The sequence below is a fragment of the Rhinolophus ferrumequinum genome, chromosome 8 (assembly GCF_004115265.2).
Source record: "Rhinolophus ferrumequinum isolate MPI-CBG mRhiFer1 chromosome 8, mRhiFer1_v1.p, whole genome shotgun sequence".
NCBI lineage: Eukaryota > Metazoa > Chordata > Mammalia > Chiroptera > Rhinolophidae > Rhinolophus > Rhinolophus ferrumequinum.
Genome location: NC_046291.1, coordinates 89403988 through 89476076, shown reverse-complemented (window position 1 = coordinate 89476076; position 72089 = coordinate 89403988). Strand labels below are relative to the sequence as shown.

The following is a 72089-nucleotide window of genomic DNA, read 5'->3' as shown; positions in this document are numbered from 1 at the left end:
TGACCTCTTGCTACCCGACTATCACTTCTTCAAGCATCTCGACAACTTTTTGCAGGGAAAATGCTTCCGCAACCAGCAAGATGCAGAAAATGCTTTCCAAGAGTTCATCGAATCCCAAAGCACAGATTTTTACGCTCCAGGAATAAACAAATGTATTTCTCATTGACAAAAATGTGTTGATTATAATGGTTCCTATTTTGATTAATAAAGATGTGTTTGAGCCTAGTTATAATGATTTAAAATTCACAGTCCAAAACCGCAATTACGCTTGCACCAACCTAATAGAATCAGAGAAATCAGTAATGAGAAAGCTGAAGCAATAGTCCAGGAACTTTCAGTTCTGTGATTAAAGCAGCGGAAGTGGGGTTCAGGAGAAGAAGGAAGATTCTGGAGACAGGTGGGAGGGTTAGGAATACTAGCAGGCTAAAGATACAATTTCCTCCATGAACTCCTACCTAGTGATAGAGGTGAATGAGGAAACAGTTTCTGACAACACAGTATAACGTGCGCTTTGATGAGGTCAAGTACACAGAAACACAAAGGAGGGACCTCTTAAGTTGTTCTGGTGCTGAGGGGAGGAAAGCCAAGGAAGGTGCTCTGTCAGAGGCAGTGCCTGAGCAGAGTCTTGAAAGAAAATAGGAGGGACTGGCCAAGAAAGGGTGGGAGAGTAGGGCTCAGGCAGCATATGCTCCAGGGAGCTCCAAGAAGCTGCAGTGAAGGCCCTGAGGCAACAGGGAGGTGAATATTGGAAGCCAGGCCAGGCAAGTAATAGGGTACCCCTGAAGAAGCTGCTCTGTTATGCAAAAGGCAATAGAGAGGAACTGAGTGTTCTGTTATATTTCATGGAGTTGGGCATCTATGGTCCGGAAAGTCTTAGCAGCTTGTCCAAGATGGCTGGTCTCAACGCTGGCCTCAATATGTGGTCCCTACTACTGCAGCATCGGCTGGTTAGAAGCGCAGACCGTCAGGCCCAGACCCACTGAATCAGAAACTAGTTTGAACTAAATTCCCCCACGTGATACGTTGCTGTTCTAAAGTATGTGAACTTTCCAGAATGCTAGGCCTCTGCCTGCTGTGATATATCAGCATATCTGGGCTTCTTGCAAATCAAACAGACCTATGGGTGGTGATCTCACTCAGGGTGGCTGTGTCCTTTCGCTACAGGCTCCGCCCCCACCCACCAAACAATTATCAGCTCCCAAGCAGGTGGACCGTCAGCCCCCCCAGATTGGCCCACTCGCGGTAGAATACACGTTTGATTAATCACTGTTTCCAGAGGCTCCTCATCAATCATCACCTCCCAGCACCCAGCAGAAAAGGATCCTGGTAGATGAGCACCCAGCGCTGAGAAGGATGGAGGCTCCCGGTCTCCGATAAGATGGGCGCGTGGAGTTGGGATGAAGAAGGTGGGGACTAAGGAACATTAGGCATTCACCCTGGCTGCTCTGATTGGTAATTAAGTGACTCGTCTACTGGCGGACAGTCCTGCATGTTCCCCCAGGCATCTGTTAGTTCTTCGAAAACCACTACTGACAAAATGAGGTTTGCCCTTGGTACACAGATAATGAGACTGAGCTTGACAGGTGTGGCGCGATTAGAAAATTTCTACATGAAGCTCATTCTGCTAGCCACTCCACAGTAAACAGACTCATTAGGACTTGCAGGTCCCTGGAGGCAAAGCATGTTTGACATTATTAATTGGCTTTTCTGTATAAGGAGTCAAATAGATGAAAAGGTTTATCAAGCTGAAATAATTAATTTTGCCTGAATTCGCTGACAGTTCATTTCTCCTGTAAAAGACCATTTTAAGGTCTTTTTTTTTTTCAAATTTCAAAGTTCAAAAGACATAATAGTGGCAAAAGTGAAGCTTTTTAGTAAATTATAATTAAAAGGAATTTAATTAACTTAGACCTGGGGAAGAGGAAAAAAAGGAATTGCTATCTGTGTCTATACAGAGGTCTAGATGGTTGAACATATCATGACTTAATAATGCATTAATTTTAATCTAATCAAAGTATAATAAAAGAGGTAATTATATGTTTAAAAATTACCAGGCTCCAATAGTGTGATTTTAAAATACTTAATAGTTACCCAGCTTCTCGTTAGCAAAGTTATAATTGTTGTTCTCAGATTCTACTTATTTGAAGATGGAGGCTGAGAGGCAAGAGGTTAATTGAATAAATCATTGTAAGAACTCATGTTGAAGCTATGATCAACTACAAAGTTTGCATTCCTGGCTGCAAAAGAGTTTTCTTCCCTTTTTTCTCTGTGTCTTTCTCTATCTCTAAAAATAACAAATTATTTCCAGCATTCCTTCATTTGTGCTCCTGAATACTCCCACGCCCACTCTTTGCCCCACAAAGTCAAAATCCAATTCCCATGAGACTGCAAAGTTTTCTCTCATCTTATAAAATTTACCACTTTCATCTCCAACAAGGCATTCCGTAGTTCTATGGCAAGACTTCCCAGCCTAAAACAATGGATGATAAAGAGAACAGTATTTCTCTCCTCGCTGAGATTGGGTGCTTGCTGGAAAGAACCATGATCTCTCCAAGACGCCATAGGACAGTGGGATTTTGATTTCGGTAAAGGCCAATGTTTCTGGCCAATTCATTGATAAAAGACTGAGAGTCCTTGGAAATGTCTTAAAGAATATAGCTGTTTTGCAGCAAAGAAACATCTTGCCACATAAGCCAACATACTAATTTTGTATTAGGTTGATGCAAAAGTAATTGCAGTTTAAAAGGTTAAAAAATAATTGCAAAAATCTCAACTACTTTGCACCAACCTAATAGTTCAAAGATGATCCAACATTTCCCAAGTCTCTCTGACCCTGATGAAATAAAAACATCTGGTGGGGGAGGAGGACTATGTAGAGGAGTTAGTTACAGTGGTTCTTTCCATACGCAGTGATGTGTCTTGGACCAGTTCCTCAAGACCTTCTCATCCTTCCAGCACAGCTCGGCTTGGCTCATGCAGCCTGAGAACCCTCCTCCAACTTCCCCCACCCCCCACCCCACAGGCTGATGACTGGCCCCTAAAAACCCAACAACAACGATGATTCTTTTCAGCTTTTCACTGATGTTTTTCTAATCCAGAAATACCTGTTGGCTTCATCCATTAAACAGCTGGGTTATTTATGGAGTCTCCCTGTTTATTCCCCATCCTCAATTGGAGGCAAAAGTTTGGTTACTACCTGAGATTCATTTTTATCATTCCTTCAAGTAAGGTCTTGAAAAAGTGATCTCATTCAAGTGAAAATCAACACAGAACAATTTACCATCTGTTGCATTATTTTGAAAAGCACAAGATCACGGCTGCCCTTTGCCAAACATCCTTAGGTGCACCTTCTGAGTGAGGAAGGAAAGAGGTGGGGCACAAATAGCACATATATTACACACACTGTCTCAATTCTCATGACAGTTAAGTGAGATTGTCCCCATACCAAAGATGAGAAAAACTGAGGCTCAGAGATAGAAAGAGTTACCTAAAGTCACACACTTCAGCAGCAGAACTTGTCTGCCTGACCTCAAGGCCCATGTAATTTCCATTAGGAAGGCGTACCCCCAAAAGTAACAGACATCGAATTCCCAAACCGTAAACACTTGTAACATTTACCAGAGCGTTAACATTTAGGAAGAAATGTCATAACCCAAAAAGCAAATATCTACTTCCTTGCATGGAGGAATACTCAAAAAATGTATTAAAAAAAATTAAAAATCCTGGAAAACTTGAGACCTTCCAGTTCAACACTCACAAACTTATTGCTCATCATATTTTCCACTCCTGCTTCCTTATATTAGTTCCTTAATTAACCATATATCTATGTCCAGGGGCTATTATGATTAAATAAAGGGGAAGACATGACTGAGGCGGGAAGGGGGAGGAGGTATAGGTGCCAAGATTCAGGGCTTGAGCTGTCATCACTCACCAGCATGTTTTCTTCTAAAGTCAATACGTTGTTGCATTTCAAACATGCTTAAAGAAAACACGAATTGATTTATTTACAATTCTGAACTACTTATCAAACGGTAATGATCATTGCCTGATAAAACACAGGCTGAAAATATGCCATGCAATGCTTAGTCATTCTATTGATGGAACTAATAATTCTCCCCCACTCCTCTTGTTCTACTCTCTCTCTCTCTGTATCTTTTTATTTCTCTCTGTAATTCTGCCTAATAAGACATAGCAGCCCAGAAGGAGTCTGTGTTGGTGCGGTCAGTTCTGAAGACTCTAGAGAAAGCCCACGTCTACCCAGTACCTCCCTTTCATTCATTAACCCACCAGAGGCCAAGACTAATTAGATCAGCCTGCTCATTTTGAGCTGATAATTGATTTAAGTAGGTTGCTCATTTAAAATAGAAGAAAAGCCTGCTAAACATTTGGTGCTTGGATTTTTTTTTTCTTCTTTCCCTGCAACTTTCAATTGCTTGTGCAATGTAGCATAAAATGTAGAGGTCTCTCTTTTCTTTTCTCTGGCTTTTTTAAAAGGGGCCATAAAATTAATTACAATAAGGTGGCAATGGGCAGGGGCAGGGGGTTAACTGATGGCTCTAATGAGCAGTGGAGCTTTGGGAAAGCTGGCCCACTCATGCTGTGTGTTGGCTGCAAGGGGGCAGTGGCTTCCAAGAGTAGCACAGCCTAAAAGGGTCCTTCGTACTGATTCTGTCTTCATGGCAACCAAAGTAGCTTTGCTGAGCTCCAAACAAAAGGAGCCTTCCTTTCCGATGGTGGGGACATTCTGGAATTCTTTCCTTACCATTAAGCAAGAAAAGACTTTCAAGAGACCATTTCTTGATATCCATCCCCCACCCTGCCCCTGGTTTTTGCACAATTTGTGAGTGGGAAAGTTAGGGGAAGACTTGGCCCCGCTCTATATTCTGAAGACCTTTCCTTTCTCAAAGGGTCTTTCATGACCTGTCCTGCACCATGTTGATTTATTTCAAGTGTGGATCAAAAAAGTTTAGACTAGGTTTCTCTTTGGAAACTAAATCGTCCTGCTAGTTTATACTGTTCGGCTGACTGTATCCGTTTGACACAATGAAAAGAGTGTTTGTCTGCAGCTTGGAGGGCAAAAGATGGAAGCCACACTTGTAATTTGCCCTGTAATTTTTTTTTCTTCAGTGTTACCTATCGCTGGAAGAAGGGAGTGCAGGGCAGGGTGAGGGGAGCTGAGGAGCATGGCAAAATCTTTAAAGGTAAATTAAACTATTGGAAATAGAAAAGATAGCCCCAAAACTGCACATGCTCTATGTCACATGTTCAGAAGTTCCAACGCTACGTGATCCACATGAGAAGTACATGGGCTTTGGAGTCAGATAAACCCGGGTTTCTACCCAGATTCAGTCACTTACAAGCTCTGTGCAAGTCACTCACTCTCTAAAACTCTGTCAAATGGAGACACTAAAGTCTATTTTGAAGGCATACCCGAAGGTTTAGAAATAATGTCAGAGCCTAGCATGGGGCTTAGCGCTAATAAGTGCACAAGAAATTGTACGTATAATGCAAAACTGATTTCCTAATAACCAAGAAGGGTCACTCATCTCTGTTTTGTTGTCTGAGGCTGAGCAGTTAGGGAGAAGGTAATCAATGTATTGCACATGGGCCCGGTCCCGGGGTGTGCATCCTGTTTGGTGGCGCAGGGCCTCACACTGAGGAGGGCCCCTCTGTGGCTCTCCTGAAATTCATACTTTTTGAACAGGTAGCCCTGCATTTTCATTTTGCACTGGGTCCCATAAAGGATGTGGCTCATCCTGATGGCACATTCCCCTCGCCGAATGCCGTGCGGGCCACTCTTGGTATCTTGAAGAGCCTACTTAGAGGAGGTCATGTCTGTGTTGGTGGCACAATGCCTTCACACTTATAAATCACATTCTTTCTGCCTCTTCCACAAATTAGAACCAGAGGTGTAGCCTCTCAGTTCCTGTGGGCCCAGGGCCTGTCATGAAAAACTATTCAAGAGCACATGCTAGTGGCCGAAGGTCAGAATGGCACCTCTGCAGTCCCGTCTAGCCCACTGACAGCTCTGGTCTCTCAGGTAGGTGACCGAGGCCAGGCGGTGACAACTGCACAGAGCATCCCTTTGCTAATTCAGCATTCAGGTGGCAGATCATTTTCACCATTAATGACATACAAATTTAATCCCAGGTAATTTTTTTCAAAGCAACCAGTTGTGAAATATATTGAGAAAACACTGCCAATTTCCAATCCTAATGACAGAGACACTGAAGGTAAATAAGATGAATATTTATGGGATACCTGATTGCCTAAATAAGTTCCCTAAGGTATGAATAATTGAATGTGTGTATGCTAATTAATTGGGAAAAGCCAGTAGGTAACTCCTTTTATTTACTTTAGCCTCATTTTATTTCATTTCTTCAAACTATTATCGTTCCCAGTTATTTCCTATGCTTCAGTAAAGTTGAGCATCATTGAGAGAATTTTTAATAGACATCATGATTTTTAATTTCAGTAAATGTATAAACCAAGGTAGAATATGTAAAGATGGTTCTTCGAACATAGTTACTCAGATTTCCCTAACAGAAGCTATCATTCTTTGGGGCCTACTGCTGGCTAGTCTCTTACGTGTGTCTCTTCTGTTTAATCCTTACAGTAACCTTATGAGGTTAGATATCCATGCAATGATCTCCATTTTACGGGTGAGGAAACTGAGATTCACATTTAAATGAGCTTCTCGTGGTCATGTGGCTGTAAGTACTAGAATGCAGATTCAAATTTGATCTGCTTGAAAGTCGCAAGTCTTTCCAGGAGGGGAACCCAATCATTTACCTGGAATAGAATGTTTGAAGAACACAGTCCTTTCCTTAACATGTTGCAAACATTGTCCACCAGTTTGTCAAAAAAGCATCTGTCATCATTGTCAAATGATGACAGTCAAACCCACTCACAGTGACAATTTTTTAGAGTCTATGTTTTTTGAATAGATTTGATTTTTTAGAGCAGTATTAGATTAACAGAAAAACTACAACTACATAAACTTCACATGCCCCTCTTTTCCTCGCCCAGTTTCTCCTGTTATTAACATGTTGCATTCCTGCGGTGATTTTGTTATAATTGGTGAACCACTATTGATATGTTATTAAGAAAAGACCATAGTTTAGAGTTCACTCTTTGCCTTGTACATTCTATGGATTTTGACAAATGCATGTCATGTATCCACCATTACTGTGTCATACAGAAGAGTTTCACTGCTCTACACGTGCCCTGTGCTCCACCTGTTCATTCCTCCACCCAACTTTCCTCCCTCTTCCACCTGAAACCCTGGCAACCACTGATCTTTTTCCTGTCTCTGTAGTTTTTGCCTTTTCCAGAATGTCATATCATTGGAACCATACAGTATGTAGCCTTTTCAGAATGTCTTCTTTCACTTGTAAAATGCATTTGTGTGTGTGTGTGTGTGTGTGTGTGTGTGTGTGTGGTTTGATAGCTCATTTCTTTTTATTATTTGATAATATTCCATTGTCTGGATTATCACAGATTATTTATCCATTTACCTACCAAAGGATATCTTAGTTGCTTCCAAGTTTTGGCAATTATGAGTAAAGCTGCTGTAAACATTCATGTACATGTTTTTGTGTGGAAATAAGTTTTTACCTCATTTGAGTAAATACCTAGGAGTGTGACTACTGGATCATATGATAAGCCTTTGATTAGTTTTGTGAAAAACTGCCAAACTGTCTTCCGAAGTGCCTGTCCTATTTTGCATTCCCACCACCCACCAGCAATGAATAAGGGTTCCTCTACATCCTTTTTCAGTATTTCATGTTGTCAGTGTTTTAGATTTTAGCCATTCTAATAGGTGAGCAGTGCTATCTCATTGTTTTAATCAACCATTTATTCGTGTTCAACTAAGAGTAAGCAGGGAGCTCCAAAGTACAAGGTATGGATCCCATTATGTGGACGAGGTAATCCATTGGAATATGCAAAGAAAAATTGGCAACCACTACTTTAATGCATTCATTACGTAAATTTCTACTCATTGTATGTATTCTTCATGTATAGAAGATATTATTAGAACACGATTCGTGCACATTATACAAGTGAAAAATACTTATTTTGTTGAGCTTCATGTACCCCCATTTTTTCAATTGACAGAAGTGTTCCATCAAAGGAGACCCCACAGCCATAGAGAACCCCAGAGCTACGGGGACATCAAAGACACAGACCTTATATTTCCTGCAAAAGCTGAAGCTTCATTTCCATTAAATATTGAAATTAATGTTTTAAAAGTCTAGATTATGTCAAATATGTTTATCTATGCTATTTTGAACTGGATATATCTACTAGTGTGATAAATTGGGTGTTTTCCCAGAGTACTAGTTTCTGAATTCATCTGCAGGAAGAATACATCTAGGTATGTTTTCAGAATACAGTGGTCTTAGCTTTTCAAAGCACTTTCACCTATACCATTTTACTTCACACATTAAACAGTAGCTACTGCTATTTTAGATTTCATTTCAAACTCGGTCTTTGAGTATGGCTGAGAGGGCCGGTGTTGAACTGACAACCCTTATAAAGTTGGTGCTATTGTTATCCTCATTGTATTGATGAGGAAACTAAAGCTTAGAGAATTTAAGTAACCTGACAAATGCCCCCTTGTTTCGTGAATGACAGAACCATAATTCACACCCAGGTTCAGACGCCAGAGCCTGAGCTCTTACCCATTAAATTGTCCTGTCTAAAAACATCATGTGCTTTATGAGGGGGCCTGGGTCTACATGAGCTAGGGAAAAAAAAAAACTGGCCAGTTTAGCAAAAGGAAAACCAAATTGTAGAGCAGCATCAATGTAGAGATTTGTTTTAAAATGCAAATATGTGCTTTTTTCCATAGCAGTGTGTCTGCAGGGTGGACGTTGGAAAAAATTCTAATTGCTGAATATTCTCTATGTTTGATGGAAAATACTAAATATTCTCTGTATTTTCAGACTGGATCTGAACTAAGAACACTATATTTGTAAAAATATCACTTTGACTTCATGGAAGCAGTGTGAAAACCTATCAAAAACACCAAGGAACAAGTCGATGCAACCAGTTGGGGAAGAAATGTAAGTATGGAAATCAATAATGGGCCTGGTCCTTCAAAACAAGATACTGAAAAATATTATCTTCAATATGACAATTGGGATTCCAGAATACTTTAAGAACAAAGATCAAAAACCTTAGGTAAGATTTTCCTCTCTTTCCCTCATTCTTTCCTTTCCTTCTTTCTAAAATAAGAGAGGTTAGTAAGGAATATATAAATAAAATAATTAATTCTAGAACCATTAGTTAGGAATAGCAGCTCTAAGAAAGTCAAGGAGGAAGATACTTTCATAAAGTATAGGAGAACCTTCATCCTGAGATATGCAATTAATAATTGGGGTTGTCAGAATTTTAGATTTGGACCTATTCTAGAAAATTCAATGAAGCATGCTGATAATGTGGTGATCAGCCTTCAGTAGGTTTCCAATAATTTAGTATCTTCTCGTATTCTCTCCTTTGTGTAGTCTCCATAGAGGCCTGCTGGCGTGACCAAGAGAATATGAGAGAAGCGATAATTTGATTCCTAGGCTAGGTCACAGCAGGTATTGAAGCTACTGCCTTATTCTCTTGGACTTTCTGCACTGAGAGAAACCAGTCACCCTACTGTTAGGAGACTCAAGAAGCCCTATGGAAAGGCCCACATGGAAAAAAGCTGAGGCCTACCAATAACCAGTACCAACGTCTCAGCCATATGAGTGAGCCGCCTTGGAAGTGGAACTTCCAGCTCCTGTCAAACCCTCAAACTGCAGCCCCAGCTAACATCTGACTATAACCTCATGAGAGAGAGTATAACAACCCAATCATGCTTCTCCTGCATTCCTAACCCACTATGAGAAATAATAAATAATTATTGTTGTTTTAAATTGCTAAGCATTTGGGTAATTTGTTATGCAGCAAGTATTAGATAACTACTTCTCTCGGTACACCTAGAAATTGGGTCAGAAATACAAAATAGCTGAGGCTACCACTGATATTTTGAGATCCAGATTATTTAGCAGAGGGCTGTTTGGTGGGAGACTTAAGACATGGGGAACTCTGACCATAAAGCAACAAATTGAAGTCAAGGATGTCCTGAAGGCTTTAGAAGTACAAAACCCTCCAAGCCAAAAATCAAATGTCTGCATAAAATTAAAACTCAAAAAATGCCTGAGGTAAAAACTAAGTGACTAAATTAATGAAAAACAAAGTGAAAAATATTTTGTTTTTCAAACACTGTCTGGAAATGTAGGTTATCAAATTAGTGAGAAGAGAGAAAGGGAAGAAAGGGGAAAAAATGTTAGGTTGATGCAAAAGTAATTGTGGTTTTTGCAATTATTTTTACCCTTTTAAGCTGCAATTACTTTTGCACCAACCTAATAGAACATTTCTAGGAGCATTTTAGTTTTAGCAATCAAGAATTTCTCCAAGTCTATGTTCTTTAGACAACAGTAATAACAACAGAGTTATTCAATTACTGCAAAGAGCAAACATTTCTAAGGTAGAGGTGAAGCATGGCTAGTTGAGGATGTCAGAATGACATAGATGCAACTGTCGGGCATGGGATTCAGATTGTGATATTATTGCTTTCTTCTGTGTGAAAAAGAAAGTCCCAAAGATGGTTTACGAACATGAGGGTACCAGGACCTAAAGAAAGACTTGACAAATACTTTCTCCTAGGTGTGACCAGAAGGGATGTTAGGTGAAACTGCTTGTCCAAATAATAGCAGCCCCAACAATAGCTAACATTTATTGAATATTTACTATGTGGACAAGTACTGTTCCAATCCCTTTACAAGTATAAACTCATGTTATTAATTTTTTTAATTTAACCTAAACTTCTGTCAGTTTGCCATTATAGCTTTCTTCCTTTGACATCACTTTTCAATATCTAAGAATACCCCTCTTTTAAGAGAAGAGGGCTCCTCTAATTACCACCATTTACATGCCTACTGTGTGTCAGGAATTGGGTTTTATATTTTACACAATAGCATAACCACATGCAATTGTGTACATTATACAGATATACATATGGACCCAACTCCACATCTTAGCAAATCTCATTCTCTCAAAAACCTATGTCAGAATTATCTTCATTTTACAGAATAGTAAACCTTGACTCAGAAAGGTGAAATATAGCCTCATAGCTTACAAATGGCAGAAGTAGAATGTAATAACCAGAATTTTGTACCCCCCAAATGTATGCCTTTTCCTCTTTTGCGTGCAGATTTAATGAGAAAAAGACACGATATATAGGAGTCTCATTTTAAACAGGAGCTATTTTCTGAGGTCAGCTACGTAGATGAAAATTGCTTGTGGTCCAAATTACTCATGAATATCTGTTAAATAGTTGTCCCAGATAAATAATGTGGCAATGCTGCATAACTGGTCTCCCTTCCACCCCCCACCACCCCACTCCCAATATTAGTGACTTAAAACAACAACAACCATTTTTGTTTGCTTGTGATTCTGCAATTTGGTCAGGGCTCAGGGAAGGCTAATATATGGTGTCATCAGGGTTCAACTGGGGAGGCTTGGTGCTCCTTCAGAACTTAATTCAGGACTTAACCTAAAGTTCTTTTCATGATGACTTAATTAGAGGTTGAAAGTGGAAGATAAAAGATCTTGTAAGGTTTTGGCTTGATAGTCCAAAAGTATCATTTTAACTGCATTATATGGGTCCAAGCAAGTTACAAGGCCATCACTGATCAAGGAAAGGGGATATATATTCCACTGCTGGATGGAAGGATGAGTACGTATGTATGAGAAAGAGAGAACTACGTTTTGAAATGATCTACCACAGTATATCCTCTGACAACAACCTTTCATGTTTCTCCCACATTTGAAATACTCCTCCTTCAAAAGTCTCATTTCATTATGGCAGCAGATCAAAGTTCAAATCTCATCATTTCCATCAGGTTTGGATATACATGAAGGTCCTTGGTGCAACACTCTTGATTTGGAGATCTGTAAACTAAAAACATGTATTTCCTCAAATGCCCAACATACAATGGTAAGACATGGATTTGATAACTACTAGATGCTGTCATTCATAATGGGGAAATGGAGTAATGTCAGCAAAATGGCAAATTAGGAAGTTTCAAGCTCTGGTTTCTCCCATACAAGCTCTGGTTTTCCCCATACAAGCAAACAAACAAACAAAAAGCCCAGAAACTGGTATTTGAATTAACCATAGAGGAATTCTGGAAAAGAGTATAAAATCTACAGCAACCAAGTAAATACCCAATAAAGAAAAATCCACATTCAAAATGGTAGAAAATGTTGTCTTTTTTTTTTTTTTTTTTTACTCAACATTTCCCACCCCTTCTCTGCATGGTGTGGTCTTGGTGGGAAGGAAATAGTATAATTACAAATTTCCTCCATTGAACTGGAAGGAGCAGACTAGGTAACACTTGCAACTTTCTAACCTTTCTGAGGGCTGCCTGAAAAACCGGTCTCTGTCTTGCCTAACTCAGATTTTGAGTGGGGACGAGTGGTGGCCACTACTTGTGAAAGCTGCAGGGCAACTATAGACACATATATACCTGGGAAAGAGAGTACGGGTGGAGACATTCAATAGACCATGTAAGGCTCAGGAGAATCTTGGTGAAACTCTTTGGGAAGTTAAAATGTTCAAAAGCAGGTGTGTATAAAAGAAATTGAGAAAGCCACATGTAAGCCCAAGAAAGATGCATGCTCAGAAAAGACCTGAGAAGACTATAGAATTTTATCTCAGGCTGATTCCTAGGTTCAGCACATGTCGATATACTCAGTGAATGGCTGCCCAGGTACAAATCCAGTCTACCAAAACTGGGAGAAATGACTTTTTTTTTTTTTTTTTTTTTTTACAAATGCCTAATTTTCAACAAAAAATATCACAAGGTACATAACAAATGGTATATCATGATCCATTCAAAGAAACAAAATTAAAATTGGTAAAAAACATCTTTGAAGAAGCACAGACATCAGATTCATTAGACAAATATATTAAAACAGCTGTATTAAATATGCTAATGGATCTATAAACAAACCAAAAGAACTAAATGAAATCAGTAAAACAATATATGAACAAAATAAACATATCAATAATAAGAAAGTATTAATAGGAATCAGATTCTGGAGTTGAAAAAAAGCAACAATTGAATTCATAAAATCACGTGAGGTGTTTGACACAATATGGGAGTGGGCAGAAAAAGAATAAGTGAACATAAGACAGAAAAAGTTGAAATTATCAAGTTTGAGGAACCAAAAGAAAAAAGAATGAAGAAAAGTGAACAGACCCAAAAGGACATGTGGGACATCATCAAGCAGAACAATATATTCATTATGGGAGTAGCAGAAGAAGAAAGCAAAAGGGGCAGAGAGATTATTTGAAGATCTTTCTAAATTTGATTTAAAACACTAATCTACAAATGCAAAAAGCTCAACAAGTTCCAAGTAAGATGAATCCCAAAGAGAGCCATACTTAGACACATTAAATTTGAATTGTCAAAAGCCAAAGAGAAAGAGAGAATCTTGAAAGCAGCAAGAGAGGAGTGACTTATCAGATACAAGGGATCTCAATAATATTCCTAGCTGATTTATCAGAAGAAACCTTGCAGGTCAGAAGGCAATGGAATGATATATTTAAAGTGCTGAGAGAAGCACAGCATAGAGAATATACTCAATGGTATTGTAATAGCTATGCATGATATCAGAGGAGTAGTTGACTTGGGGGGATTATCACTTTGTGAGGGGGTATAAATGTCTAATCATTATGTTTTGTACATCTGAAATAAATAAAAATAAATATATTAAAAGCCTTTTCTCAGCCCCCCTAAAATAAAATAAAGTACTCAGAGAAAAGAAATTGTCAACCAAGTATTCTATATCTAACAAAACTGTCCTTCAAAATGAGGGGAAAATTAAGGCGTTCACAGATAAACGAAAATTGAGAGAGTTTATTAACATTAAACGTGCCCGATACAAAATACTAAAGGATGTCCTTCCCATTGAAATAAAAGGATACTAAGCAGTACCTCAAAGTCATATAAAGAGATAAAGATCTCCAGTCAAGATAAATACATGGGCAAATATGAAAACCAGCATTATTATAATTTTGGCTTATAATTCCACTTTTTATAACTTGTGGCTTATAATTCCACAAGTTATAATTTGTGACATCAGTAATATAAGTAGGTGGGGAAAAACCGTGTAGGAGTTGAGTTTGTATGTAGTTGAAGTTAATTTAGTATCAATGTGAATTATATTGTTATAACTTCAGGGTATTATATATAACTGCCATGATAAACACACACACACACACACAAATCTATACAATACACACAAAGAGAAATAAGAAGAGAATCAGAATGTGCCACTACAGAAATCAACTAAACATACATACACAAAGCAGTAACAGTGAAATGAGGACAAAAGAAAAAAAAAGAAGAAAAAAACTGAATGAGACATACGGAAAACAAATAACAAAATAGCAAAAGTAAGCCCTTCTTTATCAGTAATTACTTTAAATATGAATGGATTAAATTACCCAATCAAAAGGCATAGATTGACAGCATGAATTTAAAAAAACAGGATCTAAATATAGGCTGTCTACAAGAGACTCACTTTAGATCTAAAGACACAAATAGGTTGAAAGTGAAATTATGGAAAAAGATATTCCATACTTACAGTAACCAAAAGAGAACTAAGATGACTATACTAATGTTAGATAAAATAATCTTTAAGTCAAAAATTACTAAATGGACAAAAGACATTGTATATTGAAGGTCAATACACCAAGAAAATATAATAATAAACATGTATTTGCCAAACCTCTGAGCTACACAATATATGAAGCAAACATTGGCAAAATTGAACAGAAAAATACATGTCTACAATAATAGTTGGAGACATTAATACCCCAATTTCAAGTAGATAGAACAACCAGGCAGAAGATCAATATAGAAACTGAGGACTTGTGAACACTGTAAGTCAAGTGAGTTTAATGGACATGTACAGAGAATGCCACCAAACAACAGGAGAATACACATTTTCCTCAATTATATCTGAAACGTATTCTCTAGGCTAGACCATACATTAGGTCACAAAAAAAATCTTACTAAATTTTAAAAAGTTGTAATTATACAAATTATCTTTTCTAATCACAGTGGGATAAAGCAAGAGATCAATAACAGATGAAAAACTTAAAAATTAAAAACTATGTGAAAACTAAACAACACACTGTTAAATAACAAGTGGGTCAAAGAAAAAAAAATCACAAGAGAAATTAAGAAACACCTGGAGACAAGAGAAAGCCAAACTAAAACATACCAAAATTTATTAGATGCAGCAAAAGCAGTGTTAAGAGGAAAATTTATAGTTGTAAATGCTCACATCAAAAGTAAAGAAAGATCTTAAATCAACAATTGAACTTTATACATTAAGGGACTGGAAAAAGGAAAACAAAATCCAAAGCTACCAGAAGAAAGGAAATAATAAAAATCAGAGCGGAAATACATAAAATAGAGAATAGAAAAGCAATAGAGAAGAAAATCAACAAAATGAACTATTGGTTTTTTGGAAAAAAATCACCAAAATGACATTTAGCTAGATCAACCACTGTGTTTCCCCGAAAATAAGACCAGATCTTTTATTAATTTTTGCTCCAAAAGATGCATTAGGGCTTATGTTCAGGGGATGTCATCATGCTAGGGCTTATTCTTCGGTTAGGTCTTATTTTTGGGGAAACACAGTAAGAAAGAAAAAAGTTTCAAATTATTATCAGAACCAAAACAAGGATGCTTGCTTTCACCACTCTTATTTAACATAATATTGGAAATTATAGCCAGAACAATTAGGCCAGAAAAAGAAACAAAAGACATTCAAATTGGAAAAAAAAAAAAAAAAAAGTAAATTATCTGTTTGTAGATGTTATGATCTTGTATGTAGGAAACCCAAAGATTCCATCAAAAATGAATTAAAAAATGAATTTATCCAAGTTGCAGGATACAAAATTAATACACAAAATAAGTTGTGTTTCTATACACTAATGATGAACAATCTGAGAATAAAATTAAGAAACCAATTCCATTTACAATAGCATAAAAAAATAAAATACTTATGGATGAACTTAACTAAGAAGACAAGAAACCTGTTTGGGTGGTGAACACACAGTGTGATTTATGGATGATGTGATACAGAATTGCACAACTGAAATCTATGTAATTCTACTAACAATTGTCACCCCAATAAATTAAAAATAAATTAAAAAAAAAAACACCTCTGTAGTGTACTGTTTATAAAAACTTTTTAATTAGAGAAATAAACATCTGATTTTCTAAAAAAAAAAAAAAAAGAAACCTGTAAAATGAAGACTATAAGATGTTGCTGAAAAAAATTAAAGAAGACTTGAGTAAATGAAAAGAAGATACCCCGTGTTTATGGATTAGAAGACTTAATATTGTTAAGATGACAATACTATCAAAGCAATCCACAGATTCAATATAATCTCTGTCAAAAATCATGACAATGTGTTTTACAGTAATATAAACACCCATCCCAAAATCCATATGGAATCCAAGGAACCTTGAATAGCCAAAACAATCTAGAAAAAGGAAAACAAAGTTTGAGGACTCACATCTTCTGATTTTAAAATTTAGTACAGAGCTACAATAATCAAAACACTGTAGTAGTGGTATAAAGACAAACATAGGGACTAATGGAAAACCAAGGAATAAATCCTCACATATACTGTCAAATATTTTTTTAAATTTATTATTTATTTTATTTTCCCTGTTTTATTGAGTATAATTGACAAATAAATATGTATATATTTAAAATGTACAATGTGATAATTGTGAAATGATTACCACAATCAAGCTAATTAATATATGCACCACCTCACATAGTTACCTTTTTTTGGTAGTGAGAATACTTAAGATCTACTATCTTAGTAAATTTCAGGTATACAATACTGTATTATTAACTATAGACACCATGCTATATATTAGATTCCCAAAAGTTATTCATATTGTAACTAAAATTTTGTACCTTTTGACCAATATCTCCCCAATTTACCCAAACCCCAGCCCTTGGCAAGCACCATTCTGCTGTCTGCTTTTGTGAATTTGACATTTTTAGATTCCACATAAAAGTGAGATCATATATGTCTTTTGATGGATGAACTGACAAAGACAATGTAGTATATATACAAATGGAATATTATTTGGCCATAAAAAAAGAAGCAAGTCCTGCCATTTGCAACAACATAAATGAACCTGGAGGACATTATGCTAAATGAAATAAGCAAGACACAGATAGTCAAATTATTTTTGACAAGGTGCCAAGATCATTCAATAGGGAAAGACAGTCTTTGCAACAACCGGTATTGGAAAAACCGGTTATCCACATGCGAAAGAATGTAGTTTAACCCTTACCTTACACCATATACAAAAATTAACTCTAAATGGATCAAAGACATAAAAGTAAGAGCTAAATTGTAAAGCTCATAGTAAAAAACATAGGGGGAAAAACTTCATAGCTGTGAATTTGGCAATGATTTTTTGGACATGCCTCCAAAAGCACAGACAATAAAAGAAAAAATAGATAAATTGGATTCATCAAAATTAAACATTTGGGGCGCCAAAATATATACTGTCAACAGAATGAAAAGAAATTGAAAGAATTGGAGAAAATATTTGCAAATCATATATTGGATTAGAGGTTCATATCTAGAATATATAAAAAAGACTTTCACAACTCAACAACAAAAACAAATTACCCAATTAAAAAATGGGCAAAATCTTGAATAGACAATTCCCTAAATAAGAAATACAAGTGAATCCGCACCATCACTAGTCGTTATGTAAATGGAGATCAAAACCACAGTAAGATACCACCTCACACCTATTAGGATGTCTACTATCAAGAAAGAAAGCAAGAGAGAGAGAAAGAGGGAGAGAGAGAGAGAGAGAGAGAGAGAGAAGAAAAGAAGAAGGAGGAGGAGGAGGAGGAGGAGGAGGAGGAGGAGGAAGAGGAGGAAGAGGAAGGAGGAAAGAAGGAAGGAAGGAAGGAAGAAAAGACGGAAGGAAGGAAAAGGAAGTGGAGAAATTGGAACACTTGGGCATTGTTGGTGGGAATGTAAAATGGTGCCGTCACTGTGAAAAACAATATGGAAGTTTCTCAAAATATTAAACATGAAATTACCATATGATCTAGCAATTCCACTTCTAAGTATATATCCAAAAGAATATTTTTTAAAAAAGGGAATCAAACAAATATTTATATACCAGTGCATAGCAGCATTATTCACAATAGCCAAAGGGTGGAAACGAGCCAATGTCAACTGATGGGTGAATGATAAACAAAATATGATATAGACATACGAATGGAATACTATTCAGCCTTAAAAAAGAATAAAATTCTGTTACATGTTTTACATAGATAAACCTTAAAAATATTATGCTAAGTGAAATGAGCCAGACACAAAAGGACAAATATTGTATAAGGTGTGATCACAAAATACGGTGAGTGCTGCTGCCGAGTGCCGTCCAATGGAAATGCAGGGATCTTCAATACAGGAAGCAGCGTGTCAGACCTTAGTAACAGTGTGTGACAGGTTTCAACTTGTTTAGTAGTCAGTGGGGTGCGAGCTACAGTTGAGAGAAGGTGTGTTTTAGAGTGTGCTGTAAATCACGGATCACAAACATGCATTAACATGAAATGGGCAAATGGTTTCATCCTCCATCATCACATCGCTTCTGGTACAGAAATTTCTGTCAAATAAAAACATTACGGTGTGTCCTCATACACCTTATTCACCAGATCTGGCACCATGTGACTTCTGGCTCTTCCTCAAAGTCAAAATGACCATGAAAGGTAAATGTTTTGAATCAATTCAGGACATCGAGGCAGCCATGACAGCACAATTAAAGACACTCATGAAAGAGGACTTCCAGAACTGCTTCAGAAAGTAGCAAGAATGATGGGATAAGTGTGTTTGAAGAGAAGTATTTTGAGGGGGATTAATGGCAATGTGTCTTTTACTGTAATAATTTTTTTTATTTAAACATTCACTGTATTGTTTGATCACACCTCATATGATTCCATTTATATGAAGTACTAGAGCAGTCAAATTCATAGACTCAAAAGTAGAATAGTGGTATCAGGGGCTAGGGAGAGGGGAAAACGGGGAGTTATTGTTTGATAGGTACAGAGTTTCAGTTTGGGATGATGAAAAAGTTCTAGAGATGAACATGTGAGTTTATTTAATGCCACTGAATTGTACGCTTAAAAATGGCTAAATGATTAATTTTATGTTATGTATATTTTACCACAATTATACATATGAAAGACATGTAACATTAACTAGTCCTCAGTAACTTTGAAATCAAGCTGGACATGTTGTCAGTTCACCAACTTGAGGCAAGGAATATTCCTTGATTAGGTACCATTTCTGCCCCTTGGGTTTGGTTCTCCAATTCCTCTGGGCTTTTGGCTGTACCTTGACAAGAAATGGAATATTTGCAGCTTTTTCACTCTGTTTATAGAAATTTGGAAGTCGAGAAGCTTCTTTTCACTATGAACTGCTCTGTCCTCTTTAGTCCAAGTTGGTGATATTTTCACTAATACAATCCTCTTAAAAACTCTGTGGGTTTTTTATAAATTTTATTTGGTTTATTCTGTGCCTCAAAGCTATAATCATAATAAATTCTGAGGCAGATTATCTCTGCTGAGAGACGTTTCCTTAAGATTTTTAGAAGCTCTTTTGTTTAGCTGAAAGGGTTGACCAATCACCACTTTAAATCTTTCTGAGATTTAAACAAAGAGTATTTTGTCTAATCTTTTGTGTATTTCAATATACTCTTGATTTAATTTTGACCCTAAGAACACTTTTACTGGAAATACTCTAGATTTGTTTTTTTCCATGAAGCCATTTCTTACTTTGAAAATATTTTTGCCAGCTGGAAAAAATGTCCTGAGTTCTCTATATTTCTTCTAAATTGTGCTTAAAACTAAACAGTCCACTTTTTATCTCAATTTACTCTCACAACATTTAGTATATGTTTCTAAAAGAGACTAATTTGTGTTTTTAAACAGTCTGCCTGGAAATATTCTTAGCTAGATTCAAAAGTTTTACCTGCTAACGTTACTTTTTCCAAGTTGCGCCTGTGTCAGTCTTGTTCACAATTCTGCTACTACTTATTGTTCCTTTTTTTCCCAGCCTTTAATAGCAATCCCCACACTGAATGTTCACCATTCTTCCAGCTTTCATGACGAGCCTTTTTGCTGCTTGTTCACCATCTCCTTGTTCCCCTTCCAGCCTCCTCTTCGTAGTCTGTCCCAAAGCCTATACTACATATTTTGCGTTTCTGTGATAGTAACAATCCCTTTTAAAACAATCTGTTTTAGTTATCTATTGTTACATAAGAAAACATCCTCAACGTAGTTTCTAAAAACGATAATAATTTATTGCCACTCACAATTCTGTGGGTTGGCTGGGCTCAGCCGGGTGGTTCTGCTCCATGTGGTGTTAACTGAGATTAGTCACGCAGCTGCATGCAGCTTGGGCTGGAACTTCCAGGAAGGCCCCTGTCACACATCTGACATTTGATGCAATCACCGAGGTGGCTCATTCCTCCCCCATATGGCCTCTCTTCTCTTGTAGTCTAGACTAGCTTCTTTATGGAATGGTGTCCGAGTTCCAAAAGAGCAAATGTTAAAGTAAAGCTACCAGGTCTCTTAGAGGCTAAACCTGGAATCAGCACTTTTATTATGTTCTCTCCATCAAAGCTATTCACAAGGCTAGTCCAGTTTCAGTACAGCACAATCTAATGAAAATGATCACTTCTATTATCTCAACTAACTATAGGTTGCAGCTTTACATATAACACAATGGTTGTGTTTTTTTTAACACCATTTACCGTTGTTTATTTTATAAGCTTATTGGAAGAGATCTTTTAGACATATTCGCCCAGGTTTTCATCAACTATAACTATTCGGCACAAGAAAAAAATAAAAGTGAAATAGTTATGCCATTTCCAAACTTCTTTCATTTTCAGAGTCTGACTTGAGAGTCAACATTTATTTTTATCCACACAATATCAACGTCACTAACTAACTAACAAGGAAGCATTGCTTAAAGTGTACTCCATTGTTACATCTGGAATTTTCTTCTGAGCTGCTAACAGGCATTCTTTAAGTTTTATGCTGATATTTTCTTGATTGAATAAGAGGCCATTTAAATGAATTACATCAGCCCCCGTTGCTTTGAGTTTCCTCCCGCGATTCCCCAATTCCTCTTGCCTTGCATTGCATTGCTTGGTCTATGACAGGCGGTCCTACTGTACATATCTCAGGGACAGAATTTTTCACAGCCTCATCCACTTGTGGGTCCCTTCCTTTGTGAGGCCCCACAAATTACTTGGTCTTCATTGTGCAAGAAGATATGGAACTGTGACCATTTGCCAATGTTGAGTAGTTGCTTTTTTTGTCCCATTACTTTATTTCCATGCCTTCTGTCTTCCCTATAACTTTTTCTATCAATGTCAATTCATAGTGTAATCTTTTAAAATATATTTAAATGACAATTTAAAGTGTCCCTACCTTATAAGCTCAATAAGTGTAGTGCTGACAATGCACGTAACTCAGTGGAAGTGATGATGGTGATAACCAACTTCATGCTTGTGCAGCTAAAAGCAACTATGTATTGAATGCTACCTGGCTGATGGTATCAAATGCCATAGATTGTAATGTGCATCTCAATTTCAGAGATGTTTAAATGTAAAAGAAAAAATGTATGTGAGGTATTAATTGAGTTTCTCCTGGGTATCCAGTGATGAGCCAGGGACTATTTGATGGATATATTTAAAAGTTTAATACATAGTGCTTGTCTCAAGAGATTTAACAAAAAGAGTTGTCCAAATGAAATAGGTAACCATGGCAAGTGGCGTAGGATAAATTTTAAAATAAATAGAATAAATAAGGGCTATAGAAATGGCAGGACATGTTAGAGCTTGAAAGGATGTGCATGCTGGAGGCCATTCATAGTATCTCTACCTTATATTATCTTTTCGTACTTTTCCCCCATTTTGTAATTTCTGGTATTTTTTTATTAATGTAGAAAAAGAAATTTTTGCTATATGGAAAATATTAATACTTTGTGAGTTACAAGTTTTTGAAGCACCTTGATCTAGTTTGTGGTTCGTTTTTAAAATTTGTTTAGAAGTCTTTAATTATATAGAAGTTTGCAACTATAGCACAGTAAAACTTGTCTATGTTTTCCTCTTTGACATAATTTGTGTCTTATTATAGAAATACTTTATTGTTGGTAGTCTCTCATCTCTTTTAGAAGTTTTTAGTTTTAGCTTTTCACACTTAGGTTTTTAATATATCTGGAATTTGATTTTGTGCATGGTGTGAGGTAGGGATTTAATTTTTCTTCATATGAACAATTGTCCCAAGAGAGTTTGTCAAAAGCCCATCATTCCCCACACCCTTGATTTGTATGTGCATTCAATTTAGAGAGCACAGTCGAGAGCATTAAACTCTTCTTGAAAAATAGAAATCTTCCTCGAGAACGTAAAATAATAATCAGATTATATTATGTAAATACTAAAATAGGATTGGAATATACTCTCATCTGGTATTTCTTAACCTTTTGATATTAAAAAGTAGATTCTCTCTCTAAAAGGAAAAAATGTACACGTACATTAAAAATGTTGCATGTCATTTATTTCAAGAGTTTACAGACCACTTGAAGCTTATCCACAGGCCCCTTCCCCCTCAATTTAGAGTGGGGAAGTTGAGGGAATGTTGACATGTTACTCAAAAACTCACAGGTTCCTTGTTAGAGACACATGGAGAATCCAGGTCCCCTAGTCTCTACTCTGTGTCATTCCATATTTATAGCTGAGCTGTTAAAGTAGAACAAACACAAGTAGAACAAACACCACAAATGTATGATCATATGCTCAAAATAATCAAAAAATTATAGGCAAAGCATCCAAAACACTAGCATGACTTTATTCCTGATCTAACTCTAACAGTTAATTGTAGATGACAGATGAAACTGTATAGTGTAGAGAACAAATTAAATTTGAGACAAGGAATTAACTTAATTTGTTTATTAGTTCTGTTGCACATTTAGCCAGAAGGCTTCTAGTAGTAAGTTATTTCTAGATTGATTTATGGCTTTGGCACCTTATAATCATTGGAAGACCTAATTTGTTTGTTGTATGCAAATTACCTAGGTGAGCTTATTAAAGATAAGGTTGGACTGGTATCAAATGTAATTCAGGACAAGCCAAGAAGTATTAGGGTGCTTTGTGATTGATTGAGCCGGGAAGTTGAAAGTCAGCAACTAGACAGATTGATGTGTTCAGCAGGACATTTTGTATCAAAAGCCATCACACACAGTATATAGAAAGCTCAGTTAATAAATTAACCAAGAAAAGAATGATCTGACTTTGAAGGGATAAAATGATAGAAGCTTCATCCAGGATATTAGAGAAATTTGGGATTAAAGGTATTTTCCCTTTGAAGATGGTAAAAAACAAATTAAAGGCTATGGAAATGAATACAGTTGGTCAGTAATTAAAGATTGATGTTTATGACAAATAAACTGGTGGTTTTGGTGATGTCAGTCATGGTATTTCTCTAGCTTCATCATGCTGGGGAAGAGTCAAATACTCTACTCTTGGCTTAGCCCAAACTGCCAAATCCACAAAGCTCTAGTTCCCTTCCAAGCTGAATCGATGTGAGACTGTACCCTGAGAAGACCCTTGGCCTCTGTGACTTCTGAAATAGTTTCCAATTATTCCAGTGAATGTGGGTCACTGAAAGAATGAAGCTGTATCTCTAGGGAAGTGGTTTTGTGGACTTGACAACCCTGTCTCTCTGAGCCATTCATTAGGCTTGCTCTTGGGCAAGCAGCCTCTACATCTTCTATAAGACAAGGGGCTTAAATGTCTTCCCTCCCATGGGAATAAATTGCATTACACCATTTTTGTGGTTCTTTGTCTCATTTTAATTTTGTTATTCCCAGCATTCTACCCCATCAGGGAGTGAATCTCAGCCATCCTTTCTTTCCCTCGCACAGTATTCTTTCTCCTCTACCCCTACTCCTTTCACTTTTCTCCTGCCTCTTAAGAATTCTCCCCGTTACCTGCTTTCACTACCACGACTCAATAGTCTTCTTGCTCCACAGTTTCACTGGAAACTTCTGCTCAAGTCCTCTGTGTTTCACTTTGAGGCCTTTGTTAGAAATTAGTAGTAACAGTAGTGCTCACAGTAGTAGTGGAAGTAGTGGTAGGGGTACAGTAGTAATAGGAGGGGTCTTTGTTTTTTTTGTGGGGGTGTGCAGCAGTAACGTGTTCCACACGCTTTTTCGTTGTTATCCCTTTGATCTTTCCAAAAATGACTCTCACAAATCTTTGGAGGATTAGCCCCCAATTAATAAACTAACATTTATTGAGAACAAACGAAGTCACTAGGGAGCCTAGAAACGCCTGAAGCCCCCAACCTGAAAGAGCTCCCAAAGAACTCATTAAAAAGCCGATGGACCGAGAACCAAACAAGTGAGCAGACCTCAGTGCTGTAAAATCTTAAAGAAAGTAGAGGCAATATCCTGGGGTAGTCAGAGAGGCTTCTAGGAGGTGGTGGAACTCTGTCACGCATTGGAGATGGAACTGGGCATTCCTGATAAGGGGGATACAATGAGGAAAGGCACAGATATGATGGAAAGGGCCAGAAAAAAATGGAGAAGGTAAACCAAAGTTCCAGTTTCATCATTAGTGGAAATTACATAAGATATGATATGAATATAAGTTCTTTCTAATAAAGCCATCTATATATGTATATAATAAAGCCATATATATATACATATATATATATATGTGTGTATATATATATATATATATATATATATGTATGTATATAAAATCTGTCAACAGTTTAGTTGTATAGCAAATGCTATTATTTTGGACTCAAGAATTTTTCAACTCAAGGATCCAGATAATTATTTCTGGAAAAATTATACAACACACCATATTCACTTTATGTTCTCTTCCTAGAATCCTCATTAAACCAGTGTTGGAACTTTTCAATATAAGCCCTGTGTCTTTTAACTTCTTTCTACTTTGTATCTCTTTAGCTCTTTGTGTTATATTTTAAGTGATTTCTCAGATCTGGCTTCAAATTCACTAATTCTTTGTATGTGTGTGTCAGCCATATATGGTCTACTGTTTAGTACATCTATTGAAACTTTTTAAATTTCAATTACTTTTCTTTATTTCTAGTGTTTCACTTTTTTGTCCAACTATTTCTACTCTTTTTTTCATGATACCCCATTATTACCTTACAGATTTAATCTTTTATCTTTTTGAATATTTTAAACATAAAGTCCCTTTCGTCTTTCTTATTATATATCATTTGGGGTTGTGATCTTTCTTCATCATCGTTTGCACTATAAGTCATACGTTGTTGTATTTCATCATGTGCTATGTAATCCTCATCCATTATTTCAGCAACAGGAATTATCATCTGTGGGGGGAGGGGTGTCATGTGTTCACATGTTTATACTGGCAGACCTGTGGGATGGCTTTTCTGTTCGTTAGCCCAAAGATATAAAGATTTACCACTTTAAAACCAGTTTTTATGTCTATTTCTTAATTCTCGGGCCTTCAAAATATAGTTAGGCTGAGTATTAGGCCCTCACATTCTAAATTATTAGTATATGCTTGAGACTTGAAGTTTTCCTGATGTTTTCCAGCGGTCCTACTTGCAGAGAGTTGCAATCTTAATTCTATTCCTGAATGGTTCCTATTTTTAGTCACCATATAGGTGTGCCTTTAAAACACAAGAAGCATTCATTGTCTCTCATGAATCTGTGGGTTGACTGGGCTTAACCAAGTGGTTCTTCTGCTCCAGGTGGTGTCAGCTGGGGCTGCAGTTACCTGGAGTCTTGATCAATTGGTACATCTGAGAGGACTCACTCACATATCTAATGCTTTTGTGGTGTCATCTGGAAGACTGGGCTCAGAGGCATGGCTCTTTGTCTCAATGTGGTATTAGCAAAGGCTGCAGTTATCTGGAGTCTTGGCTGGATCAGAACATCCTAGAAGGCTCATTTATTTGGCTGGACATCAGTGTTGGCTATCAGCAGAGAGTAGAGCTGGGCTGTTGATCAAAGTTTTTCTCCATGTGGTCTCACCATGTGGCTTGGGCTTCCCACAGCATGGCAGCTGGGTTCCAAGAGAGGAAGTTCTAAATGACAAGGGTGGAAGCTACAGATCCCTTGAAGCCCAGTCCCAAAGATTCATTATGACACATTCTGTTGATCAAAACAGGCCAGAGGGCTAGCCCATGTTAAAGATAAGGGAAACAGATTCTACCTCTCTATGGCAAGAGTGAAAATTTGATGGTCACCTTTAAGCTACCTCAGGTCTTATAGCAAAGACATTCAAACTAGCTTCTTATGGATGTTTGTTGTTCATTCTTATATAATAGGTCCAAAGATAGGCTATCCAGGAGTTGATGCCAGCTTTATAATATCTCTGATTACAGAGTGGTTGCAAAAACACCAGCCATCATCACCAAGTTTCAGGCAAAAATAAGAGGATAAAGCAAACAGACAAAATGGATCTAACAGCTAAGTCAGCCCCTTTAAAGAGCTTTTCTAATCCTCCCATGACTGCTGCTTACACGTCATTGACTTCCCAATCTGCCCTGGAAGCTAGAATAGTAACGTAATATAGAAAGCATACTCTCTGTCAGAGATATTTTAAAACGTGTCCTGTTTAACAGGAGGTAGATCTGAGCTAAATGAAGGAAGGCAGTAGGATCCCAAACAAATCTAATTCAGATTTTTTATTTTCCCACTACCACCCTCTTGCTTGCGCTTAGCAAGGACTGACTGGCACCGTGAGAATGTGTTTGTGGCAGGTTGATGTTTGCGGTCTATTGAGATAGATATGTAGAACATTATCTTAATAACAAGGGGCATGCTTTAACCTGCAGGCAACTGACATGCTGGTTGTAGGGTACTATTTAAAGAAGGATTTCAGTGCTCCTTATTAATAAAGGTCTATTTGCAAGCCTAATTACAACCTTGCCAAATAACAGAGTTGACTTCTGTGCCGTTTCCTCTTCAGTCTAAACTAGAGATGTTCTTGATAGGTTGGTTTGAGAAGTTAGACCAGTTTGTGTTAAGGGCCCCTGCTGTGCATTTTGTTCTCCTGCCTCACTCCCTTATGCTACTAAGCTCAGTGGTTACAGAGGATCAAGAATCCCTCTTAATGGAGAAACTCATTCAGCTATAAGTGGTCTACACCGAAAACAGCTTTATCTTCTAGGCTTCTTGTAGGAATGTGGTTTTATGAGGAGGATACTGGTCAAAGCCATGCTTGACTTTCTACAAGATGACTCTTCCATTGTGGTATTATAGACACCATACCTAGTCTATGAGGCAGAAGGTTTTACAGGCACCCTTTGTAGACAAAGTCCCCTCCTCTTATATATAAGGCCAGGCTCAGGCTGTATAACACAATAACAGCGGGGTATATCTAATGAGGGTGCCACACTGCTGCTCATTCTACATTTGCAAGGGACAGCAAATGACAACGCATGAGCTAGCTTGGTTTTGTAAATAAAGTTTTACTGGAACACAGTAACACTCATTAATTTATGTCTGTCTATGGCTGCTTTCATGCTACTAGGCAGAGGTGAGCAGTAGCCACAGAGACCAAAATTATTTACTATAGACAATCTGAACTGTTTACCACGTTGAGATTGCTCCTCTCTGCTGTCCAAGGCACAACTGGTTTCCTCTAAGGCTCTGGTTTTCAGTGGGGCAATTTTGCTTCCCAGGGAACATTTGGCAATGTCTGGTGACATTCGTGGTCAAAACAATTGGGGGTGCGTAGTGGAGGTAATTGCTACTAACAGCTAATGGGTAGTGGACAGGGACACTGCTAAACATCCTGTGATGTACAGACTAGCCCATCACCACAGAGAATTATTTAATCCCAAATGTTAATAGTAGCAAAATTGAGAAAACTTGCTACATGGAAATGGATGTTCTATAAGACTATTATTATTTTTCATTCAGTTATTCAACAAATATTTATTGAATGGGTTCTATGTACCAGGTATGTACTGAGTTATATATAAATATATACAAGTACACATATATATTTAACCCACATGACAGCTCACAAAGTTGATACTCTTTATATTATTATTATTCCCATTTACAAATAAGAAATCTGAAGTCCAAACAGCTTAATTTACCTAATTCATCTAATTAGTAGTGAAAGGGGACTTTAATGCTGTGCTTGACAAGTGCTCTATACTTTGATAAACATGGATGTTAATGGAAAAAGCAATTTGAAGCAAGCCAGATCTGCATTCAAATTTTGGCTCTTCTACTTACATGCATGTGAAATGGTGACAGTATCTTCTCTGAAGAAGGCTGTGAAGATTGAATGAAATAATGTGCTGAAAGCACTCTATGACAGAGCCTCTAATAGTGCATGCAACAAAAATACTAGCTCCAATTATTTCATTTCAGTCCTTCATATAAATGTCGCAGACATCTGGAGACCACCTCATCCAGTCACATGCTAGAATTCTGAGCGCTGAAACAAGAAAAAAAAAGTGTCATTTCTTTACCAAAACGGGAGCAGATTTTTGCAATTATTTCAGCCCCACAGAGAATGTGGCCTCTTCCTCAAATGGCAGGACCCCTTCTTTAAAGCAGGATCTGGAGTGAGGATAGGCTGCTTCCTCTAAGGGCCTATTGCACGCCTATCCAGCACAGCTTCTTCCTTCAGAGCTGCTGGGGTGGGATTGACCCCAGAGTGACAGACTGTCAGGCAGCAAAGCGCATGGCCTAATCTCCGATCCTGCACAGCCTTGCTCCAAATACTCCCGCCGAGCACTCACAACTGTCAAAAAGGTTTTCTCCTGATGGGAGAACACAGTTTCACATTTTCAGAGTTCAGGCATAAATGCACAAGGCAGCAGGAGATGCAGAGCCAGCTGCACTGAGAGAGAAACTTCACAGAGCATGAGCCGACAGGACACTCTCCCTCGTCTTTAACCTTTTTTGTTTCTCTTTTTGCCTCAAGGCTTGACACTTTACAAAGTTAAGTCTATTGCTTTGGCCCTATTACTTACAGAAAAATAGAACAGCTTTGGCTCTGGGGTAATTCTAGCATCACAAGCTGGGCCCCAGCTTGTGGAAGAAGAATTTACCAGGGCTTTTCTCCTCAGTTTGACTCTGGTCTCCTCTTCCAGTATTTCCCCTCCTCTGATGGGCCCTTCTTGGCTCACTCACACCATAATTGTCCAGTATTCTGCTACATAGCTCTGTGCTTAATTCACAAATACAAAAAGATAACCAAGGATCAGCAGATGTCTGAGGAAACCAGCAGTACAGAAGGGAAGGACCACAGAATACCTGACTTCAGAGGAAAGGCAGATTTTAAGATTAATAATAAAAATATACTCAAAGAAACTTACAAAACAAGAATAGGCTACTACTAAATTAGGAGTTCAGTAAAATAATTTTTAAAATAAATATTAGAAATTAAAAATAAAATGGCCTAAATAAAAACAAATCCAAAGTGTTAAAAGAAATTGTTTGGGAAAGCTACTAAAATGTATAGCAACAGAACAAAGAAATAGAAATATGAGATTTTTAATAAGTAAGAAACATAGAGGAATAATCCAGGAAATCAATATCTACTTAACAGGTATTCCAGGTATTCCAAAATACTTAATAGGTATTTCAAAAAGAAAAGAGAACATGAAGTGAAAAAATAATCAATGAAAGAATAGAAGATAAATTTTCCAGAACTAAAGAAAGATATTGAGTCAAATTGACTGCATGCTGCAAGACAATGGAGCAATGCCTTCAGTGTTCTGAAGGAAAATGATACTGAAACTAGAATTCTATACCCAGAAAAACTATCAATGAAGACTGCACATAGATATACTCACATATAAGGCCATAAAATTTATGAAACCACACACTATTTATGAAAAAAAAATGTCACTTGAGGATGTACTTCAGTACATGAAAGAGGAATCATGGGCTCTAAGAAACAAGGAAACTACTACAAAGTGCAATTAAAGCAATATCAGCTTGACATAAACTAGAACCAACAATTGGAGGACCCCAAGGAAAGTTTCTTCAAAAAAATTTTTTTTATTTAAGAAATATTATAATTTAGTAGAAGATGAAAGATGAAAATACAATGCTAAAATGGTAGAGCTTATTTTCTCAAAAAGGAAAAACAATACAAATATAAGCTCCAGTAAAAATTTAAAAAAAACATAAGTCATGAATCAAAAGCAAAGCACACTAAATTATGGCATTAATATAAGCAGTTTAAGGCATATTTTAAAAAAACAGAATCCCATTGACCTTGACACTTGGAACATTCTCCTATAAGCAGCACAAGTTTGATGACATAAAATTACATTTATTTTTTCATGGATCTAATCACATTATTTAGTTCTGTAGTAAACAACTTAACATATAATTGTAATTACAGAACAAAATATTAATGCAAAACCTTGGTAATATAAAAAAATAATAATGTTGATGGAGGATGGAAAGTGAAGCAGGGGAAGAAAAAATGGAAAATAACATAGAGGTAATAGTTTATTTCTGAATAGTCATGAATCAAGGGGTAGTGTATAAAACAGAACCAAAAGTTAAGGTTTCAGTATACTAATAAATGTCTTAAAGATCATCAATACAACCAAAAGTAACAACTTAATGAACAAATTCAGGGGAGACATAGAAAGGAAGGCAAAGTTAGGTGAGTTAAATTCTTTATCTTTCATGGAGGGAGTCTATAAATCAGGAACTAGGGGTCTATTATTCAGAATTATTGTGGGAACCAACAGAAAAATCAAAAACCTCTGGGAAATGAGACTGGGGGTAGAAAGACCATTATTATCTTAATTATTAATAGTTTGTACTATAACAATTATCCTTTTTCCTAGGTATATTATTTCTATATTTATATAATTTATAAAATGAAGAGTAACAAAAAGTAAGTACATTTCCTAAGAAGTAAATTTGGAGACATTCTGATTTAGCGCAAAGCATTGGATTGCTTAGAATAGCTTTACTCACATATTTAAAGCTCAAGATATATTTTAACTAAAGTTGTAATAATAACGTGGTAACGAACAAGATAAAACTAAAATTATGCTAAACTAAGCTCAGGAGCTCAAGTAGGTCCAATTGCATAGCAAGCACTAACACCAGCATTTGCAAAATTATATAAGAAGCTTATTCATTCTATAACTGGGTTATGGAACACTGGCAAACAAGAAATTATGAACCTCAGTGTTAGACCCAGACGACAACTTAAGTACATAACATGTATCAGACTAAGCATTATTCTTTGTTGCCATCAACAGCAGGCACCTCAGTCCCAGTAACATTCAACTGTTTCCATCCACTGATCCGCTAATGTCCAGATTTATATAACAGGTATTTAATGTTCTTTACCATCTGACAGAACTCACCCCCTCCAAACTCATCTCCTACTATTTCCGCTGTGAGCTGGAGGTAAAACTAAACCAAAGCGTCTGCAGTCAGAGTCAGGGGCACTACAAGGACACAAGTGAGACACAAGTAAGGCTTCTTTTTATTTTATTTATTTATTTTTTTTTTAGTCTTTTTTAGTGACCAGATTATTTTTTTAAATACCGCTCCCCACGAAGAGCTTCTTGGAGAAATGGATGATCCCAGGTTTAGGGCAGATAATGTAAAAAGTGAGCCAGGCACATCTTGCCACACCATTTATTTTCTCTTACATGGAAAATTTTAGTCCCTAATAACATTGGCATAACTTATGATACCCATTAAACAGTTTCCAAATTGTACCACCAGCATTACTTCTACATGAAAACACTGAGCGAAGTCAATTCTATTGGTTTTTAGAATATATATTCAATGCATGCTCACTAATAGGACTGTGTTCAAACATCCCTTGGGATGATTATTTTCTTTAGTTTTAGATACGATTAGATTAATTTGTTTTACTTTATTTTCAACTTTAATGTTTACTTTTTCTTAATTTGATTAAGACATTTACAAAATTCAAAAGTAAAACTACACAAAAAGATATGTTCATGGTCGTCTAGTTCCCATCCTATACCCTCCACATCTTTCCTCTACCCTGTCCCAAAGATATTTTTTTTTTTGGTTACTTTCTGGTTTACCCTTTCAGTGTTTCTTATGAAATAGCTAGAATACTACTATCCCACATTTTGTGTTATTCAGTTAACAATATACCATAGAAATCAATTCATACCAATTCAAAGAGACATTGAGAGATAACTTCTCGGAGTCTTTTCTATAGTAACATTAATGTTTTAAAATGCTAGTGTGTGTGTGTGTGTGTGTGTGTGTGTGTGTGTGTGTACACACTTACTGGCGGTGCCAAAAATGTATACAAGTGGACGCTTTGGTCATTGTTGCTCAAGCAGTAGTTCGCCATAATCAGAAGTGTCTGGACACTGATGGTAACCACTTTGAGCACCTCTTGTCATTGCAGAAGTCAAACGTGACTTGTATTCATCTTTTGTTATCGGTACATATTGAGTATTACAATTTTAATACAGTTTTTTCCTTTCTTAAGCTGTGTATACCTTTTTGGCACCATATATATATATATATATATATCAGGCCCTTTTTAGCTTTTTAGTTGTATCCTGAGGACACATAAGGTTTTCAGTGGAGCCATTTTTTCCTTAAGCCACGGCTGAGAACCCTCCACTCTGCCCATATGGTCCATTCACTATAGGTCAAGCTCATCTCAACCTCTATATCCGTGCTCACACCATTCCTCAAGCTTGGGATGTGATCCTCCTTCTTCTCCATTTGCCCTACATTTAAGGCAAAACCAAATTGAAATCCTCACTCCTCATGAAAATTGACCTAGGCTTCTTCCCTCCAAGGGAACTGTGCCTTTGAATCCCAGTGTTTAACATGATGGCCAGCACATAGAAAATTTTCAGTAAATGTTGACGATAATGTAAGGGTAATGTAGAAAGAAGATAGGTTTGGGAGTCTGATAAGTTCTTAGATCACATGCTACCTTGGCTATTTGGTAACTGCATTAGTTATCTACTGCTGTGTAACAAATTACCCCCAAATATAGCCGATTAAAATAACATAGATATATTATCTCACAGTTTTTGTGGGTCAGAAATTTGGCACAACTTCACTGGATGCCTCTGGTTCAGGGTTTTTCACAGGCTGCATTCAAGGTGTTGGCTGGGGTTGTAGTCTCATCTGAAGGCTCAACTGAGGAAGCCAACTTCTAAGTTCACTCATGGATTGTGGGATGAATTTAGTTCCTTGTGGTTTTTGGACTGAGTCCTCAGTTTCTCATAAGCTGTTAACTGGAGGCTTCCCTCAGCTCCTTGTCACATGCGCTTTTCCACAGAGCATTTCACAACATGACAGTTGCTTTATCAGGTGAGCAAACAAGTAGATAAGAGATAACACCAGAGAGAGAGAAGATGCAAATCACTGTTTTTTATAACCTAATTTGGAAGTGATATTCCATCGCTTTTTCCATGTTATGTTCCTTAGATGAAAGTCATCGGTCCGGCCTACATTTGAAAGGATAGGGTTACACAGGACCTGAATACCAGGAAGGGGATCATCGGGAGGCCTGTCAGAAGCTGTGCTCCACAGAAACTTTTTAACCTTTGGCACATTATGCTAGCTCTCATTCCTCGCCTCCAGTTTGGGAATAATAACAGCAATGTTGCAGTGTTATTGTAAGAAACTAAAAATAATACATATAAGTCACTTGGCACTAGTGAGAGCTCAATATACAGTAACCACTACAGCAATATTAACGATGCTGTCTGGCCAGCCACAACTTTCCTATCCCCTCCACCCAGCCTTCACTCTTGTGCTTCTTCTTCTCCTTAGAACTCAAGTATCTTCACTTCTTTCCCTCCCCAATATGCAACATGCCTCAAGTGACCCATGTGATCAGACAGTTTCTAAGATAAAATGTGTTTTTGCAGCTTGGATTTGCCAGTTCGGTTTTCTAAAATTAGATGTTTATTCTCATGATTTCCTATTCACCAGCATCCTACGAAATACTGATTTACAAACTAGAATGGTCTTTCTTTTTCTTATAAACTTAGAAAATTGATCCGTTATAAATCTGCTAGAGAGCGCATGGTTTTGTAAGATATGTTGTATTTCACAATTATGAGATATTGTAGGAGACTTTTGCTAAGTTGTTTTTGTTTTTGTTTTCATTATAGCAATAAATTTTCCTGTCAAGTCTCAGCCGTTTACTCGTTAGAGTCAGGAGACGCTCTCAAGAAACACATATCTAAAGGAAGAAATCCTCCTAGCCAAGATTTAAGGAAACCTCTACTATCACCTGTATAAATCCATTCTAATGTGTTCTAATATACTTTGCTTATGAAACATATAAGAAGCTATCTCCATTCCAATTATTTTTTTCTGGTCTCTTATGAATCAGAGTATTGACTTGGAGAGTTAAGATAGTCCACTCACATGACCTTTCCAAACCCAATTTCCCATCTATAAAATGGGCCTCCTATTCTCATGACCTGTCTTGTCATTTGATCTCCCTTACAGGACAAACAGGGCATGGGCAATGGCCTAGGCATACCTGGGAGGGGTCCCAAGACAACCGGCAGTGGAATAAAGGTGCCATGTCTCTTTTAACTGTGGTCAGAGAGACTGATTTTGAAAAAAAAATCAGCTGAAGAGGGTAAATATCAAATTAGAGATTAACAGACAGAATTGAATTCCTAATCCTTGGAGATGGGGAAAAGAAGGGAAGTCCAGATGCAAAACCCACATGAAAGCATGAAAGACAACAAGGAATTCAAAAAAAGAAAAAAAGAAAAAAGAAAAAGGAAAGATAAGTTAGTTCTAGGAAACAAAAATGGCTTGGAGCTGAAGAACTGGGCAATGATTTTCTCCCCTTTCCTTAGCTCCATGGGGGCCTTCTGGAAGCATTTAAAAGGAAAATCCTTGGAACAGACACCTACCACCTGTGGCTATTGGAAAGCTATATATCATTTAGATATGACTGGGTGAAAAAAAAAAATGCCTTAGAAGGAAACATCTTGACTAACAGCAAAGTGTAAAATTATTTCATTTTGCTCTGCATTTTTGGAAACAATTGACTTCGAGCTTCCATAACTTCATGGCTTAAAGTCTCCATCACAGTTGTTGAAGAAATTCTTCATGTTCTCCGCTATGACACTGGGAGTTTTGCAGCCATGAATGGACACAAAAAGATGTCAATCATATCCAGTAATGAAAAGCTCATTTCTTACTCCCTATTGTGAAGGCAGTGCCTTTGTGATATTCATTGTGTGCGTCTGTGTTCAAGCTCATTTACCTTCACATACAGAATATCTATTTTATATTAAAAGTTTAGACTATAGTCACCCCAGATCATACCTAATGCATTAGAATTATATTACCATTATCCTCTATTAAATCTGTGACAACATTGTAATATCTATGTCAGAAATAATGAAGAGATTAATGTGGAGTAAGAGATCCTGGTGTCACTTCCTTCTGCTTTTCGACATCAAATATTATTGGCACTAAAGACTAGTCTCTGTCAGCCAGTGAGAACGGGGATTCTGACAATGGAGAATCCATCGAGAGATGTGAGGGGAATTTTCCAAGTCATGAAGACAGCTGCTGAAGTGATAATTGAATAAAAGTGAAAGTCCTTCCTTTCTCTCCCCTTCTAGAAAGATCTATATTTATTCCCTTAACTTCACAGAACATACGCTCCTCAGGGGGTGGTGATATATGCTGAGGAGAGCTTATTTGAAGTGGTTCTTCCACAGCTGGATTTACGGATGGATACAATAAAGACACTTGAGGAAAAGGAAAGTCAGCACTAAACATGCTGGTCCCAGATTGTGAAGCAGCAGCCCTTCAGATTTAAGGGGCTAGAAATTATCTCCCCTACTGCTCTGCTCCCCCTCCCACCTGCTGGGCCTAAAGAGGAAAACAGAGTGGCAGAAATAATTCATCCATCCACTCAGCAATATGCGTTGAGCAGTGTATCATCATTCTTTACTTCATAAAACACTTTATATTTTATATATTTGATGACATCATTTCATCCTAATTACAAAATAAGAAGAGCAAATGTTATTGTTCCCATTTTACAGATGAAGAAACTTAAGCCTCAGAATGATGTGTGTATATCTACGTAGCTATTACACAGCAGAATAGACTTATGAACTCAGAGTTTGAGCTTCATTCCATAGTCAGTCAGGACCAGGGATGGATTTAAAGTGGGAGTACTGGAGTGGAGTTTTGTTTCAAAAGCTGCCCCTGGTTGTAGAATGGAGAACAAGTGTGAGGGAAGAAAGACACGACGTATAAAGACTGGAGGCTGCTATAGTCATCCAAGCAAATAGAGACTGTGACCTGAACTAACAAAAGAGAATCAACTGCAGATATATTTAGAGAATGCATAGTGACTAGTTAAATGCTGGAAATTGGAGAGTGAAGCAACAAGAGCTATTGAGGATACTTGCGTCTGTCATTTAAACAACTAGATGTGTGGTTGTCATGTGGGGTGTCATGCGGGGCCTCTGGTCCCGCTCCCCACATAAGAACTCAGGACATGGTGAGGCCAAAAAGGAACACCCACGGAGCCATAGGTAGGGGAGTCACACCACTATATTCTCGCTGGCGGCTGGGATGGAGACACAGGAAGCAGGAGCCACACTAACCGCAACCTGCTGTCCTATTCTCTCTGCTAACCAACCTCACTTGCTAGCTGCAATCCGCCGTCCTAACTGCAATCCGCTCTTGCTGGCTCAGCCACCATCCTCTTGCTAGCCCCCATTTGCTGCTAGTGTAGCCACGGCAGTTGTATTAGTGGCCAGTGGCTCACTGGTTATAGCTGACGACCAACTAGCCACAGCTGATGGCCATCCAATCACAGTTGATGGCCATTTACTACCCGAGTGAGCACCTTTCCACGTGAGGCCGAGAGCCTGGAAACTACACTCCTGGCTCTGTCCCCACAGCCTGGTAATGTCATTTTCTGAGATGGAGAACATAGGAGGAGGAGCAGGTTAGGGGAGGAGAGGGAGAGTTTTAAGCCCCATTGCACATCGTGTGAGGAAACAAGTAGAAAATCGTTTATCAGAGGTGGGTACGTGGTTCTCGAGCTCAGAGGAGGCATCCTGCTTCAGTTGAGATTTGATAGCACTGAATATTCTAGGAGCAAAAAGCCTAGATGTGTGTAGCAGGAGACTTTCTAGGGAGTGAAAGAGGTGGAAATCAGACTGCAGGAAGTAGGGAGTAAATGGGACGAGGCCGGGGCAGACAACATTCTGAGAAAAAGTATGACTGTGAAGAAATAGAAAAAGAGCTGTGGCTGGAAGGAGCGTGGGGTACTGGGAGAGTTACTGTATTTTTTTTCAGGAAAGAGTTTGTTTAAATGTTGATAAGAAGGATGCAATTGAGAGGGAGAGATTAAAGGCACAGGCAAGAGTGTCAGTAACAAGACAAAGAATCTAAAAGAGCCTAGAGAATCAGTCAAGGAATTAAAGAGACACTGGGCCATATATTTTTCCAGCCAGAAGTTGCCTACATATTACCCTTTCTGCCCACAGCAGGAATAGTAAACACTGGCTGCAGTGAGGCCAAGGAAAAGGCAGTTCTTGGCATTGACTTTGCTCAGGAAAATATGCCCATTACAGATATATTAGCCAGTTGGTAAATTGTGAGACATGTGGAGAAGAAAGAGTGGCATCCTTTGCAAACATGATGGGTTTGTTTCTGAGTCTGTTCAGGCTGCTACAACAAAATAGACTGGGTAGCTTATAAACAACAGAAATTGATTTCTTGCCATTCTGGAGGCTGGGAGTCCAAGATCGAGATGCCTGTAGATGCAACATCTGCTGAGAACTCTCTTCCTGGTCCATGGACGACAGTCTTCTCCCTGTGTCCTCACATGGTGGAAGGGACAAGCATGCTCTCTGGGGTCTTTTTTATAAGGGCACTCATCCCATTCATGACCTAATCATTTTCCAAAGACCTCACCTGCAAATATCATCACACTGGGGATTCAGTTTCAACATATGAATTTGCGGGGGGCACAAACATGCAGTTTGCAAGGAGACTCTAAGACTTGTTAAAGATAGAGGCAAGGCATCTTTGTGATTCAGGGTAGAAAGATTTCTAGACAAAACCAAAATTTCGGTGACATTAGTATAACTACCCAGAAGCCTAACCACCATAATTCGTTAGTCCTAACAAATAAATGTGTGCAATGGAGGACAGGGAGACTATTTAAGAATATCAATAATCTGGTCACTTCCCACCTTTCCAACTTTCAGGCAAACGTTTTCCCCCATGGTTTCCTGATGTGCCTATTTATGTGAACTAGTCCAGTATCATCAAGACTTCCATCCCATTAGTAGGTAAGAACGAAGACACCTAATAGATAGGCTCCTTGCTTCTCCACTGTGGTGCTTTATAAAGCTTTTCCAAGTTCCCATACCTCTTACTTCATCTCCCTACTTTTGGGATTTCTTTGGCCACCTGCACTTGTTTTCAAGGGCCTCTCCATTCAGCTTAGACCCATTGTGTATGTGTTGTGTTTGGCCTTGCCTCAAGCCACCAGATTGTTCCATGCTCTGCAGCCTCTGAGGATGTCCTGCTGCCCATATGCCCAGCCCCAGTTCTGGCAAACCTAATGCCCCACTTTTCCAGGAGAAGAACTCAGATAATATTCAATCCCCTTCCCAATTCCTTTATTTTCTCTCCCCTTCCTGCCTGAACTGTTCTCCAATCAAAGTAGTCATTTCTCACAGATGTGGGTCCATGAGGGCCATTTGATGTTATAGCACGACATACAGACTGCTCATCCTTAACTGGAAAGCCAGCCTGCTGTCTCTCGGAGAGGGAGAAAAGGAGAAAGCTGGCAAAAAAGAAAAAAGAGCAGCCCCTGAAATTCAACAGTTGACCTGGAACTCACAGCTGAACATTGTTATTCTCCTCCCAGACATAAACAACTCACAAAATACCAACCTCAGACAAGGCTACTCTGAGATCATGATAAATGAGGCAAAGCAAGGCCACCTCTTAGTTGTGTCTAAGCAGGGACAACAACAAGGTCACTGTGCCACACACAACACAGCAAACACCCCCATCTCTGAGCCAGAATGAGTGACTGCTACTTCTTTACCGTTTACAGCTTCATCCTCTATCTAGTTTCTCCTCCTTAGAGATCAGATTTATTGAGATACCCAATTATAGAATGACCTCACTTTCTGACAGCATCAAACCCCAGCTTCCTTAGACTCTCCCCCAAGTCACTCGGCTAAAGCCCAAATCTATCATACGCTCCTTCAAATACCCACTTACTGAGATTCTCCCTGATTCCCCTGGGACTGTGCTCTCCCTCACTGCCAACGTTAATAAACCCAACTTTCGTAACTACAGGTTTGTTTTTGGTGGCATTTTTGCTGAAGGAGCCTAGACACTAACATGAAATTGTTCCTCCTGTGTGCCTAGCACTGTACCAGGCCATGTGGCTACAGGGACAAATATGACTTATTAAATCCTTACAGCAATGCAACACTACGCAATGGATTTTATCATCTTCGCTATGCAGAGGAGGAAACCGAGGCCCAAGGTCATACAACTAAGAAGTGGGAGGATCAGTATTCATTTACTAATCTGTGTGCTTCCAAAGCTCCTATCTTTCACTTAATTTGGTGCAGCGTTGTTTAGTTGTTTGCTATATCACTTGGCAAAGATGCTACAACAGGAGCAGACGTCCCCCACCGACCATCTCCAAGAGCAGCAAAGAGGAAACCAACCAGGGCTGGGCAGTAAAACAAAAAGACAATAGACTGAGTAGAGTATGATGGCCAAACTAGGTAAACACATTAGAGGCCAAGAGACACAGCTCTTGAGCCAAATCGCTTCCAAGGTAATATGGATTTGAGACTGAAACAGAGCTCCTCTATTTTCAGGCAATTTGCAATATCTCAGTTAATAAAAACAAACAAACGAAAAAAAAAACAAAGGGAGTGCGTGAATTGGCTCCTGATGAGCTAATCTGAAGGAATAAGATACAATAGGAGCTGCAAATATTTTGAGCAGTTAGCAGGCAGGGCAATCAATGCTCCCAGGGTGATGAGAGCAAATAAAAGGAGAAGAAATCGAGAAAATAAAAATAGCAAGGAAAAAAGCCATCATTCTCCTCGGGTTATTGCACCAGTGGTCCCTGGGGAAGGGCAGAAGCCAGATCTCGGGCACGGTTTCAGCCTGATGCTTTACCATCCAAGTCACCTTCCCCTGGCAGGGGACTATCTGCATAAGCCTCGCTGGCATTCCTGCCACTGGGGTTGAGGATCCTGCGGTCTGAATTCGATTCCTCTTGGCTAACCGGCTCTGTCCACTCCTCTGAGCAGAGACACAGAGCAGGAGAGAGAGTCTCGAAAGCTTATTGCATCTCACATTGCTCTTTAAAATCACATTTTTATGAGTGTAAATGAATCAGAAACATATGGATGAAATTTCCTGGCTTGAAGTGAGTGGCCTCATACCCCAAGCAGTGCCCTCGGAGAGGATGCTTGGAATGTCAGTGTTGGTGCCAGAATCCCAGGTGGAAAGGTCAGGGGAGGAGCCCTCCCCCACCCTCGCACCGCACTGCTGCACCGCAGACCCCTGCAGCAGGGCCTCCACGTGGACCGCGGCAGACCTGCGAGAGATTTCCCTGTGCCAGACCACTTCCCATTCCCCATGTGCTCGTTCTCCTCCAATAACAAAGGCTGAAGGTGTGCATGTGCACACACACACGTGCACGTGTGCACACACGCACACACACACGTGCAAAACACACACACAAGCTCATGTGCACACACGGTTCCACTCCCCCGACAAATATCAGGAACTAAGAGGCCAGGATGCACAAAAAGCTGTAAAAGAACAATGTCTATTTTGATTTAAATGATGAAATCGTTCTACAGAAAAAAGGTCACTTCTTAAAAATAAAAATAAATACTACCACTAGGTACTTGGGCAATTGCAGGATGATTCAGCCACATGATTGTAGCATAAAAGTCATGGATATGACAGAGAACATTTATTCAGCTACTTTAAAGCACTGAGAAGAGACACCAATCTCACACATTTTTGAATCTGGCTTTGTGTTCAACAGTCCTACCATTTAAGCCGGAGCGAGGAAACATAACCAGGCTGTGTTGTAGTCCTCACGCAGGGACTAAGAAGTCAAAAGTCAAGATGCCTGGGATGGAAAGATGCACAGATGCCTCTTTTTCAGCACATCTGAAAACCTGTATGGATATACCACGAAAGCCAACCAGCTTGGACTTTGATGCCCGCTGCACAAGGGCTTACACCTGGTCTTGGCACTGACACTAAACAAGCCATTCAATCTCTCTGAGCAGTTTCCTTGTGTTATAGAACATTCCTGGACCATAAGGGCCCCGTAAATGATAGCCACCATCAGGATGAAAAGTTTCTCGTTTACCTTTTAAAGTTGGACTTTTGAATCATCCAGATTTGGAACTGAATTATAGACACGTTTCTTAAGCTCCCACGTAGGCACAATCTGTCCCAGATGCTAGCTCAATTTTTCATTCTCTGTGCCTGAGCCCCCACCCTTAACTTGGCCACCAAATCGGGCAATTCGATGTCCAACTATCCTCGTCATATTCGGAATGCTCCCTCTGGTGTCACTCACTGCGTCAGCCCACATTAGGTCAACTTGTCTGCCCCTGAATTTTTATCTGCACTTTGTTCTCATCAGCCTCTGGCAGCCTCTGGCTGCCTGTGAAAACATCCCCCTAAGCCTGCCCTCCCACCTGGGTCCAGCTCTCAAATCTCTGTGATTCCTTCTCAAGGAGCAATCAAGTTGGAAAACTTTTCCCCTGTTACTTGACACTTCCTGTCCAGCCAGCAGACTGCACCACGCCCAGGTTGATCCTGCCTCAGTTTCCCACCCTGATTTTTGTTTGCTTACCAAATGAAATCTAAATTCCTTGTCCTGCCATAGTTTCAGCCCTACCTTTCTCTTCAGCTTTTGGAAGCTCCCAAGATCCTTTCTACTCCAGCCAGACAGACTTACTCATCTTTGTCCTTCCACATTAGCTCCTACCTACCCTTGTGCCTTTCCTTGGGCTGTTTTCTTCACCTTTGGCCTCTGCTGGATGTGTGACTAAATTCCAGCCCTGCTTGAGGCCCTCAACCTCTCCCAGCCCCACCTTCTCCCCCTCCTACAGGGAGCCTTCCTTGCCTGCTCCAACCCACACAGTCTTGCCTTTCTCTGGCCACTTTCTCTAGCACACCCACTTTCAATACCGGTGTGTGGCCAAGAATGCTATTGCCGCTGACTTTTCCTGGGCACGTTCTTTCACTCTGCATATAAGTCCCTTGAGGGCAGGAACTGTGCCTGTGGTACAGGCTTTGCAATGAGTAATTAGTCAATGTTTTATTATTAGAAAGACAGACTGGAGTGGTGAAATTGACACGAAATATAATTTTGTTGATTAAAAAATTGTTTACTGTTCTTTAGTTCTTATTACTTTATGCTCTGTAAAAAACTTGGCCCTTGGGATCCCTGTCAGGGAAGGAAAAACTCCAACTCCCCCAGTTCTGACTAAGGATGTGGGCTTGAATGGACATACCTTGTCCACTGAGAAGCATAAGCAAATGTCCCATCCGAAAAGTGCGTCTTCTCTCCACCTATTCTCTCCTGCCGGACTGTGGTCCCAGGTCATGCTGTAAACTTGCTGAGGCCAAAGAGGCCACTGCAAGGCTCAGGGCTTTTGGGGTGGGTCTGGGACACCTCATGAAGAGAGTATGAAGTGGAATCCTGAAATGAAACACAGGAAGGGCCCTGGAGAGTGACAACCTGTATTAAGCTCTGGTGTGATGTGCATTTCACCCTGTATCTCTGCTCCATCGTGGTTACAGGCCTGCTCCATCATCTGCTATGGATGGACAATAAACAATTTAAACTGACAATACAAATGCAAAATGATTATATTTTCCAGACCTTTCTTAGACTATGACCTAAAGTAAGTCATTTAATCTCTCTATGGCTCAGTTTACCTATGGTGATGATAATTATACCTACCTCGTAGGGTAGTTGGGAAGGTAATCTTAAAAAAAAACAAAATATGGCTTATCCATACAATGGAATATTATTCAGCCATGAAAAGGAATAAAATGGTGACACATGGTACAACATGGATGAACCTTGAAAATATTATGCTAAGTGAAAGAAGCCAGATGCAAAGGCCACAAATGATTCCATTTATACAAATTGTTCAAAATGAGCAACTCCATAGAGACAAAAAACAGATGCGTGGTTGTCAGAGGTTCGGGACAGGACTGCTAATGGGTATGTGGTTACTTTCAGGGGCATGAAAACATTGTGGGATTAGACACAATGTGATGGCTGTACTCGCTTGTGAATATACCAAAAAAAAAAAAAACTGAATCGTACACATTTAAAGGATGAATTTTACAGTATGTGAGTAATATTTCAGTTTGAAGTATACAAAAAGGCATTACGGACAATCTTTTGGCCTACAGTTTGGCAGATATAAATGTTGCGCAAATTCTGATGTGATCAGGATAAGGATTATTAGAGGAGTAAGATAACAGAAATAAGTTAGACGTGGGCTTAAACCCTGCTTCTTCCACTCACTGGCTGTGCTGAGTGACCTTGGGCAAGTGATTTCAACTCACTCAGACTCAGCATCTGCAAAGGTTAATTGGGAGCAATGATGCGTATCTTGCTGTGTTAGGTAACACATACAAAGCTCCCTTGCACAGCGCTTGGCATGGTATAGATGCTCAATAAACCACCTTCTTCTTCTTTATTGCTTAGTAAATCTCATTCCTGTAGTAATTCTCAGACCATAGCTGGAGCTGGCCAGGAGTTGGGGTTCCATCCCTGAACTAATGAGAACCCAGCAGGGGTGCTTGGCAGGATCATGAAAAATGCTTCCACAGAGACCACAAAAACAGAAGCACCAGAAAGGCAAGGGAAAATTGTCATCAAGAAAGGAAGTCAGGGGTCAGTGCCGGGGATGCAAGTCCACGAACTAGGGCTCAGCAGAGTCTGAGACTCTGCGTCTGGCAGCAGAGTAAGTCAAGGGGTCAAGGACCAAGCAAACAAGATCTGGGAGCTGAGACAAACTGCTCAGGACAAAGGCCATGGAAAAGCCAAGGGTGTTAGGGCCCAAGGCCAGGCCAGGCCTGTTTACTTAAAAGACACTAAACTAGATTGGACCTAAGACCTGATATCTGTTATCCTCAACAAGTCAGTGAATCATTCTCCCTGTCACAGAAGCCTATGGAAAGGGAGGGAATGGAAAGGGAGAGGGGGCGGGGGAGTGAGTCCTAGGGAGCTGGACGTGATTAATCATCACCACCTTTCCCTGGACAATGCTGTTCGGTGCACAGCAGTTGGGGGTGGGAAATCCTTTCTTGAAAATTCTTCGTCTTTTTATCCCACAGTCCAGCAATCCTGCCAAAAATGTTGCCACAGGATAAATTTGAGGACAAAATGCAGTGATTTGTTAGATGCAAAATTTCTGAGATGGGAGGTTTTATGTTCAAGAGTCGAAATTCTTGCATTGACAAATGTTGGTGTCTACTGCTGCAGGCTGTCTTGGGGGGTTGGGGGAAGAAAGAAAATTTGATCCCATGAAGAAATTCCTCCTGGCTGTCTCTTAATCTATTCCATGATCAATACTAACAGTGTCACAATACTTAAACTCTTCTTCCTTATTGTCACCCATCTATGTATGAATTCATTACCAAGGCCAGATGCTGGACAACAAAGGGCTTGCGAGATAAAACAAGGGTAGACTATTTTATTATAATTCATAGAGAAGGTATCTGGTCAGCATAATAAATGACACCAGGCACCTTCACTGAAAACAGTGGGGTCGATGCCGTTTTTCCTCCTTTGCTTTTCCACAGAGATAGATCCATTTCCTTAAAGGCCATTAGATCCAAGGCAGAGGCGGGCACATATGTTTTTGCTTAGTGCCTGCGTTTCCAGTGATGTCCAGGATGTTTCTCAGGGACCTGGCCAACACAACTTACTAGAGTTTGGGCTTGCAAGAGCAGACATCCCGCATTTTAATAATTTCTCCTTACAGGAGAGCATAGTGTACCTCGAGGCAGAGGCTGAGGTCTGGAGCCTCCCCAGAGAATGCAACCATAACAGAGAGCCTGGGAAGCCTTCGGCTGCTGGGACAATGATGCGAAGGTTCTTATTGGACTGGCTCCCCGGCCTGATTTGCACATTCATGGACTCCCTGACACTCATACCCACTTACTTGTACAAATTTAGGCTCACAGACACACAACTCACATCCAATGGGTGTCCAATGGGTATATCCCATTACATACATACCTCACACACTCACACATATATACACACAAACCCTGTGCACACACAATTGAACATGTACCACATGCACACATATACATTGCTCACATGTTGTGGTACACTCAGAAAAACCCACAGATGTCCATGCACATGTGTACACACACACACACACACACACACACACACACACACACATCTCCTTCATGCATGTGGACATGTAGCTTCTCATTGCTATGGCAGGAATTTGATGACAATCTCATGGTGTCCAAATTATAGCCATATTTATAGTCTTCCAGACAATTGCACCCCACAGTAAAAATGACATTTTTTAGGAGACATCATGAAAACAATTACAGCATTTGCTCCACCGTAAGAAGTCTATAAATCACTGTGCCTTACTCCCCAACAAAAGAAAGAAGCAAAGCATTGTTCAGAACATACCTGAAATGAGACCAGGTACTAACACTAGACATACCTTCGAGGGGAAACATCAAGGTGCTAATCTTAACCCAAGCCAGTAAATAAATCCAGGCTAATTTGCCCACCAGCAACTTCTGAAACCATTGAGATGTGAGGTGAATTAGGACCTGAAGGGGATGTTCCCACTCATCAACCCACACACATCTCTGTGGCTTTCAAACAGAGACAGGCTTCCCCATTCTTCCAGCTTGGAGATATTATTTTCGCTAATGGCATTTTTAAGGGTCCAAACAGGCCATTTGTTTATACAAGGAATGCAACGGAAAGGAGCAACTTCTCTTCTGTTGTCATTTTCCAGTTTGGCAAAACGACCTCTTGGAACTAAAGTAGAACTTTTGGAGGCAGTTTGCTTAAGACCCCGAACCGGATTTACAGACAACCGGATAAATTCTTTAATGGGGCTATATCTGTTCCAAATAGCTGGCAATGGCAGTTACGATTTTCTTAGACTCAACCCTAACAAGCATGGACCCTTCCCTCCCGCTCCATCCTACATGAGATCTTCCACCTCCCGCTGCCCATATCAAATCCTAATAAACAAATCCCTTTCTTACACCATCGGCCTCAGAGAACACATGAAGCTGAGTTGTTGTCAGTTGAGTTCACAGACGCTCTCTCAGTGTCTCAGTAGTGTGCTGGAGCAATTGGGACGCCGGTGGCCAGAGAAAGAGGGGTGGGAGGAGATTCGGGGTGGGGGTGGGGGAAAGTTGGGCAAAAACTTTGAGTCCGAGAAGCCGGAGCCCAGGATGCTGCCTGGAATTCCAAAATGGGGGAAAAGATCTTGGCTGCTTTCATATGGAAATTGGCCTGGGAGCAGACTTTGTCTCTGGGTGGAACTGAAGCCAAGACCAAGTTCAGTGAACCTAACACACCTTTCAATCAGCCATTGAATCCCAGGAGAAGAGAAAGCAGGAAAGGGAGGGCAAAGGGTCAAAAAGGCTCGCCTTTCATTTGGACGTGGTTACCGAGGTGGCAGTGAGGAAGAATGAAACACTGAAAAAACTTGAAGGAAAAAATCCCATCCATCCAGAAGATGCGTTCAGCGGGTTTTAAATGAAAGAAAAGAAGAGAGGAGAAGGAAATAGAGAAAAGCAAGCAAGACAAGAGAAAGAGAGAGGGAGAGAAAGAGAGAAAGACAATGATAATCACTCCGAGCAATGATTCTGAAATTGACAAAATAAATGGAAATACATAATATGATGGATATGACAGAAGAAGGAACTTGAACTTGCTTAAACTCTGCCAAGATTTTCACCCACACACACCCCACCTTAGTTAAAAGCTTTCAGAGATGTGAAAGTTTACTTTTGGACTTGTTTATCATGTGTTTTGTTTTTATTGCATCTTCAAAGGAAAGTTGAAGAAGCATCTACTCTTTGCAAAAATAAGCTAACACAGTTTCTTCCTAGATACTTTTTGGGGACTAGTTTCCTGTCTTTTGTCCTTGATTTATTATTGCCTTTATTTGTTCTCCCCCATTTGGTTCATTTTATTCTTATTTTAAAAGAACAACTCCAGAGACCCTTCTATTTTCATGGAAATTGCTCAGTAGTAACAATTTCAGATAGCTTCCAGAAGAATAATCATCACGCTGGCTATTTCACCCAAGATGCTTTGCAGCATTTCACATAACAATTTACTAATTAATGACAAATTAAATGGAATTTGGTAAGAAGAATCAGAGGTTAGAGTGCTGGTGTATATTGTGTGTAAAAAGGTATGCAAATATCTTCAGCCCATTTGTGGTTCATCAGTGGGAAATAATAGCTATTCTACTTGAAAATTTCAAATGCAGGAGGGTTGCTGCATAGAAACAGAATTTGGAAATTATTCATCGTTTTAATTTTTTAACAGTTTCTTAGATTAGACCTGCTTCTTCATTTTAGAGGCACAATGAACTTAGTCCTTTTGTTTTCATAACTTTAAAATCATAGAAATTCAGCTATGTTTTGCTGCTTGTATTAATTCATATTAGGAGGCAAGAAGCAAGTTTTGGAAATGAGCAACTGAAGAGTTCCTCTTTCAGAGAAGAAAAAAAGGCATTGACTCCATTCTTCTAAAGCAGGCATTGGCCAACTACAGACTGCGGATGAAATCTAGTTTGCCTGTTTTTGTAAATAACGTTTCACTGGAACACAATCACACTCGTTCATTTACATATTGTCTATGCCAGCTTTCACACTACTATGGCAGAGTTGCGACAGAGATCTTGTGACCCAAAAGCTTAAATAAAATATTTACAGCTTGGCCCTTTACAGAAAAAGTTGCCAACCCTTGTGCTACAGGGTGGAGCTGGAGAGAGAACACTTGTCCTAAAGACAGAATAAAGGTTTTAACTGAAAAAACACTAAAATTATTTTAATGTGCCCTACCACTACTTAAAGGCCATAAATGGTCATTATCAAGTCAGCTGTCATAAAATTCTCCAAATGTTCTTTCTTGCCCAATGTACATGCAGGAGTGTGCTTTCTTTAACTAGCTCTTCTGTTGACCAATGAGCAGGCTACACCTTAGAGAAACACTGGTCATTCCTAATACTAAAAGGCTTTGCAAAGAGTTAAATGTGTTTGCCCTCTGTGGAAGTTCTGGGTAAATACAGGTTCCCTATGTCTAATAGGGTGATTGCTTTGAACATATGAAAGGTCAGACAATTAGGTTCGTATGTCAATTAGTTTATTTTTATTGCTTCTAATTTTGAGAGTAAGGCAAAATATCTTTTCCTGTCTTTGTTATTCATCTTAATTTATCTTCTTTTCAAAATATTAATGTCTAAAAGGTATTTGGGGCCATGAAAATTTCTTATAACATGTAATATATTCCCCCTTGGGATATAGGGTGCTACAACCACACATCAGTTCAATTCCTGAACATTCCATTTGTGTTAATAGAGTCAGAACCCAAGACAGAATACTCCTCAAATACTCACAACTTGTTACCACCCCAGAGCATGACCAACTATCAGCTTAAGGAAACAAAGTTTAAGGAAACTGGACTAATCATTATTTTTCCCCATCAGTAGATTATGTGTCTGAATTGACGAGCTGCTCTGGCACAATCTCAGTCTCTCAGCACAATCTCAGCCCCTTCCCTTCTGGAGTTTACAATCTCTGAAATATACCTGTGCGCATCGGAAATCTGGTGGCTTTGACTAGCACTGTACTAGGAATTTGCAGTTTGACAGACCACGTGAGCAAACAATGGGACCTAACTACTCCATGTCAGAGGACAAAATTAGGTTAGTTCAGGATACCTAAATTCGGTATCTGTGTTACCTCTCTATCATCATTTCTACAAATAGTATTAAGTACCTACTGGGCCCCAGCACTGTGCTAGGTGCTGGGTGATTATCTGGGAAATAGCAGACATGGCCTTGCCCTCAGGAAGCTTGCCATTACATGAACGTATTGTGAGAAGGTGGTGAGTAAGGGTGATTAAAAACAAATACACACAGACAAATATATAATGACAGATGCAATGAAGAGACAGTGGGGAATTGTACTTTAATCAGGGAAAGCCTCTCCAAAGAAGGGGCATTAAGGGTGAACCTTAAAAGATGAGTTAGAGAAACAGTAGTGGGCTGGGGGAGCATTCCAAATAGACTGTGCAGCATGGATAAAGGTGCTGAGAGGGGAAAGAGCTTTGCACACTTACGTAGTTGAAGTAAGGCCTGCACCCACAGCAGGCATTGCATCAATCACAGCCCTCGTTTCTGTTGAAAATAGACAGTCTCAGAAGTCTCAACATAGTATTGCAGGCAGGCACTACTAATCAACTGGAGTTGTAGAATGATAAACCCTATTTGTCATCCCTGAACCACAAGGTTCCAGAAGGTCCCCAGCACTGAAATTTTCTGATACTATGATTTTCATCTTTCTCATTATTTGAATACTAACTCTTGATCTGAATATCCTTCATGTACCTGATTTCTTCCCACTTTATTGAAGTCCTGGAGCTGAATCTCTTCTCTCATTCAATTCCTTTCCATTTCTAGAGGCAAAGCCCACTTTCACACCTGTATTCCAAAGGATCTTGAAATTCCCTTTCTGCAGTGTTATCTTACCTGTGTGTATTAGTTATCTTTCATTGTGTAACCAACCACATCAAAACCTAGTGACTTCACACAACAATAATTTCCCTTTCCCCAAGGTTCTGTGAGTTGGTCAGTTCTCACTCCCACAACAACATTCATATGGGAACTGGTTTCAGCCCAGAAGCAGCTGGAAGAGCAGAAATGGCTGGGCCTGTCTCTCTACTTGGTCTTTCACCCCAGCTTCTTCCCAGCGTGGCAGTACTGGAGTGGTTGTTAGAGGGAGAAGCACATACTGCAGGGCCCCTTAAGGCTTAGTCTCACAGCTCCCATCATTCATAGCTTCCATATTGTATTGGTCAACGCAAGTTCACAAGGCCCATCCATATTCAAAGGAGTTATGGGAGGGGCATAAAAGACACATTGCAAAGGGACATGTCTACAGGAAAGGGGGAGAATTTGGGGCCATTTTTTATCCAGCCCAACAAAAACTGTATTTCAAAATTGTTGAGGTGGAACAAACAGCCACGCTGCCTAACTCCTATCCCATTGTTCTCTCTATGTAATATACTCTCAGGCCTTAAGATATTACTTGCCAGTTGGTAATCAGGAGGCCTAAGAAAATCACGATAATAATTCCTAAAAGCATGGCTGGCCCTGAGCCTGATACAGTTAAAGAAAACCAAACACTTTCAATTTGGAATAGCTGTTTATTGCTAGGGTGACACCATATCACTGACATGGAAGTTCCTGATTAGCTCAATTACCAGAGAGTGAGAGCGATCACTCACCTCTGAACCACCTAGTACTTTTCCATTGTGACTTACCTGCTTATCACTTTTTACCTTATAAAGATAGCGTTGACTTTTGTAGATGTCATCGTAGAAAGAACTCAAACTCAGGGTAGACAGACAGATTTGGATTCCAAATGTGCCTCATACTGAGTAAACCTCTTTGCCTCAGTTTCCTCATCTGTTCAATTAAATAGTAACTTGCAAAGTTGTTATGAGAATTATTGGAAATAAATGCAAAGCTTGTAGTGAACTTGCTAACATACACTGGATACTCAAAAAATGTCGGCTACTTATTACTAAGCGGGTTTGGTCAAGGAAGAGGCAGGCTTGAGCTGAGATTTGAAAGATGAGTAGAATTTGGGTGATGGAGAGCAACCTGATAGAGAAAGTAGCAGACAAAGAAAAATACAATGTGACTCATTTAGGTGAAAATAACTAGCTCAACCTGGCTAAGCGTTTCCAGCCTTAAATTCAGCCTCTCTCCATTGATTTAGGAAATAAAACAGGGAATGAGGCTGAGGCCAGTTAGCAAGGATTTTCTATGTTTAGATAAGGAGATGGGGCTTTTTCTAGCAAATAATTGAGGGTCATGAAGGAGAGAGGGACAAAATGAAAAACAATCAGAGGAAGAGTCAGAGGATTAGTCCAGGTGGTTACACTAGCAAGAGACCAGAAGGAGGGGAACCAATTGGGAGCAGAGATGGTGTTTGGAGGTAAAGTGCACTTGATAACTTGATAAAGTCTTTCAAACTAATGCTTCTTATCTCCTTGACTGAGGAGTTGGGTGGTTTAGAAATATGTCCACAGATTCTTCGATACTTCTCCTATGGAAAGACAGGATCTATTTCCACTCCTTTGATTGGGTCCACCTTAGTGACTAAACCAGAGGTGTCCAAACTTTTTTCAACGTTTTTTACCAAGAGCCATATGCGGTAAAATACACAACAGCCGGGCCACTCACTCGAGGTGAAGTACGTATTGCCTCACCTGGTTTATTTAAGCAAACTAAATATATTTTTGGAATTTGCTGCGGGCCAATAAAAAATGGATTGTGGGCCGCAGTTGGCCCGTGGGCCGCAGTTTGGACACCCCTGGACTAAACTTTAATCAATAGAATGCAACGAAAGTGGCCTTTGTAGGACTTTAAAGGCTAGTTCGTAAGAAGCAATAGAGCTTCCGCCTGGTTCTCTTTCTCTTAGGATGCTTGCCCTTGGATCCCAGCCCCCAGGCTGTGAGGAGGACAACCAGCCCCTCAGAAAGGCCGTGTGTCCCAACCCCAGTCCCAGCTGAGGCCCCATCTGACAGCCAGCGTTAGCCTCCCAAGGGCAAATGAAAGAGCCTCCAGATGACCCCAGCCCCGGTGCCAAACCCCCTCAGCTGCTGACAAGTAGAACAGAGATGAGCCATCCCCACTGAGCCCTGCCCAAATTGCTTGTTCGTGAGCAAAATAAATGTTGTTGATATTTTAAACCACTAAGTTTTGAGGTGTTTTGTTTCACAGCAGTAAATAACTAGAACCAGATGTTTTAGGTGCTGGCTAGGTGTCACACGCACACGTATTCTCACATTTGTTCAGAAGGTCAGTTACCCAGAAATGATAGTATAATTTGTGAAACATTCTCTGTCACATCACCCTCTCCATTTCCTTCATGGCATTTATCACAATTTGCAAGTATGGTCCTTATTTTCTCATTTACTTGCTTTCTTTGCCTCTCTCCCTAGAACTGAAGCTTCCTGAGTACCCTTATCTTGTCTTTCTTGCTACTGCTGTATCTCATCACCTAGCCCAGTGCCTGGTACGTGGTGAGAATGCTATAAATATCTGTGGAATAATGAATGAGCAGATCAACACCATAAAACTTGCATACATTCAACACTGTTACACAGGGACCACTTACAGAAGACATGTGCCAAGCTTTTAAGAAGAGATGAAATATGCAATTTAGAATTTTAAGTCAAAGAAATGATTTGAATTAATTGTTTTTCTCTTATGAATTGGTAACAGGCAACCTGTGACCCACTGTTACTCCACACGCCTCCCCCAGCTTACAGAAAAAGTCACTTTGGACCGTTGTTCTGACCCGCAACAGCTCGATGTGGCAGGTATTCCCATTCCCAGTTAAGTCATAAGAAAACTGAGGCTTAGAACAATTCAGTCACTCTCTCAAGCTGCACAGCTATGCCGTGAAGAAGCCAGGGTACAAACTCGCGTGTGATTCCATACTTGCATCATGTGGGGCTCGCCAAGTTCAAGTGGACCAAGAAAGACTCACGTGCTCTTTGCTCTATGAGTCAGGGTAATCCACTGATGTGCTTTATGTGTTCATAGGCAATTGTTGAGCATGTGCAGAGACGGGGGTAGGAATATAATACTGTTGCTTCCTTCTTTTAGTCATTCAACAAACCCTTGTTGAGCACATATTGGTATCCACAGTGCAGAAGCCAGAGCCTAGCAAAACAAAGCAGCTTCTGCCCTCAGGGAGAGCCTGGTCTAGCAAGGGAGGAAAGGGGATGTAGGCATGTGGAGTTACGAGGCAATGTGACAAATTCACATCAGACAGGTAGAGGCGACTAAGGGATGCATGGAAGATGGTCTGTCTGAGGGCCTTGCGATAAATCTCATCCTCTGCCCCACAGCCTTTCCTGCACAGGCTCGCTCGTCTCCTCACTTTCGCCCACATTTCCCTGAGATGACTCCTCAGCCAGAGAGAGCCAGCGTGTCTGAGAACAAGGCCCCGCAGAGAAGGCCGCTTGGGCAGGAGCCAGTTTCTGCAGCCTCCCCGAGGTGCCCAACATCCCTCACATGCTGCATCACCCCACTGTTCAGTACACTGGGCTCCTGAGCAGGACCAGCCTCGCTGCGAGCACACTGGTCCTCAGATGTGGCCAACACACAGCCCACCAATGAGATGGCCAAAATCAATTTTAATTGGGTCCCATGACAGGATAAAATGTTTTTGTTGTAATATTGTCTCGATAAAAGGTATTGTAATATTTAAAATGTAGTATTGATCCTTCCGCGAGGACCATAAATCCTAGCAGATTCGAGAGCCTGACCACAGAGGATGGGCTGGCTGCCCAGGGACTGTGAGAAATGCACGGCACTTGGACTCCAGCGTCACCCAGAAGAGGGGAGGAGGCCACACGAGGCTGGTCCTTGTGTTGCTCCCACATCGCAGTGGAGATGCGACGATCCCCCAGCTGACACAGGAGAACTTGAGAGAAATGTTTAAACACCAGAATCAAAATATGAAACTAAATCACCTGCTCGTGTTTTATTAGGCCTCGTTCTGAATCAATACAAGACTCAAGGGCCATGATTCCTCCTGCTGAAAGGGAATACTTTTTCATCCTAAAACTGAATGAGGCTGCTTAAGTAAAACAGATGTTACTGTTTGTTGCCTGCCATTATTCCCAACCCCTCCCCCACCTTTTCCATCCTCAAACCCCCACCCCCACCGCTCTTCCTACCCTGGGGAGAAGGGAGCCCTCATGTTGTCCCTGAAATCCAAGTCGAAGTTGGAAAATCTGAAGCCTTGGAATTTCCCAACCGTTAGCCCACAAAAGTTTTCTGTTTACCAAGGAGGGAGAGAGCAGGGGAAGAAGGCAAGTCTGTTAGCCGAGGATTTGAAGATACAGTGGCGACGTGAAAGGCAGAGAAGATTTTCATTTCCTGTGTTATGGGGTGCAAATAATATCAGTATGAAAAACCTGGCAGCGAGATGGGAGATAGCAGTTTTTACATTGATAAGTATTTGTTCATTTCCTGACAACAAAAAAATATAAATCTCTTCAGAAATTAAATGCCCCGGCTTGTTGGAGCACTTTTGTGGCGCTCCGTGCAAGGCTGGCTCCCTTTCTCGGGGCCGCTGCGGGCCGGATAATCACAGCATCAGTCATTATCCTTGGATCACGCGGGCGGCGGGGGCTGGGCCGCGCATGGCCCAATTCTCCCACTTTTTGTGTCACTTATTTTCTCGGCGGGCCCGATTTGCATTTTAATGGAAGTAGTTTATAGACTTCTCCGCTGCCTTCAGAGTGCCACAAGTGGCATCATTAAGTGAGCTAAGCCGGATTAATGCTGATAGTAAAGTCAGATAATACAATAACAGAGGCCTCCACTCCATTTGCATTAGGTGAGGAGCGAGCGCCGGGGCTGCCTGGTGCCTGGTGATAATTTGTAAGCGCGATATGTTGTACTTGAGAGGATAAGATTAAATTTAGTGGGTTTAACTGTCATCCCAGTAAGTCAATTACTTCATCTTTTCAGCCTTTGAATTTCTTTTATAAATAAAATAAATGGAATATTGAGCTGCTCCGCAGCCATTTCGAGCTCCCATGAAGAAGAATTACACAGGCTGGGCCAAAAAAATAAAAGGCTTCGGATTCAGCTCCATAAACAAAATATAAACTCCATTCAGGTGCCAGCATGGCAGCAGCCCCGAAATATTGTCCATCTCTCATATCACAAGCATGACAGATTCCATTGTGACTTTAGTTTCTCCATAATAGGAAATATTTATGTCGTGCCTGGGTCTTTTCTATTCCTATCCCTCCCATTGTGGGAGGCAAACACTCCAACGCAGAGCCATGCGGCCCTCCAGTCGCTCCCTCCCTGCCAGTCCTTGCCCAGCTAAATATTTAGTGTTGGGGGCGGATATTAAGAAAGCCTTATGACCCAACAGAGAGAAAGGGGATGCAATCAGATTTCCAGCAGGTCTCAGATGAACAGAAGGGGCAACCACTTTCACACCCTCTTCCTTTCCCCCACCCTGGGTTGTCACCACTGAAGATGACATCTCTGAATGGAAAGTTTAGCTATCTAGCATCAACGAATGGCATCTTGATACAAGAATGTCAACATCTTTATTTATTCAAAGAGAGAGGGGGAAAACTTAGTGAAGAAAAGACTATCAAGCAGTTAAACCCTTACAGGGGGTCCCCGCCAACGCAAGTCATGTCTTAGAAGACACCCCGACTCTGCTATCTTCTCTACTGATTAATGAGCATACGTTTTTATAAAATAGGTCATCTGTGTGACTGGCATTCTTAATCAGGGTTGGATGGATGGATGGCTGGATGGATGGGTGGATGAGTGAGAAGGGCATAATCTTTGTCACAACCCTATAAAACTGGTGGTTAAAAAGCCTGGCACAGGTATAGATGACCCTCCCGTGGCAAGAATCAGGAGTCTGGCCAAACAGACTTGATTGTGCATGCTCCGTGCCCTGCCCTGTTCTGGGTGCTACAGAGCAAAGGAAAGGCAAGAAAGACTGTCCTTGGGAGAGCCAGTCACTTAGACTTTAGAGAGGCACAGGAAAACGTTCAAACAATCAGCCTTTAATAAGTGAATCCACAATGATGCTTAGATAAGAACTACAGGCTAAATGGCCCTTGGATTTCTGCTCCCACCCCCTCTTTCACATAGACACACCTGCATTGGCATAGGCTATTTCTTCTTTTTGGAATGCCTTCCTCTTCTTTCTTCACCTGGCTAAATCATAGCCTTTATCGAGACCCCTGTAGTGTGTGCATGGCTTCCTCTGTGAGCGCTTACTCAGCCCACACAAACCGATGAAGACTCTTTCTCTGAGCAATCGCTGATAACAGCACTGTGTGTACTGTTCTGCAAACATTTATTGACATGCTGCCTCCCCTATCTAGAGACACGTTTCTTGAGCAAATGACACTGTGTCTCCCTCATCCATTCATTTCTTCATTCTTTCATCCACTAAGTAGTGAGTGTGGGGCTAATATTGTACTGAGACTAGGGACACACAGAGGAACAAAGCAGTTCTTGTCCTCAAAGGGCTGAGTGCAAGTGGTGAAACAGACCTATAAGCAAACCAAATATAAAGCGTGGACATCTGTTTCCCTGGTGTTTAGCACAATACTTGACCTGCCAAAGATGCTAAACAAATGTTAGTTGAGTGAATGAGGCTTCAATGAGATGTGGGGCTTGAGCCTGGCATTTCCTGAAAATCCTTTAACATTACAGTTCTGAGACTGCTATCGCATCTTTCTCTGCATGTTCTTGGTCTTCATCCCTCTCCATCCTCACTATCACTGTCATATATTTCAGTAAAAGAACTAAAAATAACCTCTCCAGAAGGGGGCATAAGCCTTAAGAAGGTAAAAGCTGAAAGCCATCTCAGTTGAAATGGAGCTGTTCACGTGCTTTCAGAGAATCCTCTGTCCCAAGTCCAAATTCAACACTCACCCAAACAGAAATCTCCCTAAAAGACATCAGTTCACACTTCGAATGCCTTCTGACCTCTTACTACCAGGTGGCAAACACTATGTTAGCTAAATACTTTAAATGAATATAAAAGTGAATCATATTCGATTAGCTCAAAATCCATTTCCATTGGGTGGAGTGGAGCAGCAGACAAGTTGGTGACAGGGAGTGGTTAATGAAAACAACCTGCCTCCTGTATTCTGATGTAGGCCTTCAGTCAACTGTCAGAAATATTCAAGTAAACTATTAGTAACAACAATGACAATTCTATTTGTATATACTGTGTATTTAAAACATTTTTAAAGTGCTTTATATACCCATTGTCTCCTTTGTTAAGTGCCAAGTGTACCTTCTCCCACCCATGTCCCTAGGAAGCCTCCAGTGACAATTAGGAAGCCTTTGCCAGGACAGAACATGTGATGTGTGTGTGTGTGTGTGTGTGTGTGTGTGTGTGTGTGTGTGAGTCTGTGTGTGTGTGCGCGCGCGTGCGCTTTCGTACACAATGTGTGTCTTTCTCTGACTTCATTCCAAAGCCAAAGATATAAATGACTTTTAGATTGCCCCTTGTTTTGTATTATCCACGCCTGTGCCCTTCACTAGTGCAGATAATCGAGAGTTCACTGTACTGTGATTAATTATATAACCAGGGCTGAGAGCCAGAAGTCACCAAAGGCTAGGAGTTGCAGGCGTAAACCCTGTTTACTCTTTAAGAGGGACAGGATTTTATTTGCTTGCTTGTTTAATTGTTTAACTTTTGTTTGGTGTTGGCTGAGTTTCCAATCTATGCCAGGCACTCCCTAAGCAATTTTATAAACACCCTCTCATTCAATCCTCACAGCAACCCTATGTGGTGGGTGCTATTATTACCCCCATATTAGAGCTGAGAAAACAGAGGATAAGAGGAGTTAAGTGACTTTCCTAAGGTCACACAGCTAGCAAGGGCTAAAGCCAGGCTGTCTGCAAATATTTTGTAAAATATGATTAATGTCTTAGCAGTAATTTTGATTTATTGTCTAAGAATCACACAGATACTAAACACATACTTCTGCTTTAGCCTAATTCTTCTAATAATATCCCTTTAATATCTTCAGCAAGGAATGCAAAACACTTTGCAGGATTTCATGGAAAGTTTTCCTGAGTCATGGACAATCCAATAAAACAAGTTCTGATCTTTCAGAGCCATGCTCAAGACATAAACCTTAGAGTTCAGGCCTGAGGCTTTGGCCCAACAGCTTAGGCGATGACGACACATCGTATTGTAAGTTCCCTTTCACACGTACTTTTCCCTTCAAGTAAAGGGAAAGAAGAGGCCCTCGCAGGTGTGTAATATGTGCCATGATGCGGTACACACGTGGACTCATTAATCATGGTGATCCTGAAATGTTAACACTGTTATTCTCTTTACACAGAGGAACCAAGGGTGTGGTGAAATAAAGTGTGCACGGAGTCACACAGATCAAGCCCAGCTCTGCTTGGCTTCAAAGTTCATGTTCTTCCCAGCCCTCTTGGAAGTTAAACTTATACACTATAAATCTGCATCATTAACTCTACAGTGTCAGAGAACGCCACAGGATTTGAGCCTGCGTCTTTGTGATATAACACATTTCAGGTCAAGTTAGCGTCAGGCTATTATCTCTAAGGATAATGATTGATTTCAGCTCTTTGCATGTGAATAACTCTGTGTCTTAGTCAAAACAAACAAATAAACGTTTGCATTATTCATTCAGAGCCTAAACATTGTTTACTTCTTAACTCTAACTCCCATCGTTTCATTTTTGTGGTCTCAACCTAATTCCTGTTGATACTATTTCTGGCTGTGGTCTTAAAACTGTTAAAACTGTTCCATTGTTCCTGTTTTTTGAGCATCTCCAATTCCTCTGTAGGAATTCTCCTAAATGATACTTGATGACCAATTCCTGTGTCTCACTTTCTGCTCACAAGTTTGCTGTATAGCTATTCCACATTTCCTATTACATATCACAGCTTTTGTTCCATCTTTAAATTGTATTTTCCTACAACAAATGGGAAATACTGGTCAGAATACCCCATATTATACAGTCCTTCATGGATTTAAGATGCTTAATGACAGAGCATCTTAAAACATAAAGCATTTTTATGTTTTAGCCCAAAAAGGAATGTGCCAAAGGAAAACAGACTTCAGATAGAATTCATCATTTCGAAGCACAGTTCCATAACCAATTTGACTTCCAGTTGTTTTATTATTCCAATTAATCTCTTTAAACCTCTCTAAAGAGTTGGCATTTACATTTTTCATTTTCATCGTGACGAACATTCTTCTAATAATAATATTTCCTAATGCTGACACTATTTCTGGGTTTGATTCTGTGATATGTGGGAGCACTAATCAGCAACCTGAGCCTGAGTGTTCTTACAGATATCAGTGTCCCATTTTCTCTAAAATTAGCAATGTCACGCAAGCTTTCAGATGCTGTAATTACAACCGCAACAGAGCAGAAAAGCTCCTAACAGCCACCCAGGCTCCAGCAGCTCCAGAATCAGCCCACCCCATCTGGAAATTCGAGTGTTCCTTTCTCCCTTTCACCTCCGGCTTTCAAAATTGCTCCCTTCTGCTTGAGTCCCTGCTCCAAACCCCCGATACAATCCAAGTTATGTTTCCAAACTTGTCATAAGCTTCTCCCTGAATGTCCAAGCATGTTAGCACCTGGACCCATCTTGGTTCCTGACGGAGGCTCCAGGTCACAAGGTGATCAGCCGTTAGATGCGTCGGCCAGGAAAAAGCCAAATCAAGTCCTAGGAGAGGCAGAAGAGACAGCTGTCTGCATAGATGACGTGAGGAAGGCTGAAAAGTGTCCCTGTCCTCAGACATCTGGCCTGTTGCCCCTTTTCAGGACCCAGATTACTGGCTGCTTGGGTTGAAGGCAATGAAGTTGGAGGAGCTCTTGTCAAGCTTCCCATAGGCTCAACCCAGTGGCTACTCAGAATAATGTACAAAGACCTTCCTGACTGAGGATCCTCCTCACACCCCACTTCCTCTTCTTGGCAGGGAGCAGTGCAGGACAGCCAAGAAAAGACCCTTACGCCCCTTTCCCTCAGTCTCTGCCTTCATCACTCTTCCTTTAATGCAGGCAGTACAGAGTGGCTTATCAGCTGTGTGAGCTTGAGCACATATCTTGACTTTTTTCCAGGTCCCCCCCACAAGAATGGAAGCCCCATGAGAACATAGGGTAGTGAGATCAGACGCCGAGTCTTGTTTGGTACTGTACCCAGCACCCAGCACAGAACCTGAAATATCACATGCATTCGAAAAGTATTTGTTGAATGAATAAATGAATTTTGTAACTGTAACCACAATGAACCACGTTTCTTTAGCATGCATTCTGCTTTAATCCAAGCTTGCTTTGTTTAGCCTGATAGAATTGACTCCCTTGCATTGTCCCCAAATCCTCCTGCCTGTACACAAACTGTAGGTCCACTCCTTTAGACCATTGCGCCGTTAGGACATTAGTCAGCATCAGACTCACTTAAGAATAAAGCTTCAGGTCTATCAACCATGACCAAGATGCAATAACCCAGCCTCAAACTAGAATGAGGTTTTAGTCAAACAAAGATAACCACCTTGGCCTTAGTTATGTTTCAGTTCCGGACTCATGAAAGCGGAACGGCCCCGTGGACCGCATCCCTGGAAACGGGACACAATGATGCCATGACTGACACCAGGCCCTGAAGCCACGATCCATTGGCCCCTGCCCTAGCCCCAACCAATGAGTACAGCCCACGCCCCAAACTCACATAGTAACCGTGGTTAATGACTTTTCCTTTATGTAACATAGCTACTAGAGCCTGGTTTTTGAGTGTACTAGCTCATTTGTGTCTCCGGACTTGGCACCAACTCCTTAAATAAACCTTTACTTTCTTTGCGGCAAACTCCTGCTCACATCTTATTGGGCTTGAGTGTGTGCAGGCAAGCCGACCCTTTGAGTCCATGGTAATGTAACTGAGGACAATACCTACCTCACGGAGTTTTGAAAGGATCGCTGTTTAAGGATTAAATAAGAAAATCTGCTTAACATAAGTTTGGTCCCACCTCTCCACATTAATGGTGTCTCTCAGCAGAAAACACACATCCCAGAGAGGTAAGGTGGGTGTGAGAAAGAGAAGTTTGAACAAAAGTTATCCAAATGGGCCCACATGGTAGTTTTAAAATGTCCACAAATTTCTTTATATTCCTTGCTTCAAAGGTGGGGCCTAATTCCCTTCCCCATGAGTAACCTGAATTTAGTGACTCATTTCTAACAAATAAAGCAGAATTGACTATATTCAACTTTGGCAACTAGGTTATAAACGTTACCATGGATCACTCACTCTGCAGAAACCAGCTGTCACATCATGGGACAGGCTCCCAGGTAAGGAACTGAGGCCTCCAACCAACAGCCAGAGAGGAACTGAATTCTCCTGCAAACAGTCACGTGAGTGAGTGAGCTTGGGAGTGGATCCTCCAGCCCCACAGGAAAACATTCTGATGACTGTAACCCCGGCTGACCTCTGGTCTACGTCAGAGCCACTCAGCTAAACTGCTTCCAAATTCCTGGTCCACAGACTCAGATGATAATTATTTGTTTTAAGCCACTAAATTTGGGGATAATTTAAAGATACTATATTAACTCTTAAAAATATAACCAATAGTTGGAAAGAAAAAAAAGATACTATATTAGTTTCCTAGGACTGCCAGAAATTGGGTGGCTTATAATACAGAAATTTATTATCTCAGAGTTCAGGCGCCAGGAATCTGAAATCAAGGTATCAGCAGGGTTAGTTTTTCGGACAGCTGTGAAGGAGAATATGGCCCATGCCTGTCCCCTAGCTTTTCTGGTGGTTGCTGACAATCCTTGGTATCTCTTGGTTTGCAGCCACATCACTTCAGTCTCTGCGTCTGTTGTAATATGGCCTTTCTCCCCATGTCTCTCTCTCCATGTCTTTACATAGCCTTCTTACAAAGACAACCGTCACTGGATTGGGGGTGCACCCTAATCCAGTATGACCTCATCTTACCTAATTTCATCTGCAAAGATACTATTTACAAATAAGATCCCATCCTGAGGTTCCAGACCTGCATTTGGTGGGGACACGATGCAACCCAGTAAAGACATTGTTAACAGAAATGGCAACAACAGCAAAGGAACAACCAGAGAGTAAGAAAGCCTATCTGGAAACTGAACCTGGGCTAACTCAAGTGAAAAATTCAATAAAATATTTTATTAGTCAGGGTTCACAGAAGGAAGCAGAACTACTATGAAAAGAACTATTACGGAAAGAAGAATCTTACATGGGAATTTAAACTTTACACATTGTGGGAGAAGCTGGGGAAATAGTCTTGGAAGTGGGAGTTCTTGGAAGGGGGAGTTCGGGGATCCAGGAGCAGACCCTAACCAGTCCTCTGAAAGCACCAGTGCAGGAGAGCAAAGTGGAGTTTTTAGGCACATTCAGTTTCCAGAGGGAGCTGTGAAGGGTTGCTGGGGTGGAAACCCATGGAAAGCTGCTGCTTCTTCGTAGTTCCTACGTTAGTGAGTTTGCAGCCAAGTATCTGTGTGAGCCTGGGGTCAGTGCTGGGCAGAAGAGCCAACACTAGACGGAAAAAGCTAGACACAGACAAGGGAAGAGAATGTGAATTGGAACCTGCTGACATCTCTGTCTGTTTCTCACCAATCACTGCCTCTAACCATGAGCTCCAGCAGGAGATGGCTGCTGCTTCGTGTCTACCTTGCACGTCTTACACATCTCTTTGGGTCAGCTATAACTCCAAACCATACAGAAAAGGTGATTGAGAAAATACAGTTCCATGGTGGCCAAGCTATCATAATAAAAATCCAACACTGTGGAACCAGTCATGGTAGAGGATTCTAGAAAACAGAGGCCAGGTTAACTAAGCTGATACAGAATAAAATCAGCATTGAAATGAGGAAATTGTGCAGAAAGTAGGACAAAAAGTTAGAGAAAAATCTAAGAAAGTTTGAGATTTAGTCCAAGAAGTCCAATATTCAAATGATAGAAATTCTTGAACAGGAGAACAAATAAACTAGAAGAAAGAAAATTATCAAGGAAATTAAGAAAATGCCACAGAAGTGAAGAGAACTAGTCTCCAGTGAAGAGAAGAGAAAGGACTCATCTGGTACAAGGTACAATGAATGCAAGAGAACCAAGGTGCGTAACTGAAATTTCAGAATATCGTGAGCAAAGAGAAGATACTAAAAGTTTATAGGAAAACAAAATACCAGATCACATCGTAAAGACTGGGAATCAGAAATGACAACATTGGAAATTCTACGATAATGGAAAAATGTCTTTAATATTTTGAAGGAAATTATTTTGAATTTTCAACCTAGAATTCTATACCTAGTCAAAATAATCAAGTGTATATATAGAATAAAGGCATTTTTAGACAAGTAAGGATGAAACATTTACTTCTCATGCATCGTTTTTGGGACAGCTACTAGAATCTATATTTCAGAAAAACAAAATAAGGAATCAATCAAGAAAACATACTTGACTACAACATTTTACAGTTACAAAGGGAAGTCTCAGGATAACAGTTATGTAGCAGGCCTAAGGAATAATTCATTCAGATGGGTAGCAAGAAAACGAATAGTTCTTCAAGGAAAAAGTGGAATCAACACAGTTGGCAATGTAGAAAATATTGATGGGTGTTTGAGAGCACTGTTAGAATATTTGAGGGGGGAAACAAAATCAACAAAATTGCCCCCCAAAACCAAGGAAATTAAATCATAAGGCAATAGTTAATTCCAGGAAAGATTAAAAAACAAAAGTAGTTTGAAAAAGAAAAAGTAATCATAGTAAACTACTTAGCCCACTAGCTTTTATACAGTGATAATGATATAAATTTTGACTATTGATTTTACCTATAATTATGACCTAATAGTATTGAGATAATAAGGAAGAGGAAGTAAGAGAGAGACTTCATTTAATTACCATAAAGGAAATTTAGAGGTTGGTAGATAATGTTAAAAATTGATGAATTAAGAAATAGGCTAAATATCAAAACAGCTAATAGAGTTATTGGTGGTAGAGAAGAGTGGGGCAGGATAGTATTGTCTTATCACAAACCTTGAATGTTATTAGAGTCTTTTTAACATGCATAAATATTAACAAAATATTTTAATGGAATATGTATATAATAATTCAGATTGCTGATTTCTCTTTGAAAATCAGAAGTACTGGCATCAAAGGGCCTGCATTCTGGAAAGCAATAGTTTCTGAAGTCTCCACCCCTACATGTCTGTCTAGTTGCTGTCCAGGCTCCTAGTGGTTTAATTTGGGGCCTGCTGAACCTAGAGGATGAGGATATATCTATCGTATTACTCCAGGTGGAGTGGGGGGAAAGATGCACGAGGAGGGGTGGGGAAACAAGCAGGTTGAGGCAGGACAGATAAGAAGGGAATCGTGGAGCACTGTTGAGAAAGGAAAGTGTCACTGGTGGAAGCCGGAAAGAAAGATAACAGAAAAGCAAAAGAGACCTGAGGGCGCAGTGCATGTGAGGAGGAAAACTATGTCTGTACCAAAGGGGGCAGAATGGAGAGTAAAAAGCAACAGATAGAGGGTCAGAGGAGCCAAGATGACCAGCAATAGGCCTGAACGACAGCTCGAGCTTGGCAAAGCAAAGGGGGCCGGGAGGCAGGGTGTGGTCCAGAAGAGAGTGCTCCAAAGAGCATTTGACCTTATTGGCTGCTGTGCCATGGCACGAGTCAGGGTCACCGGCTGAATGGCCACGCTAGACAAAGATCGATTGTATTAAGACCCCGGAAGCTCCAATGAAAAGCAGTCCATGCTACGCTTGCTCAGATAAATGACCAGATTTTATTTTTATTTAATCCCATTTATAGAGTACATTTCTCTTCCCTAAGAGGTAGAAAGCAAGGATGTGAGTAACGTCCCAGATGTCTGAAGCATGTGTGGCATCCCCCAGACTTGAGAGTTGCCTGGAAAGGGCAGTACTGGGTGGGCCTCATGGACCAGATGTCCTGGGAGGCCCCCGGTGAGCTCCCAGCCTCATTCAAAGCACCCTGGGAGCCAGGGACTGCTTTAAAGCATCCTCTCCTCCAAAAGTGACGCCGAGCCATCATTTTCTGCTCTTGGCAGCAGCACAAACCTTTCACTTAGATCTGATGTACTGTGTGAAAACAAGAGTATGCAGGCCATTCATTCGTAGCCCTGTCAGCTGGGAGAGCGGTGTTTCCCTCAGAAACCATCAGAAGGGAAGTCATATGTTCAGCTCAACAAATGGTACCAAGTCTCCAACCCGGACCCCTTCTGAGGGGGTTTGGCTTGTTCCTTCTTTGAGACCAGCTGGTGTATTCTTCTCTGACCCGTGATATAACCAGATTCATATAGGTTGACACCGCTGTGTGACACACGGAGAGACTGGACCTTGTGATCTCCACAATCTCATGCTCTGTTGTTACATTAGGAGAGGGGCTAACCAACCTGCAAGGAAAATGGGCCTCAATAGGTCTGAGGGCGACTCAGGGACACCATCACGCCCTGAGTACCCGGCATGCTGAGTGAGTACTTTTACAGAGTTTTGGGGGAAGACATTGCTCAGAAAATGTTGCAATCCATATTTTTTCCAGATGTGAGGGTGATCTGGCTCCAACATCTGCCACCAAATACATATTTGTGATGCTTTATGGCACTTTTTGTTTACAAGTCAGATCTTCCCCATTGGATGGCTAGTCCCTCATGGGCCAACATCATGTCTTACCCCGAGCATATGGTATGTAAGTAAAAGTTTGTAGAATAAATGGGCCATGCTCACTAATTGATTTATTAAGTGTAGGAAGGGTCAGGGTTTCCGGAAAAAAAACAAAAAAAAAAAACAAAAAAAACCACCACTCAGTGTGCATTCACATCTAGAGGATTCTGGGAATTGGGGGTAGAACTCCAGGGTCATCCTCTTATATCCTACCCTTGGCTTCCTGGAAGAAATAATGAAGGATTTGGAGAACACAATTTGGATCCCAAGACTTTCAAAATAGGGAGGAAGCGATGGAAAGAAGGAAAATGATTAAGCACCTAGTGAATACCAGTGATTACACTAGGTATGATTGTCCCTAGAAATCTGTATTATTATTTCTGTTTACAGGTGAGGAAAGTGAGGCTGAGAGAACAACTGTCCTAAGTAAAGCGGGCAGAAGTGGTGATTTTCACTGGCCTCTTCTTTCCAATGGTAAGTCCATTCTTAGTCTCTTCTCTTTGCCAGCAGGGCTGGCTATTAGATCACAAGTTGGGACCACCGTGATGAGGAGGAAAGAACCGGAATACTGATACTTGGGAGAGGAATCATCTGTGTACTGATGTGTGATATACTAGAATTTGGAGGAGGGAATAAAGAAGGGCTTAGACATTGTAAAGACATTGGTTGGGGCACCTTAAGTCAAAAAGGATTGGGTTTATTATCCACACCCTTAATTGCATCCCGAGGCTGCTGTAACCTAGAGGAGCACAGATTTATTAACATGCATGTAAATTCGCATATAACTCATTGCCAAATATAAGTCTCTCCTTTCTAAGAATGTCATTCTCTTGACCTCAGCACGCAGTTTAGAGGAGACCTGTGCTCCACCAGAAGGCAGACAGATTCTTGCAAATGGGTTCTTTAATTTGTCCCAGTGTTCAACTAGACTACACATCATCTCCTTTTCATATTCAGAAAATTTCCAGAATAGTCTCCACAGAAACATCTAGAGACCTTCCCAAACCTCCAAGTGTGTGACTGTGGAAATTTTATCTAGGCTGCTGGTTTTTTCCTGACTCACGTTTCCAACTGGAACCACGTTTCCTATACACATAGCCCTTCCACTCCTGATATTCACCACTTTACAACTTAAATTAAAACTATATGCGGCCATTCCTCACCAAAACACTGAGTTTGCTTTTTCTCCTTCACAAGAATTGTACATCAAATAGAGAAATACAAAGTCCTGTTGCAATTGGGTGCTCGGTGCTTAGGTGCAGTCACTCCTTACTTTGCAGATGTGTTGCCTGTGATTCAAATTTGCATCTTAGGACAATTATATATTTCTCCATGTCATAGACCTTTGAGGCCACTCCCTTCCCCACTAAGAATCCAAACAGCTAATGTTAAATCTGATACCCTCAAGGCTATGTCAGAAGACTGCAAACCAGGAGTTCATTGGCTAGGCCCATTTCATTGACATATTTTACTTGGCCAACATAATATTTGAAAACATTGGTTTGGCTGCCAACACTTAAAGGGATTTCTGGCTTCTTTTAAACACTTGGAGGATCTAGCCCTACTGCGTGGCACCAATCAGCAAGAGGAGTGCGATGGTAGCTACCTATTGAAGTGAGTCATACACACCCCTGGGATCCATGGTCCTCACCATTCCCTATTGTCTTATAGCCAGCCTTCTGGCATGCCTGGTTATGGTGGTAGGATTTTAAGATTTTGACCCCTGATCTATGTAGTTTATCTAGTCTTTTCCTGGTATGAGATACACAACAGCATTGCGTTCAGCTCAATCCTTGGCCATATTCTTTCCTCTTTCTACACTCTCTCCCTACACGAGTACATTTAATCCCATGGTTTTCAATACTCTGTATGTGTTTCTGACTCACAAATTTATACTCAAGCCGAGAGCTCTACTCTGAACTCCAGACTCATATATACAACTACCTACACGGCCTGGCTGTTTGACTGTCTCATAGGCATCTCATCCCTACATGTCCAAAGCAGAGCTCCTCATTCCCCCGCCCCACAAAAAGCCTCGTACCGCCCTGTCTTTTATACTTCAATAAGTGACACTAAAACTCATCTAGTTGTTCAAGCCAGAAATCTGTCATTTTATATTATTCTTTCTCCTTTAAACCTCACATATATTTCATCAACTCTTCTGTCCAAATCATATCTCAGATCTGCCTGCTTCTCTCCATGCCCACCACCACCTTGCAGGTCCAAGGCACCATCACCTCTCACCAGAAGTATTTAGAAAAGTCTCCTAACTCCTTGCTACTCAAAGTATGGTCCACAACCAGTTGTATATATGTCATTGGGAACTTGTTATAAATTCAGAATCTTGACTTCATATATTCTGAAAAAGAATCCGAATTCTAAGATTCCTCAGCTGAGAAGTTCTAAGCTAACAGTTCTAATTGCCCACCCCCACACCAATTATTTGCCGTTCAATAAAGTGATCCTTTAAAATGAAAGTTAAATTACTGCACTGTCATATTTTAGAAAATCCTTGATTGATATTTTATAACCTTAAAATCATGTCCATATTCTTTACTATGGTCACTGAGGTCCTGGATGGCACAGCTTTTGCTATTTCACCAATCTCACCCTATTGTTCTTTTACTCATATTCCACTGCCATCACTTGAATATCTAATGGACATCTCATATATAAGATGTTCAGCCAGGATGCTGCATTTCCTCCCAAATGAGCTATTTCTTCACCTTAGTAAACAGCACCACCGCTCACCCCGTTGCTCACGACATTTCCTTATACTCTATATCAAACCCAACAACAAGTCATGCTGGCTCCACCTTTGAAGTCTGTCATGAACTTCGAGCATTTCCCCCAACCTCCATTGCTTCAGCCTGATGCAAGCCTACATTATCTTTCACTGAGACTCCTGCAATAAGCTCCAAACTCATCCTGCGTCCACTTTGCCTTTCTGCAGTCTCTTCTCCACCTAGCACCTGGAGTTCTGTTATTCATCTGATCGAGTCACTTCCCTGCTTAAAATCCTACCATAGCTCCCGATCACATGCAATTAAAACCAGACCTCTGCCTACCAGTTGCTATCTATAAAATCTGGCCTCATCTTGCATCCTTGATCCCATCTCCTACCACCCTGCCCTCCCACACCACGCTCTGGTCCCATGGCCTTCTCACGATTCTTCACATATGCCAAGTTCATTCCTACCCTGAGTCCCTGCACTTGCTGTGCCTTCTGCTTGGGTGCTCTTCTCCTGTAGCTTCAAGTAGTCCGCTTCGAGTCACCTCCCCAAACAGGCTGTCCCTTTCACCTTTTTAAAAATAAGACCGCCTCCTTATCACTACCTCCTTACCTAGGTTTATTTGTTTCCATAATATTTATCTTATTTGTCTGTTCACTTCTTTGTTGTCTGTCCTACTCCATGGATGAATGCTGCCTGGGGCCAGGGACTACTACCTTACCAGCACATAGATAGGGTTGCCAGATTTAGAAAATAAAAATATAGGATTCCCAGTTAGATCTGAATCTCATATAATCAATGAATACTTTTTTTTAGTGTAAGTATGTCCCATGCAATGTTTTTTTTAGATTTTGCCAACACAGTATTTAAAGACATTGGTTTGGTTGTCAATACTTCAGGAGTAATTGTGGGTATAAATCTGAAGTATAACTATTAAAAGAGTTTTTTTCATTGTTCATCTGAAATTTAAATGTATTTAGTCTGTCGATCTTAGCATAGAACGTTGCCTGGATCTTCACATCCGATACATTTCTGTGAAATGCATGAATAAAGAAATAAATTAATAATCAAAAGCTTAAACTTTATAAATTGTTTGTGCTGAGGAGCCACCAGAAAACACCTTTTAATCTCGGGAAAAAGAAAATCTCCCTAGGTATCGAGGGCAAGGACGATGCCCCCATGAGTGCGCAGAGTGGCGGGTTATCTTGGAGAAATCGGTTTCCTGTATATTTATGCTTCTCTTTTTGCAACAATTAGCTGGTTAAACAAGGTCTGATGCTCTGATTTGACATTGTAAGCACTGTTGACATTTGAAACGTAAGTAAAAGAGACACAATAACATCATGCCTGAGTGATAAAGCACTTTCACACGTACTTCTTCATGTGAGCCTCTAACAGCTCTAAGAGGGCGTCAAGAGCAAGGCTGATTAGCTTCATTTTACATATGGAGAAACCCAGATTTCAAGACACTAAGTGATTTGTGAAAATTACACCACTTGGAACTGATAAAGCAATACTTTGAACCTAGATTTTCTAACTCCAAGGCCAAAATGCTTTCCAGCGTATCACATTCTCCCCATAAATATGAACTGCAACTACGTTCACCAAACAGAGACTCTTAGTCCAGCTACAGAGAAATCACATGAGGTCCCATTCACACGTTTAGGAACGACCCTTTCTCACTCTGGATGTCAGCCAACCTGTGGTCCTCCGTTATGAGAGCTCTGGGATTAAAAGGGTCATCTCATTAAATATTTTGTGTTATTTATCTTTCCGATGTAACAGACAATCATTTTAATGTTCAATCAGTTTCAAAGACATTTATTTCAAACAGTTGGCTCCGCGACGAACCAAGAAACTGAAGGCAGAGTCTAAATTTGGGCTTCAAAATCTGTTTCCAAGTATTAATTCTGAGTGGAAACAATTTTGGTTGAATTTGGGGATTATAAATATCTCCCAAGAGTTTTTTGGCTCTTGGCCGCCTGTCTCGAAGTTTCGCTCTGGTTTCAGCCTAGGGGGTTGTGAGATTGGAAGTAGACAGATTTGGCATGTGGTTACTCCAAACGCCTGTAACCGTCTTTAAAACATGATCTAGAAATGTTGATATTATAAATGACCATTTTCCAAAATAAGGTTTGCAAGGGTTGAAAGTGGAGTCGGATGCCAGAAAGACTTCGAAGGAGGATTTTCATTCAGTGAGATCTGGTTACCTATTTCATAACAAAGAATAAAGAAAAATCTTGGGGCTGCAATTCATACACTTTTGGACCTAAAACAATGGGCTCAGTGGGGACACTGGATTTATAACTCTTTGGAGGCACTAACTTTACCCACCCATGCAGGAGCCGTGGATAATTTTGGACAGACAGGCACTGAAAAGAATTCCTGAGATATTAAGGGGCACCAAAAGTCACTTAGAGTGGGGTGGTGTTTCATTTAGAATAAATAACACAACAAGAAAAGCTGTGCCTACAAAACCCAGTGGTAATACTATACCAAGAGACAGATTATTTAAGGAAAAAAATCAAAGTATATTTTTAAGTTAGTTATGACCCTCAAAGCCAAGGGTTCAAATTCAAGCCCATCATCATGAAAATGTTATCATTCAAAACCACAATTGTTGCACTTTCCTTTAGAGTACACTGTGCTTTGAAGACTGGTATGTGCACATAAACTCAACCAGCGTCTGAAAGGAAATGACCTCGTTACTGTTGTGAGTTGCCCATAATTTCACGGTTATTGGGTCTAGTCTTACAGAGTTTTCTTCCGAAGGCTTGCAAGAGCCTCACCGCTGGGTGAAGGTAGTGCTATGTGACTTGTAAGGGAAGGTCATTGGAAGGAGAGGCAAAGGCAGGCCCTTCGGTTTATTTCAGGTCCTGGTAAGTGAGGCTAGAGTGAATGGATTTTTAGAGAAAAAGTCAGAATTGGTAGGAGCAGAGGTTAAAACCTAGGAAGTTGAAGCCATCAGGCAGTCCAAATGGAGAGAATGAAACTGGATACAGGAGACAGAGCCAAAGAATCAGAAATTGGCAGAAAGATAATGGACTTGAGTGTAAGTACCAGGCCATAATCAGTATAAATTGTTGATTCTGCAGTTGATCCCAGCTTTTAGAGCTGAAATCGAGTTTCTTAGATCAAGTTCCCTGAGAAACAGACTCTGAAAAGGCAATTTGCATGTAGGAAACTGATTGGGGAGTCAGAAGCAGAGTTGGGCAGAGGGAGGGGTTGAACTGTGATACTGTCCCCATGGAGGCTTCAGCCAATACCCTGGGGAGTTCTGGAGCTCAGATGGAATATCAGAGCTGTCTTCCTTGAGACGGGGAACCAGGCGTTTATGATCCTCACTGGCTGATCAATCACTAGATAGAGCTGTCCCCAGGAAGTGCTATGACCTTGAGCACTGCCCGTGCTCCCAGCAGCTGGAGGAATGAGTGCCTCCGTGCTGAATGGGAGTCTGGGTGGCCCATGCAGCATCTGGACTTCACTCTGGTCCCCATTTGATTGAGCACCAGTGGCTTACATATTTGGATGATTCATCTGGTTCAAGGGAACAGGACAAAGTAGACATCCTCAACTGAAATGGGAAAGTCCACCAAGAAACTGAATCT

The 72089-nt window shown here is 40.2% G+C and overlaps 1 long non-coding RNA gene across 1 annotated transcript; it reads right to left on the bottom strand.

Moving 5' to 3' along the window:
• Window positions 1-28250: 28250 nt before the first annotated feature.
• LOC117025526 (uncharacterized) lies at window positions 28251-46562 on the bottom strand. Its single transcript, XR_004423632.1, has 3 exons — window positions 46499-46562; window positions 42739-42926; window positions 28251-28637 (listed from the first exon to the last, which is right to left on the bottom strand). It is a non-coding gene; the product is annotated as an uncharacterized LOC117025526 (long non-coding RNA).
• Between the last annotated feature and the right edge of the window lie 25527 nt (window positions 46563-72089).